The following is a 64,843-nucleotide window of genomic DNA, read 5'->3' as shown; positions in this document are numbered from 1 at the left end:
AAATGAATTTTCTCTTTGATTTCAGGTGCATGTTTCCGCAACTGGACTATCTATAAATTACGGGGACAAAACAAACATTTATGGAACTATTTCCTGCCGTTTATTAAATTGCGAAAAGTTACAGTTAATTTTAATATAAAAATTTCCCACTCTTCAGACCTAGTGACATTCCTAGATCGAACAATTAGTTCAGGAATCAATCGGTGTTTCTGAAGTGAATATCAATACTGAAGTTTCAGAAAAGCGGTTTAAAGAAACTTTAATTTCCTCAAAATCATAACAACAGGAAACGCAGTGGTTTCAAAGTGGATCAAATTGAATGCAATCACTCTTCCTTATATATTAAATCAAAAACTATTATTCCTGCATAAAGTAGATCTCTGGAAAACTGGATTTTACATATATTGAAACCGTAACGACATATGGCCCTCATTTAGCTTCCATCCTGTTTGTCTTAGCGTTTTGGGTCTCTTTCTTTTCTTTGACGTCTAGACTGCCTTCTGATTTAGGTGCTGCTCCCTCGTGGGCCTCAGCAATTCACCTTTTCTAGTCCTAAAAAAACTAAAGATTCTCATGAACAAGCTAAAACTTTTTCCCCATTCGACTGTGTAAATATAATTTACCTTAATTTTTCAGGTAATTTTACCTGAAATTTTTTTACCTGAACCGGTTCAGGCAGTTTTGCCTTGCCTGAACTTTACCTTAACACACCTTAACGCACCTTAATTTTACCTTAAATTGGTTAGTTTTTACCTGAAATTTACCTGAAAAATTAAGGGGGCTCCACCTGAACTTTTACCTGAACATACCTTAACTTACCTTAAAAACACCTTAATTTTTTACCTTAATTTTTAAGGTAAATTTACCTTAACTAATGTAATTTACCTTAAAAGTTCAGGTTAAATTTAAGGAATTTTTGAGGTAAATTTCAGGTATTTATTCAGGTATTTTTACCTTAAATTTTAAGGTAATTTTTACCTTAACTGTTCAGGTGTGTTTTTCAGGTAAATTTAAGGTATGTTCAGGTAAAAGTTCAGGTGGTGCCCCCTTAATTTTTCAGGTAATTTTCAGGTAAATCTGAGGTAAGTTAAGGTAAGTTCAGGTAAGGCAAAACTACCTGAACATTTCAGGTAAGTTAAGGTATTTCTTCAGGTAAATTTACCTGAACTTTATTTAGTGTATATATATATATATATATATATATATATATATATATATACATTTATATAAATGTATATATATATATATATATATAAATACGTATATATAAATATAAATATATATATATATATATATAAATATGTATATATATATATATATATATATATATATATATATATATATATACATGTGTGTGTGTTTGTGCTTTAAAAGCAGTAAGATGCCTTGGCTTTTGAGACCAGAACAAAGATTGAAAGTGTGTTCACGAGGTAGGAAATAATGCCAGATTTTTTCAATGTGACTTGAATGGATACAAATCAACCGTAAGGAAAAAGAAGAATTTGAAATTAGCAGAGCTTCCATTGCCATCGCCTTCGATAATTCTTGATTGGCCCTTTCCTTGTGAAGACTTCCCACGGCCAAAGGACATAAAACGATTATGCATTCCTCCAATTAATTGGTGATCCGTGTAAATGTCAATTCTCAAAAAATATTGGACCTTTTCCATTCGCCATATGTGTCTCCAGAGTGTTTTACACACCTCCCCCCTAGGTTTAGACCTCGACTAATGAAAAGACTTGACAATTCTAGTAGGGGGGTCCAATGTTGACTATAAACACACGGTTCAGCTCCTAATTAAAGTCGAGGTAAAGTCTTTTCATGGGTTCAGATAAGTTCTTTTTCATTGGAAATTAAGGTCGAGCATGGTCTTTTAATAGGTCGAGCTTGGTCTTTTCATGAGTAGAGGATCGTATTTTGTGGAATTAATAATAGTTAACTATTGTATAATTTTTTTTGTAAATGTGTAACACCTACCAGCAACACCAAACTAACGTTGCAACAGGCAGTCCTTCGGAAAATAGGTGCAAATTCGCCAAAAAAATCTTAAGAAATATTGAACTCTTAAGATAAATTAGTTGACTAGCAAAATTCATGTACCACAATTAACAGTCAAATTACTACATCAGCAGTTTCAAGTATTTGTGAGTTTTTGTTTGAGTTTGGGCCATTGGCTCTAAACTGTGCACTGTTACTGGGGTACGGAGTCAATTTAAACACCGTACGGTTTTTCTGGCTTTTTTTGAGTACGATTTTTTGTCGTTGTGTATCTCTCGCTAGCCGCGGTTGCAGTTGTTGATGGTTATTTTAAGGCACGAGGGTAAGTAGAGAACTATTTTGTATCCTGAAGGGGGAAAGAAAGAAAGAATAAAAAAAAATGGATTAAGTTTAAACAAGAAGAGGAGGAGTATCGGTTAACTCGATACAACTGTGGTGCGTGATGGGATCAAACTTGCACTGTGATTTTCATTTCGTATAATGATGTATTGCGATAATATGCACGCGTTTGGGCTGGCGAATTTCTTTTTCGATCTATATCTGTATTTGTTCATTTTGTGTTGCTAATGAACTTGTCTGAAGTTTTTGAATTGAATCTGTCATACGTAATTGAGAAACTAAAATCAGTTGCTCACTGAATTTAAATCAGTAGAAAGAATATGACGCTTGACAGCCAGGCAGGTCCAGAAGGTCCACGGTGCTTTTGCAGTTGTTCTTATAAAATGTAAATATGATTCATTTTTCTTATTTTGTGCGCGTTTGAAGTAGTATATCGCAAATCAGATTTGAAGTTGTCTAATGCGAGGCGAGATAAATTTTTCGTGTAAATTTTGCACGTTATACCATCGAAACTTCCATTAACTCTCAGTGCTCTGTTTTGTGTTTTTTTTGCATGTTAGAGATGACAGTTTGCGATTGGTTAAGCCAAAAAGCAATTGCATTGAGGAATAATGGCCTGATCCAGTACTTTTTTACAGCAAAAGTAAACTTTCTTGTTCAACATTAAACTTGCTTACGCGCCACAGCTGGAAGATTCGCCTGTTCGCTCTGGCTGTTATTTCTTTTTAATGGTCAACCCAGTTGAGGCGTGGCATCATTGTTATTCCTAAGACATTATTGGTTTTGGATTCTTCTATTTGTCTTCCGTTGCTATTTAGGCTAAGACGTTTGTGTTTTTGAAGGGTTTTGAATAAAAGCACTTGCTTTTGACGGAATTTATTTTGATTTTGAGCCTATCTCACAATTTTTTTAGTTTATCAAGTATTGCTTGGAGTTTGCTCTTTATTAATTCTCTGGACTTTGACCAGTTCTATAGTGCAAAATCATCTGCTAACTGAGAAAAATATTAAGAATAATGTAGGCGCGACAACGCTACCTGGGGGCCACCAGCAGTTGGCCATCTTTTCTTGCTTTTCGTGTTGTTGATTTGCAAGCAAATGTTTCTTTGTGAGCAGAAAGAAGTTACCCATTTTACGATTTCCCCCTATATCAGTTTTTTTTTAAATTTGTCTATCAACGCTAGTTTCCAGACAAGATCAAATGCTTTTCTATATGGAGGCATGAAATTCCCAATATTTCTGACTACTGCAGTTGAGAATCCGTTTGCTCTGTATGCACTTTGTTGTCGTTCAAAGTGTTTGATTGCTTCACAGTGGCCTAGGATTAGATTTTTTAAACAAAAATTTCACAGATCTTTTCAACGCAATTGCTGAGGCTGTTTAATCTGTAATTTTCTGCTTTCTTCTGGTTTTTTAAAGGTCTTGGAAGTATTGTTACCTGTGATCTTTCCAAAGACATGGAAAGTAAGAGTTGTTGATTGAGCATGAAATAAGTATGCTTATGAAAGCTCTAATTGTTTTTTAGTTCCTTCAGTAGTTGATAGCTTATTTTGTCCGGCCCGGGACATGATTAACTCGTATGCTTCAAAATTTTATTAATTTCTCTAACGTTTAAGAAACTGTTTTCAGTTTTTTTATTATTGGTTTTCAATGGATGTTTTCTGTTTTGATTAAGAGAATACTCCTTCAACTCCTCATTTTTGTTTTCGTTTTCTTTTATTGTCTCACTCATCATGCTTTCAAACGTTTACCATTTTTGATGGTCAGTTACAGCAACTTTGTCGTTAAACGTTATTTCTAAATGAGATCCGCTTGACTGTTGTTTATAGCTGGTGATATTTTCAATTGCAATCCAAAAGTCCCTAATTCCTGCTTGTTTCACTCTGTCAGTTTTCCATTTCGTCTTTCATTCAAAAGTTTTAATGTTTCTAAAATTTTTTAATATGAAGTTGATTTCCTTTGTCAAACGATAGAAAGTCTCATCCTTTGCGATTTTTAGTTGCCTCCTTGTCTTTCTTTTTTTGCTTCATTAGGTTCATTATCTCTGGTCTAATTTAATGCGTTTGTTTTCTTTACACAGGATTGATCGATTGATTTGTGATTTAGTTCGATGAAGTTATGGTTTACTTCGTTCAGATTCTCTTTGTTTGGGTACTTTGGTGGGTACGAGCAGGAATTTTGTAATTGACAGCTGCGTTTTTGAAAATATTGAAGTTGACGTTTGCTTTTGAATCAGACACGATTTGAAAACTCAGCTTCAAGGTTGTGAGTGTCGCTGAATGGTTACTGCCAGAATTTCGTGTTACTTGAAAATTGTCAAAGCATTTAAACACTGAAAGGCTACAAAAATGTAAATCAAGCTTTCTCTGGTTTTGATTGTGATTTGATTGATAGGCTGGATAACCGTTATTCAATAGTTTGAAATCTTTCTCATCGATGATTTCCAACAATTTTACGCTTTTTCGGTCTTGAACAGATCAACTCTTGACGAGGAGAGTTGATTTCTCCTCAGATGAAAATGTTCTGGAGGTTGCTGTCAAAACTTTCATTGAAAGTTAGGTTTTGATTGGGTGAACTGTAAACATTTTTATCCAAAAGTTTCCAACGATTGGTTTTTCCAACTTTACACCAATCATCTCTAATTTCTGTCCGTTGCGGTGATTTCTAGATATAATAAGTCTGACCTCCTTAACCCTTATCCTCTTTTTTGCAATAATAACGGACCCAAGGAAACTGCTTGTTTTTGTTTCTGTTGCAATAATGCAATTTTCTTGTATGAAATGTTTTTTTAGCATTTCTTGATTTCATTTAAACAGAATACGTCAAAGTTTTCTCTCGTCAGAAGAAAGAATAATTTACGATTTTGTTCTGAGCCAAACGGTTCCATTGTGAAGTTTTAAGACTGTCAATGTTGACCGTTTTGTTGGTTGCTAGACTGACGTTGTTTGTTTCTTGGCTGCTAGACTGACGTTTACTGATATTTGTGTTAAAAGTTTGCATCAGGTTTTTTTCACTGGTATTATCGTGAATCTCTTGTCCGTTTATTCTTTCGTTTATTTTTAACTTGCCCGTCTTCATAAAACAAATTAGTTTTTGCAATTAAGCAATATAGCGAACATTTTCGGTTGAATTCAACCAGTTAACAAAGCTATAACAATCGAAATTTATCTGCAACGGGTTTAGTGTGTTATGATTTAGTTCGTTTGGAAATAAAGTTTGTTTTTTCAAACATATTTAAAATAGCAAAGTTCGTTTTTCGAGAGAAAATGACAAACATTGAAAAACTTGAACAGTAAAACCTGTTGACTACGTTGTAAGCAAGAGCCATTTTCTGTGCAGAAGTGAATTTTTTGAGTCCAGTATAAACATTCCAGGTCGAAGTAAAGCCGAGTAAAGCCGAGGCAAAGTCGCACTATGGTCTGATCATAGGTCGCACGAAAGTCTGGACAATGGTCGCACTACGGTCTGATCAGAGGTAGCACGAAAGTCTGGACAATGGCCACACTCCGGTCTGATCAGAGGTCAAAATCGCACTATGGTCTGATCAGAGGTCGCACGAAAGTCTGGACAATAGTCGCACTACGGTCTGACCAGAGGTAGCACGAAAGTCTGGACAATGGCCGCACTACGGTCTGATCAGACGGCAAAGTTGCACTATGGTCTGATCATAAGTTGCAAGGAACGTCTAGACAATGGTCGCACTACGGTCTGATCAGAGGGCAAATTCGCACTATGGTCTGATCATAGGTCGCACAAAAGACTGGACAAAAGTCGCACTACGGTCTGATCAGAGGTAGCACGAAAGTCTGGACAATGGCCGCACTACGGTCTGATCAGACGGCAAAGTCGCACTATGGTCTGATCATAAGTTGCAAGGAACGTCTCGACAATGGTCGCACTACGGTCTGATCAGAGGGCAAATTCGCACTATGGTCTGATCATAGGTCGCAAAAAAGTCTAGACAATAGTCGCACTACGGTCTGATCAGAGGGCAAAGTCGCACTAAGGTCTGATCATAGGTTGCTCGAAAGTCTGGGCAATGGTCGCACTACGGTCTGATCACAGGGGAAAGTCGCACTTTGGTCTGATCATAGGTCGCACGGAAGTCTGGACAATAGTCGCACTACTTTCTGATCAGAGTTAGCACAAAAGTGTGGAATATGGCCGCACTACGGTCTGATCAGAGGGCAAAGCCGCACTATGGTCTGATCATAGGTTGCACGAAAGTCTAGAAAATGGTCGCACTACGGTCTGATCAGAGGGCAAAGTCGCACTATGGTCTGATCATAGGTCGCACGACGGTATGATCACAATTGTTTTTTCAGCAAAATACAGCTGTAAAGTCGGAAAAATCTCATAGTCCAGTTAAGAACCGACTTTTTGAGATTTTCCAGTATGATTTGTTTTTTTACCCTCCTCCTTTTCAATCTGGACTTGGGACCAGCAGCGGTGGAGTTACAAAAAACAATTTTAGGAGAGAAGAGCACTAGATAAAAAAATCCGGCTCAAAAACCTCTGTTAAAATTGAAACAAAGTTGAACAAAGTCAAGCACCCAATCAGATATACTATATTTTAAAATTAAATATAAGAATTAATCGAAAATTTCCTTATGAAGTAGCAACTTTTTTCCTAGGCAAGTTAGAGCAGAAATTGTAGGCCTTTTAGATTCTACATACACAGGGGATACTCAATACAAAATTTGGTCTGATTTAAACAACTCCTTCTAACAATATCTTCCAATGTTAGACTTCATTTGGCGAGGTCTGTTGGGCGAGGGCTATTTTTTGCATGCACCAGAACAAACAGATTGTTGCCAGAAGTTCTGAAGTGCTCATATATATTTTCCTCGCCAACGGAAATAGAATTTCCCAAAAAAACAAATGTGAAAAAAAGAGTCGCAATAATTTTCAATATTTTTTTAATACAAAGTTTTGCTAAGGACACTAAAAATTAGATGAACACGAATTTGTTTTCCGGACGTAGTAGAGCCGTGGCAGGCTTTGTTCTTTGAATCCTCGATATATCTAATTGTATAGTATCGTTATTTTGATACGTGAATGGAAGTAAAAAAGAGATACGACTCCTGGTAATCGTACTGGGATCATATCTGATTTATTTGGTTTCCAACTAAGATTGTACTAAAAGCTTGATTACCAAGACATCAAGATGCATAGCATCAATATTTTGACGCATAAATGGAAGGAAAAAATAGGTATGATTCTTGGTAATTGTACTGGGATCATATATGACTTGTTCGGTTTCAAACTAAGATCGTACTAAAAGCATGTTTACCAAAACATTGAAATGCTTAGTATCAAAGTTTTGACACATAAATGAATGGAAAAATAGGTGTGTTTCTTGGTAATTGCACTAGGATCATATGTGATTTATTTGGTTTCATACAAAAATCGTACTAAAAGCTTGATTACCGAAACATCGAAAAACATAGTGTCGATATTTTGATACAAAAATGGAAGGATGAAACAGGTGCGATTCTTGGTAATTGTACTAGGATCATATATGATTTATTTGGTTTCATGCTAAAATCGTACTTAAAGCTTGATTGCAGAAACATCGAAATGCATAGTATAAATATTTTTTGATATGAAAAGGGAAGGAAATAATAGGTGTGATTCTTGGTAAATGTACTAGGATCATATATGAGTTATTTAGTTTCATACTGAGATCGTACTAAAAGATTGATTACCAAGACATCAAGATGCATAGTATCAGTAATTTGACACATAAATGGAAGGAAAAAATATGTATGATTCTTCTTAATTGTACTGGGATCATATATGACTTATTCGGTTTCAAACTAAGATCGTACTAGAAGCTTGTTTACCGAAACATTGAAATGCATAGTATCAAAGCTTTGACACTTAAATGGATGGAAAAATAGGTGTGTTTTTTGGTAATCGCACTGGGATCATAAGTGATTTATTAAGTTTCAAACTAAGATCGTACTAAAAGCTTGATTACCAAAACATCAAGATGCATAGTATCAATATTTTGACATATAAATGGAAGGAAAAAATAGGTATGATTCTTCTTAATTGTACTGGGATCATATATGACTTATTCGGTTTCAAACTAAGATTGTACTAAAAGCTTGTTTACCGAAACGTCGAAATGCATAGTATCAAAGTTTTGACACATAAATGGATGGAAAAATAGGTATGTTTCTTGGTAATTGCACTAGGATCATATATGATTTGTTTGGTTTTATGTTAACATCGTACTTAAAGCTTTATTACAGATATATCGAAATGCATAGTATAAATATTTTTTGATACAAAAATGGAAGGAAATATTAGGTGTGATTCTTGGTAATTGTACTAGGATCATATATGAGTTATTTAGTTTCATACTAAGATCGTACTAAAAGTTTGATTACGAAACATCAAAATGCATAGTATCAATATTTTGACACATAATTGGAAGGAAAAAATAGGTATGATTCTTGGTAATTGTACAAGGATCATAAGTGATTTATTTGGTTTCATAATAAGATCGTACTAAATGCTTGATTACCGAAAAATCGAAATGCATAGTATCAATATTTTGATATATAAATGGAAGGAAAAAAAAGTGTGAATCTTGGTAATTGTACTAGGATCATGTATGACTTATTTGGTTTCATGTTAAGGTCGTACTTAAAGCTTGATTACAGAACCATCGAAATGCATAGTATGAATTTTTTTGATACAAAAATGGAAGGAAATAATAGGTGTGATTATTGGTAAAGGTACTAGGATCATATATGAGTTATTTAGTTTCATACTAAGATCGTACTAAAAGCTTGATTACCAAAACATCAAGATGCATGGTATCAATATTTTGACACATAAATGGAAGAAAAAAATAGGTATGATTCTTCTTAATTGTACTGGGATCATATATGACTTATTCGGTTTCAAACTAAGATCGTACTAAAAGCTTGTTTACCGAAACATTGAAATGCATAGTATCAAAGTTTTGACACAAAAATGGATGGAAAAATAGGTGTGTTTCTTGGTAATTGCACTAGGATCATATGTGATTTATTTGTTTTCATGCCAAGATCGTACTTAAAGCTTGATTACAGAAACATTGAAATGCATAGTATAAACATTTTTTGATACGAAAAGGGAAGGAAATAATAGGCGTGATTCTTGGTAAATGTACTAGGATCATATATTAGTTATTTAGTTTCATACTAAGATCGTACTAAAAGCTTGATTACGAAACCTCAAAATGCATAGTATCAATATTTTGACACATAATTAGAAGGAAAAAATAGGTATGATTCTTGGTAATGGTACAAGGATCATATATGATTGATTTGGTTTCATACTAAGATCGTACTATATGCTAGATTACCGAAAAATCGAAATGCATAGTATCAATATTTTGATACATAAAAGAAAGATAAAATAGGTGTGATTCTTGGTAATTGTACTAGGATCATATATGATTTATTTGGTTTTATGCTAAGATCGTACTTAAAGCTTGATTACAGAAACATCGAAATGCATAGTATAAATATTTTTTGATACAAAAGTGGAAGGAAATAATAGGTGTGATTCTTGGTAATTGCACTAGGATCATATATGAGTTATTTAGTTTCGTACTAGGATCGTACTAAAAGCTTGATTACGAAACATCAAAATGCATAGTATCAATATTTTGACACATAATTGGAAGGAAAAAGTAGTTATGATTCTTGGTAATTGTACAAGGATAATAAATGATTTATTTGGTTTCATAATAAGATCGTACTAAATGCTTGATTACCGATAAATCGAAATGCATAGTATCAATATTTTGATATATAAATGGAAGAGAAAAAAGGTGTGATTCTTGGTAATTGTACTAGGATCATATATGACTTATTTGTTTTCATGTTAAGATCGTATTTAAAGCTTGATTACAGAAACATCGAAATGCATAGTTTGAATATTTTTTGATACAAAAATGGAAGGAAATAATAGGTTTGATTCTTGGTAATTGTACTAGGATCATATATGAGTTATTTAGTTTCATACTAAGATCGCACTAAAACTTGATTAACAAAACATCTAATTGCATAGTATCAAAATATTGACACATAAATTGTAGGAAAAAAAGGTATGATTCTTGGTAATTGTACTAGGATCATATATGATTTATTTGGTTTCATACTAAGATCGTACTAAATGCTTGATTACCAAAAAATCGAAATTCATAGTATCAAAATTTTGATACATAAATGGAAAAAATAGGTATGACTCATTGTAATTGTACTGGGATCATATATGATTTATTTGGTTTATACAAAAACCGTGCTAAAAGTTTGATTACAGAAACATCGAAATGCATAGTATCAATAATTTGACACATAAATGGAAGGAAAAAATAGGTATGATTATTGGTAATTGTACTAGGATCATATACGATTTATTTGGTTTCATACTAGGATTTTAATTAAAGCTTGATGAACAAAACATCTAAATGCATAGTAACAATTTTTTGACAGATAAATAGAAGGGAAAAATAGGTATGATTCTTGGTAATTGTACTAGGAACGTATATGATTTATTTGATTTCACTCTAAGATCGTACTAAAAACCTGATTACGAAACATCAAAATGCATATTATCAATATTTTGACACAAAAATGGAAGAAACAAAATAGGTGTGCTTATTGGTAACTGTACTAGGATCATATGTGATTTATTTGGTTTCATTCTAAGATCGTACTAAAAGCTTGATTAACAAAACATCTAATTGCATAGTATCAAAATTTTGACACGTAATTTTTAGGAAAAAATGTTATGATTCTTGGTAATTGTACTAGGATCATATATGATTTATTTGGTTTCATACTAAGATCGTACTAAAAGCTTGATAACCGAAACATCGAAATGCAGGTTATCAATATTTTGGCACAAAAATGGAAGGAGAAATTAAGTATGATTCTTGCTAATTGTACTAGAATCATAAATGATTTATATGGTTTCATGCTAAGATCGTACTTAAAGCTTGATTACCGAAACATCGAAAAGCAGAGTATCAACATTTTGACGCATAAATGGAAAAAATAGGTATGACTCATTGTAATTGTACTGGGATCATATATGATTTATTTGGTTTATACTAAGACTGTGCTAAAAGTTAGATTACCGAAACATCGAAATGCATAGTATCAATAATTTGACACATAAATGGAAGGAAAATTAGGTATGATTCTTGATAATTCTACTAGGATGATATAAGATTTGTTTGGTTTCATACCAATATCGTACTAAAAGCGTGTTTACCGAAAAATCAAAATGCATAGTATCAATATTTTGATACATAAATGGAGGGGAAAAAAAGGTGTGATTCTTGGTAGTTGTACTAAGGTCATATATGATTTATTTGGTTTCATACTAAGATTGTACTTAAAGCTTGATTACCGAAACATCGAAAAGCAGAGTATCAACATTTTGACACATAAATGGAAAAAATAGGTATGACTCATTGTAATTGTACTGGGATCATATATGATTTATTTGGTTTATACTAAGACTGTGCTAAAAGTTAGATTACCGAAACATCGAAATGCATAGTATCAATAATTTGACACATAAATGGAAGGAAAAACAGGTATGATTCTTGATAATTCTACTAGGATGATATAAGATTTGTTTGGTTTCATACCAATATCGTACTAAAAGCGTGTTTACCGAAAAATCAAAATGCATAGTATCAATATTTTGATACATAAAAGGAAGCGCAAAAAAGGTGTGATTCTTGGTAGTTGTACTAAGGTCATATATGATTTATTTGGTTTCATACTAAGATCGTACTTAAAGCTTGATTACCAAAAATTTGAAATGCAAAGTAACAATATTTTGGCACAAAAATTGAAGGAAAAGATAATCATGATCCTTGGTAATTGTACTAGGATCATATATGAGTTATTTGGCTTAATTCAAAGATCGTACTAAAAACTTGGTTACCTAAACATAGAAATGCATAATATCAATATTTTGATACATAAATGGAAGTATAAAATAGGTGTTATTCTTGGTAATTGTACTAAGGTCATATATGATTTATTTGGTTTCATAAAAGTTTCGTACTAAAAGCTTGATTACCGAAAATTTGAAATGCAAAGTAACAATATTTTGGCACAAAAATTGAAGGAAAAGATAATCATGATCCTTGGTAATTTTACTAGGATCATATATCATTTATTTGGTTTCATACTAAGATCGTACTTAAAGCTTGATTATCGAAACATCGAAATGCATAGTATCAATAATTTGACACATAATGGAAGGAAAAAATAGGTATGGCTATTGGTAATTGTACTAGGATCATATATAAGTTCTTTGGTTTCATACTAAGATTTTACTAAAAGCTTGATTACCGAAACATCGAAATGCATAGTATCAATAATTTGATACATAATGGAAGGAAAAAATATGTATGATTATTGGTAATTGTACTAGGATCATATATGATTTATTTGGTTTCCTACTAGGATTATACTAAAAGCTTGATGAACAAAATGTCTAAATGCATAGTATCATTTTTTTGACACATAAATAGAAGGAAAAAATAGGTAGGATTCTTGGTAATTGTACTAGGAGCGTATATGATTTATTTGGTTTCATACTAAGATCGTACTAAAAACCTGATTACGAAACATCAAAATGCATATTATCAATATTTTGACACAAAAATGGAACAAATAGTTATGCTTATTGGTAATTGTACTAGGATCATATATGATTTATTTGGTTTCATACTAAGATCGTACTAAAAGCTTGATAACCGAAACATCGAAATGCACTGGATCAATATTTTGGCACAAAATTGGAAGGAGAAAATAGGTATTATTCTTGGTAATTTTACTAGGATCATATATGATTTATTTGGTTTCTTTTAAAGATTGTAATTAAAGCTTGATTACCGAAACATCAAAAAGCATAGTATCAAAATTTTGACACATATATGGAAAAAAATAGGTATGATTCTTTGAAATTGTACTAGGATCTTATATGATTTATTTGGTTTCATACTAAGACCGTGCTAAAAGCTTGATTACCGAATCATCGAAATGCATTCTATCAATTATTTGACACTTAAATGGACGAAAAAATTAGGCATGATTCTTGGTAATTCTACTAGGATCACATATGATTTATTTGGTTTCATACCAATATCGTACTAAAAGCTTGTTTACCGAAACATAGAGATGCATAGAATCAATATTTTGATACATAAATGGAAGCATAAAATAGGTGTAATTCTTGGTAATTGTACTAAAGTCATATATGATTTACTTCGCTTCATACAAATATCGTACTAAAAGCTTGATTGCCGAAACTTTGAAATGCAAAGTAACAATATTTTGGCACACAAATCGAGGGAAAAAATAGGTATAGTTCTTGATTATTTTACTAGGTTCATATATGATTTATTTGGTTTCATACTAAGATCGTACTAAAAGTTTGTTTACCGAAACCTCAAAATGCATAGTATCAATATTTTGACACATAAACGCAAGGAAAAAAAGATGTGACTCTTGGTAATTGTACTAGGATCATATATGAAATATTTGGCTTAATTCGAAGATCGTACTAAAAACTTGGTTACCTAAACATAGAAATGCATAATATCAATATTTTGATACATAAATGGAAATATAAAATAGGTGTTATTCTTGGTAATTGTACTAAGGTTATATATGATTTATTTGATTTCATACAAATATCGTACTAAAAGCTTGATTACTGAAACTTTGAAAAGCAAAGTAACAATATTTTGGCACTAAAATGGAAGGAAAAGATAGTCATGATCCTTTGTAATTGTACTAGGATCATATATGATTTATTTGGTTTCATACTAAGATCGTACTTAAAGCTTGATTATCGAAACATCGAAACGCATAGCATCAGTATTTTGATACGCAAATGAAAAAAAATAGGTGTGATTCTTGATAACTGTACTAGGATCATATATATGTTTTTTTTTGGTTTCATACTAAGATCGTACTAAAAGCTTGATTACCGAAACATCGAAATGCATAGTATCAATAATTTGACACATAAATAGAAGGAAAAAATAGATATGATTCTTGGTAATTGTACTAGGATCATATATAAGTTTTTTTTGGTTTCATACTAAGATCGTATAAAAGATTGATTACCGAAACATCAAAATGCATAGTATCAATAATTTGACACATAAATAGAAGGAAAAAATAGGTATGATTCTTGGTAATTGTACTAGGATCATATATGATTTTTTTGGTTTCATACTAAGATCGTACTAAAAGTTTGAATACCGAAACATCGAAATGCATAGTATCAATATTTTGATACATAAATGGAAGGAAAAAAGAGGTGTGATTCTTGATTTTGAGGCGTGATTGAACATTATATGATCAATGTGTGAAATTAAAGAAACTTCAACCCAGGCATCGGTGGCATCATTACAGTATCATTAGTATCGCCGGCTCTATTACTATTGGTTTAATGGTACTTCACGATTGATGTAAGGCAGGCTTCAGAGTGCCCTCCGTGCTTCCCGAAACCATACCCGGGTCGAGGTTTTTGGGTAAATTTTTGTAAGAAATGCGGTGAATGCGGTGAATTTTTGTAAGAAATGCGGTGAAAGCGGTGAATGCGGTGAAAAAAAGTAATTCGCCACATTTCACTGCATTTCTTACAAAAATTCACCGCATATGATTTCCAAAGTTTACTCAATCTGATTTCAGTTTACAAGAAGTTTCAGAGCTTTAAGTATGAGTTGGCGCAGTGGACCAAGGAGTTGAAGGCATGCAGGAGGGCACAGGTTCGAACCCTCTGTGCGCACGAATCTTTCGTGTAAGAATACTGAGAACACGGTGAAAATAAATTATTCACCGCGATTCACCGCAAAAAGATGTAAGAAATGCGCGATAAATTTTTTTTTCACCGCATTTCACCGCATTTCTTACGAAAATTCACCGCCAAACCCGGGTAAGTAGTTGTCTATGTGGCCATCTAGTTTCCTACCGAGGCGCGTTGTTCAGAGTAATTTGCTTTGCCGACGGCTGATATGGAACGGGGCTGAAAATTGACTTGGATGGTGCTTTGACAGTGCTTTTTGGTGCTTTGACAGTTTCCTATTCGCATTTTACGCAAACATGCATCTTCACGGCAAACGTGTATAAAACTTTTCGGAAAACTTCAGCTGCTGCCCTTGAGAGAGGCTCAGTCCGGCAGGACCCGGGTTGAGGCTTGGTTTGAAAAAAATTAAGATTAGCGGTGAATAGAGGTGAAAAAAAACTTTTTTTTCGCCGCAAAGCGCCCGCATCTTTTAGCGTTGAATGCGGTGAATTTTTGTAAGATTTGGGGTTTATAGCGGTGAAAACATTTTTTCACCACAGTCTGCTGGTTGCGTTGAATATTCATCGCATTGAGCTTAAATCCTGCATTTTTACTCAAAATCACGGCAACTCTTTCATCTTTTAGCAATTTTTAGCGGTGACACCTCAACCCGGGGAGGTGTGATTGGCGTGCCCGAACACACAACTGTCCTCTTACTGCGGGGTTTGGAATTGCACCCAAGCGTATTTGCGATATAAAATAAAGAAAATTAAAGAGAAAAAAAAAGAGAAAAAAACATTACAGCACATATATATTTTTTGCAAACATACGACTAATGAAAAATGTTCAGAAAGAAACCGTGCATTTAAATATGATAGGATTTACCATGACTCTGATAATTTTTCTTTTTTTTCTTTGAGTCGATGCTTGCTCGATGTGATCCCCTAATCTTCAAAAATAGTGTCCAGAAATTCTTTTTTGATCAAAATTGTATAATTTGAGCTGTATTGAGTCTATAAAAGTCGAGGCTCTAGCGAAACTCACTGAAAAGTTTTTTATGGCTTATTTCTGTCTAGCGTGATTCCTTTGTAGACGATTTTATTCGAGGAGGGTACTTTCATTGTTCTAGACCTCGACTACGGTATCGTTTTACGACATGGGCAAGAATTGGATTTATCCTTCGTTAAAGATGACAACTGTTCTTACTATAGTGTTAGCCAAAATATTAATTACGATTATATCCAGTAGACCAAAAAACCAAAAAAAAAGAATTTTACAGAAGTTCGTCACTACATCTCACAATTAATGATGACTGATGACATCAAATAGACATCTATAGGGAAAAACGGTTTTTAAACCATGTCTTCCATGCTGTCCTCTGAAAAAGGAAGATATTTCAGGTTAGATGACGTGAAGATAAATAAAAACGCCATACTACGATTAAAAAATAGTTCTGGATCTCAATTCAACAAAAAAGGGGAAAACTTACAGTTCGTCCTATTTTTTTTTACTTCTAAACTTGCATTAAATCAAGTAACAAGTTCAGCCTAAAACTGAAGGTTAAAATTAGAACGAAGAGAATACCAATTAAAAATTCCTTGCCAGATACATATGTATTTGGTTGACAAAATAATAAGTTTTTCGAGAACTGTCTTTACCTCCCGCTCCAAACTTTTTTCTCAAGATAAATGATCAATAATCAGCATGGTTTCATGAGAGAAAAGTAAGTTCTAAGTAGTTTGTCCCAGTTTCTACAAGACATCCATGCAGCGAAAATAGAAATGGAACCAGACGCACATACATTTGAGATTTGTAGCTTGTTTGTACGCTGAGTTCTGTAAAGTTTCCTTCACAGCTTCACCGCGCAACTAAGTGAGTTCTTTGTGGCAGAACATAGTAGCGTAGTTGCCGTGATTGAAACTGTTAAGTTAGCTAGAACTATTGTATGAGAGTAAAACAAAATTTCGGCCAGTAATTGAGTAACAGAGCTACTGGGAGGCAGAATCTGTTAGAGTTATTTGGGATAGGAAACCAGTTGATTGAGTTTTGTATACTTCTGAATTGATTGATTGAATTGGTTTGACTTAGTGAACCATTAGTTAGTTTTAAATATAAAAGTTACTCATGGGCTGTTGAAGTTAGTCAATCAGATGTTGCTGGCTAAAACCTTACTGGTTTTTGGTATTAAATTCATTATTGAATAATAATTCAATTATCAGAGTGTATTTTTAAACTGTTGAGATAGCAACTTTTACGGGGACAGAACAAAACACACCCTACAATTAGATGAACCCCAAACAAATCGTTCTTAATTTTGATAGTTTTGGGCGCTAAGCAGTTCACAGCTAGAAGCCTTCTAACGACCAAAATACAAAATTCTAGAAGAGCAACTAAAATGTCGTCATTTATATTCCCTTCTCCAAACAAATGCATGTGCTACTTTTGCTAATTATCACGTAGGTAGGAGCTAAATAAGAATATGTCAGATCCTCCAAAATATAAAAAAGTAGCTGGCAGATTGCCAGAAAATAGCCGCAATAGATTCGTAGATCGGCAGTCTAAAAAAAGAGTAAAAAAAGACAGACCAAAAAAATTTGTCTTCTGATTGAAGGCTGATCTGTTATATTTTGATTAAAAATCTGTATAAGTTATTGCTGCCTCTATTAGCTGGTCTCAAATAACCTTCATTTAGAGTGACACACACCAATTTGACCTTATCTCTTTGAATTAAAGTAAATAAAATTCAATTTCAAAGTGAGGAAGTCATTTTTGAGAGTGAGGTAAGTCAAGTGCGACCAAAAATTTAATCACGCGAATGAACAAAAAACTCGCTCCACTAAGAGCGAAAAATGACGTAACGCATGCAATTCAGTTGAAATTGCATGAACGAATGAACAAAAAGTGGCTGTGACGTCATATAGTTGTAACAAAAATCATGACGACGAAAAAACAAAACATAGCAGGACAAGTCCTGACGTACAATTCAAAGAATTTTCATTGACTAAACAGAAAACTAGACCAAGAACGGACTATGAATGGATTGGGAAAACCATTTAGAAAAAAAACCGATCTGAAAAATTGAAAAACTGTAAAAATCAAAATGAAATTGCCGCATGTGAACAAAAAATTACTAGCGAGAAAGCGAATTTTTGTCCAAACACCGTTTTTTTTTCACTCCACTTTAAAACATACCCGGCAGATTGCCTGAAAATAGCCGCCGTGGATTCCAATAAGCATGATTGGGATTGAAAGAATAGAAGATATTGAAAAAAAAATACATTTTTGTACAAAAAAATTTTTTAACTCCGATTTATTTTGATGGCATTTTGTAGTTGAACATGATTCTGTTTCTTAGAGAGAGGCTACAGGGGCTACAATCAATACCAATAAGCATTAGACATGGTAGCTAAGACTTGTAGGAACGACATTCAAATAGCGGGCATCCAAAATTGGGCTTTAGGGGGTTATCCCGTTTCTATTTCTGACTTCAATTTTTTATACCGACTCTGTTCATTTTGAATTGCTTTCCTGAGCAACTGATGTTCAAATTCACTTCTAGCAGAATGAGAGAAGAGAGAAACTAGCCTAGAGAAGTCAAAAAGATTTCACGCAAAATGTCGAAAAAGCGGCAAAATGGTAAAGCGAAAAAAAGTTTGACGAAGTAAAAAAACATAGCAGGACAAGTCCTGGCGTACAATTCAAAGAATTTTCATTGACTAAACAGAAAAACTAGACCTAGAATGAACTATGAGTGAATTGAGAAAACCATTTTTTAAATAAAAATCAGATAAAAAACTAAGAAAAAAACAGAAAATCAATGTCTAAATGCCGCATGTGAAAAAAAAGCCACTAGCGCGAAATGAAAATTTAATTCAAACAAAAAACTAGGCCTAAAATAATCAAACAAATTAAATAAGATAATAATCATGGATAAAACTCTTGACGCTTTTGTCATGAAGGCCAAATATGATACAATTCAATATACTCATTTACTCACGCACAAGACATGAAAGAGACACCACTAAAGGTAGATAAACTCGAGAAATTTGACGAACGCTTCAAAAAAACTGACAAGTGCAAAATTTAAAGAAAGTTTCTAAATTTTGCGGCAATAAGATGTTCAAAACCATTTTTTGGTCTGTGGTGTTCTGCCATATAACCCACCTGCAAGACCTAAAAAGTTTTGTTGGCCAGTAAAGATAGTTAAACTCAGAAATGGCAAGAAATTTTAGAAATAAAAAACAATTAAAAATTTTAACAAAATGTTGCTAAAATTTGTGATATTAACCTCTTCAGAACTGTTTCATTTTCTTCAGAAACTAAAAAGTATTTTTTATTTCAAACTTTCATTAGTTTCACTGGCTCATAAAGGTCAATAAATTTGGAACATAACAATTTTCAGAAATATTGAAAAAAACAATTAATTTTTATCAAAATATTATAAAAACTCATGTTATTAAAAAATTGATAACCAGTGCATTTACTTATTCATTGCTACTAGAAAATATGCAGTAACCTAATATTAAGCTGTAGAGGAAATTTCGTGGCCTTTGATGATTGAGAAACCTAAAAAAGGAAAAAAAAAAACTTTCAAAAAAAACTTGCAAGTTTTATCAAAAAATTGCAAAAACTCGTGATGTTAAAATGTTCAAAAACCATTTCATTAACACTAGAAACTATGCGGTAATCTATTACTAAACCTGAAGCAGGTTTCCTGAAACCTAGGGCCGAAAAAGCTCAAAAAATGACAAAAAATATTTTAAAAAACTTAAAACCTTTTAAGTTTTAAAATTTAGTATAAAATTGCGTGTTTATATTTGGAGTACCAAAACATATAGCTCTTAAAACGGTCATAGAAAACAATTATGCCATGGAAAAGACCTTTCTCAACGTTTACAAACCTTAATTTTAGACTGGCCCTACAAAAGATTTGAAAAATGCCGAAAAAACGCAAAAAATTGGAACAATTTGGGCTCGGAAACTCCTAAAAATGACCTTTTTACCTTGAATTACCGCCTTCCTAGTAGCTTCACCTCTCTAAGCAATTAAACGCGTCTAAGGGCCTCTAAAGAAATTTGATGCCCGCTGAGCTTTACCTGTTTATCCCGTTCTGAAAGCTCAAAGTCATGAAAAGTGTTAAAACATCTTACAAAAATAAAAAAAAAGACAGAGAACCAATACAATCCAATTCTTGGATTGTAAAAATAGGAGCGCTATACTAGCCGGCTGAGAAGATGAGGGCGGCTATTAAAAAACAACTCGCTTTTTCGCTTCACTTCCTGTTTCGGCGTGACCAAAATCACTACTCCAATTTGACTTCAAAAATCATGAAAATGTGTGAACAGATCTTAAAAAAAAAGACAGCGCCCCAATGCAATTCAAATTCTTTGAATTGTAAAAAACCTAAGAGAAGGCCAATAATAGCCCCAGTTATCGCTGTGCGGCTATTAATAAATAATTTTTCTGAATTAAGGTTATTGGGGTTCAAAGCATGTCACAAATGACATCGGAAGTGTAGCCTTGGTGTTCGTCGTAGAAATACTTTCTGAATCCAGCGCTGCTCTGACCATTTGTACTCCAAGTGTGACACGAGTATATGAGATAGATATCACTCGGGTTTGATTCCAATGTCGCCCCCGAGATAAACGCATTCATGTTATTTCCCTCCCGATCTCGGAATATACCGTCACTCTGAAATTGAAATTTTTTTAGCTGATAAAATCTCAAATCAAAATTTTTAAACCACTATCCTATTATTGAGGTAAAAGTTATCGAGAGGCTAAACTGCATTAATTGTTAAAATTTACTTATCTGAAGTAAGTAATTGTCGTTTTAAAAAATCTAGAATATTTAATTTGAGATAACCGCGCGGTCAGAGTCAAAACTCATCCATTGAATGTCATAGGATGTTTGATATATATAACTTAGGAATAAAGAACAGAGGAAAAAAAGAAATGGTTCTATTTGAGTCTGTACAGAATACATTTTCAACACTTACAGATTTTTCAAGACCAAACCACATGTTGTATGTAACAAAATGGCTACAGAGGAATTCGATTTGTTCCACTGTCCCATCCAAGCGGTCAAAAAGATGGCCTCCAATATCTGCACAAGCCTGTTTTGCCACTGAGTAAATTGATCGTCCTCCTGGTGTTTCAAACCTCCTCACATTTCTCTTCAACGGACCGCAGTTGCCTCCTACAACACAGTTAGGGACTTATGATATGAACATTTTTTTTCTGAGACAGAAAGTTTTTTTTCAATCTGTTCATGACTTAGTAAACCTAACCATAATCAACAACTGGTTGAATAACTGCAATAAGTGTCATAATCATAAAATTGTAATAATGTCATATCGTTCTTCTCTTTGAACAAAATAGGCTTTTCAAAAAACTCGTGTCAATAAATTTCAAATTTTTCCGTTTGTTATCCTGCAACCAAGCACAGTCAGAGATTTTTATTAGGTGGGGCTAAAAATGGCTGAAAAAGATATAAGTGAAAGGACTCAGAACAAGATAATGGAAAAGTGTGAAACTAATGTTTTACCTAGTTTAAATTCAAAACGTTTTTTAGCATGTTTCGATAAAAGATAACGTTGCCATTTGATTTCAGGGACAGAAAAAAGAAAAACTGATTTCACTACAATTTTTATGAGGATCAGTTTCATATTTTTGATAAAATTCAAACTAAATTTACTCCGGACGAATCAGTTTAAGAAGAAATTTCAGCCATTTTCGGCAAAAATTTCCAAAAATTTCAACGTTTCTGCTGATACCGCATGAGTGTATTATTGAAATGAATTTTTACTGAGAAACCAATATCAATCCATATCGTCATTTAATTTGAGAAAAAACGTGTTCAAAAGCTGGTAAACAGCGGAAAATGCTTCATATTTCACTTTTGCGGTGTATCAGTCTATTTCACTTTTATCAGTCTATGGCAAGACCAAACAAATTTTGGCATCCTAGTTTATCAATTTTTTGTTTTTGTAAATCATTACTTTTGAAGAATTCACAAAAAAGTACACTTTTAGTTACTAATTGAAGGCAGTCGGTACTGTGATTAGAGGGCATCCTCTTTAGACAAAGTGGATTTAGCTAACCTTTAGGATGAAAAATTTTTGAAGCAAAAAGGAAATATTTTTTGTGTTTATCTACTAGACGAGTAGAGTGGCCCTCTCACTCATGTTTTAAAAAATCATGAAAAATTTCCCTCCTTAATAGAAGTTGATTTCTCAGTGTTCTGATTTTTTTATGTGGTTAAAAAACAGACTTGTGATCGAGATGGTGTGGCAATTTATAAAACAGCAAGATGCAGAAAGTTACAACTTTTTTGTATCCACTACTTTAGGGCATGAGCACAAAAGAATTAATACTACCACCTCTTGAAACTAGCAGAGTGGCACAAAAGTTTGATGACGAAAAGAAGAAATCATGTTGTCAATAAGCACTTGACTGCACTTCGATTCACGGTCCCAAAAAACATCGGATGCAAAAGCTTTTGAAAGAAGAACGTACAAGGAAAGAGCAAAGTTTCCGAGGAATTCGTTCGCAGCCTGATAGATATCACTGTGCATTAATCACGTTTTTCGCTGACTTGGGTATCAAAATATTGTAAAAAGCCAGCTGAACACTTAAGCAGAAATTATGCAAATGAAGCGAGCGAATTTATTTAAAGACTGAGAGAGGCATTTGGCTGCAAAAGCAATTGATGGGAGAAACGTCCAGGAAACGGTGCAAATTCCAGTTTTTTCTCACAAAGAATTCTTCGCAATACATGCAAAATGATGGCCCGGTTCGTTTCAGGAGATCTTGTTTTCTCTTTCGTGCAACATGTCAAGAACTTGTTTAAAGTTATTCTTGTTTGAGCATGTTTTTCATGATAAATGTGCTAAAAGTTCTTCGTTCAAGATGAAAATCCAAGATAGGTTTGAATCCGACCAGCATTTTGCATTGGTATAAACATAACCGAGAGTGTTGTTAGGGTTGGGAAAGTTGGAAGAGAGGGCTGTACAAACCACCAGGTTGAGGAGGATAGACAGGAGCGTAATTTGTTTTGAGGAAGAGGGGGGAGGGGTGAGGGGGTAGGGATGACTGAGGGTGACTGGTAAGGCGTACGGCTCTAGGAACCCTTCTTGCTCTCTTGGCGTTACCTGTTTATCCTGTTTTTTGAGGACCGAAAATTAAACATGTCAGACGAAAAATCGGTCAATCGAAATAAAAAATTGCATATAAAAACGACCACAGGACTGATACAATTGATACAAACTTTGATTCTAACATTTTCAGGGTGTTCAATTCCAGGTTTTCAGTTTTTCCTGGCTACTAATTTTCGCTAATTTAGAGGGTAGCAGAACACTGAGCAAAAACTCAACCAATTTTCTTTTTTTTGACATTTCCTTGATGCGTCGAGAGATTTTCTACATATTGTAACAAATAAGATAATAGTAAACACAGAACTGTTTCAATTTCACGAGTTCATAATTTTTGTTCAGAGATTGTGCGATATTTTTAACGATATATATATTGATCAATTTATATATTGACGAATAGATTACAAAATTGTTTAGTGAAAATCTACCATCTTTGTCGAGCCCCTTTTGATATGGAGTGGAGTTTATATTATTGGTTACCCCACCTCCCCCCCCCCCCCCCAACGCAAGTGCCATATTTTTTACATAATGCTCTACTATGCAATGACACGTATTTTTTTGTTACTGGGGGTGTGTAACAACCCAATTTTGCATAAGCTAACTCCATATACTGCAAAGGAATTAGAGGTTTCGATGACTTCAACTTGCGGTCTCCCGATCCGCGGCAAGGTATGTTGCCGTTGCTCCAATGATACGCTGAAGTGGGAACTTTGTTAGGTTGATTTTCCCCAAGTTGGATTATTACTGGTGCATAACGTACTATGCATGTGTGTGTGTGTGTGTGTGTGTGTGTGTGTGTGTGTGTGTGTGTGTGTGTGTGTGTGTGTGTGTGCGTGTGCGTGTGTGTGTGTGCGTGTGTGTGTGTGGTGGGGGGGGGGGGAGGGAGGGCAAACTGACAAACTGATAATATCCGTAAGTTCTCATATCATTAAATGTAAATATTAGACCAGTGTAAGGCTACTTAATTAAACGGCGTTTTAAAAAATATAAAACAAGAATGTTGATAAACATGCGCATTTTGAGCAGTCAGGATTCCAAGTTTTGGTTTTTTAAGAGTCTCACTCGGAAGAATTTTCACCCTATTAGCAATTGAGGTCAACTGAGGTCGATCAAGCCCCCCTCCCCCAACTTAGTAGCGGTTTCGGAAAAACTCGGTTGCCAACTTAGTAGCGGTTTCGGAAAAACTTCGGTTGCAGTAACTTCGATTCAATTATTTGGTAGTATCTACTGCTATGGGGCTTTTCCAGTTTAGCGACCCAACGAAATTATAGAATCACATTAATATATATCGACGGCGACGACGGTTGATATTTACCGTATTCTAACGTATCATGGTATCGTAAAGGTTCAAGGACAATCTACCCAATTCCATCCTACCCAACGTTTTCATACCCAACCTGCCATTTTACCCAATACCATTTTACCCGTTGCCAACTTTAATTTACCCTATTGTTAAAGTTACTAGAACGAATATTTAGCCGACTCATATTAAAATGACCCGTGGGACTTGATATGAAACTATATCACAACCGAACAGGTGATTATATTGTTCATGACTTAGGTATGTCAAAACAACCTTGTAATGGCGGCTGCTAATTTGTAACCGGATACTTGAACGGAAAGGAAAGAAAGGAAAGATCGAATAGCATTGGGTAAATTGGCAGTGGGTAAATGGACAAAAATTAAAAATTGCTGGGTTGCAAAGCTTTTTTAAAGCTTACATTTTGAAACGTGGGGTCTTTTCCGTTTGTGCCCCCCCCCCCCCCCCAGCTTAATGGGTTCACCGCCCAAACGCACGTGCATTACTTTACATAATGATTTATTATGTAATGGCACGTGCTCCTTAACTGGGCAGGCACATAAGTTATGGGGGGGGGGGGCACAAACGGAAAAGATCCGAAACGTACCTCCGTGAAAAGGAGGACGTAGCGATGATCTGTTCTCATGGCTGCTGAATTTGCCATACTTTGCAAACTCCTTCTTGTCATCTGATCGGGCATCAATCCAGCTTTCAAAGTAAGCCCACTCCGAACACACCTCGTCTCTTCTCTTCTGATGGATCAAACAAACACCTGGGTCGTTGTCGTCCTATGACCAGACTTTGAATCAAAGTGGCCCAAAAACTTTCACGTTAGGGAAGACCCTAACCGCGCTCTTTTTAAGCATTAACTAGTATTGATAGAGTGCTTATTGATTCTACGAGTGAGGTAGAGTTGTCTCTTTCTATCTGCTTTCTAATAGCCGACTTTATTCTGGAATAAAGACTCACAGTATAATGATATTAATTGAATTTAACTGGATGACTTGAAGCAACAATATAGTTCTTTAATGTTCCACTATTTCTTTAGAAATGGGGGAATGGTAATGCGAGGCTGGCCTTTTCAGTCCAGACCAAATTGGATAGTTTTAAATGGATCTTAGAAAATTGAGAGTGATACCACTTGAAAGATCATGAAATACAAATTTCAACGTCGTAACTTTCAATTTTGTTCCTTAGCAAATCGTACTTTTTATTCTACCAAAATGTTTTTTACTGATACCGATGATACTGCTTGGGGGGGGGGGGTATTTCATAAAAATTTTCAAAATTTTCGCTTAATAATTGTCCCAATTTTTTCCCTTCTTGATAAGTTTTCAAATATATTCCATTTTAACGGGCACCCTTATCTTTCTAGCCGGCTTCTCACTGCGGCTTTTGGTTTTTTAACAATCCAAAGTATTTGCATTGTGCCTTTTTTGAAAATCTTCTCCATTTTTGAGGCTTATGGAAGGTCAAATTTGATTAATTTTTTTAATCACTCTGGCTTTATAATTAGAGCTAAAAAGGAGTAGTTTTGGTGTGCCAAGGTAACTTTAAAGTTGCGTATGAATTGAATGTTTTGTTGTCTTATCACTTAGTCTCATAGAGGTGGTTTATTGGCCCAATGTGGCTTTATTGAAAATTTTGTTTGTCTAGCTGATAGTTTTTGTTTCTAATAACTGTGTCACGATAACTGTTAGAGAATTTTTGAGTTTTGCATGTGTTTGTTGTTCTTTATTGTTTAGCTTTAACAATTAATGTTGTTGACGACAAGTCAACAAACCAAGTCTTTGTACAAAAACACATTCTTCCAGAAAATTATAAGTGAATTTAGATATTTTCGTTAATAGCGAAAAGTTTTGACACATTTACACTATTCATACCCGGACCGAATTCCAAGTCTATATCAGTACTAGGCAAGTCTAAATCCAAGTCTTATTTAGTTTCCCAGTACTGGGCAAGTCTAAATACAAGTCTTACAAGTCTGGCAAGTCTTAACCAAGACTTGGACAACACTTGGAAGTTGATTCCCAAGTCAAAACCAACTTTTCAAAAAATTTCGAGTGAAATTTTCGAATTCCGAAAAATTTCGTCACGTTCAACGTTTTCCGAGTTAATTTTAAGCCACTCTCCCAGGGTGCTTTGAAATCACCCGAAACTTATTCCGTACGATCAATGAGCACCCCGGGGATCAGAGTAGGCTGTATTAATGAGTTTTCAGGCAGTTATGGGCCGTTTTCAGCCGTTTTTCAGCCATTTCGAGCCGAATTTGAGCCGAAAATCGACAATTCTTGATTTTTTAGATTTGGCAAATGTCGAACAACATAACTCGGGGCAAAATCGTTAAAAGAGGAAACACCGTAAGGGTGCCCATGTTAAACCGAGGCCCTCTCGTTCAATCCAATTAAGATACAGCACTGAAAAATGTTACAAATTTGAGAGGAGAAGTTGACCCAGAGGAAGGCCGTTCCAGCCAAAACAGCCAACGTACTGGCCAAAAGATCTTTGTTGTGCCCCAATATCAGCTTGTTCAGGAGCCAATGCTGCCCTCTGTTAGTTTTAGTGTGCTCTTTTTAATGGGTTATGGTGATATATAGAGTTATTATAGAACGAGCATTAGCTAACTCGGATCGACTCGAGTCAACTTGGCCTGTGCTCACAGGCCGGTTTTTCGCGAACCACTGATCAAATTAAAGAGTCATATATATGGTTATACAGCTTATTCCAAGGCAGTTCTAATGAGCCAAGTCTGGTTCCGATTGGTTCAGTATTTTAGGAAATATTCATGATTTTAAACTCTATACCCCAAAAAATGGGCCATGCCTAGTGTTCGTTTGTTAATAACTTTTTGTTGAGTGACTGTTTTTGGCTCAAATTTTGATATGAGTGAGCTCATTATGTGTGCTAACTAAATTAATAGGTTTCAAACCGTTGCGTACTAATTTCACGAAAAAATTCATGAACCAGCGCAAGGTAACATGGGCTGACTCGGGTCTCTTCTAGTCAACTCTTTTCGACGTCTCCCCGGCTATTTTTGAAGTTTTTTTTTCGGCTATTTTAGACGTTTTTTTCGGCTATTTTTGACGTTTTTTTGGCTATTTTTGACGTTTCCCCGGCTATTTTAGACGTTTTTTTCCGCTTTTTTTGACGTTTTTTTCGGCTATTTTTGGCGTTTCCCCGGTTATTTTAGACGCTTGTTTCGGCTACTTTTGACGGTTTTTTTGGCTATTTTTGACTTTCCCCCGCTATTTAAGACGTTTTTTGGCTATTTTTGACGTTTTTTCGGCTATTTTTGACGTTTTTTGGCTATTTTTGACGTTTCCCTGGCTATTTTAGACGTTTTTTCGGTTATTTTTGACGTTTTTTCGGCTAGCCGAGACTTAGATTTAGAATTGCCAAGTCTAAAATCAGACTTGGATTAGACTTGCCAAGTCTTAAATCAGACTTGCATTTAGACTTGCCAAGTCTTAAATCAGACTTGGATTAGACTTGCCAAGTCTGAAATCAGACTTGAATTAGACTTGCCAAGTCTTAAATCAGACTTGGATTTAGACTTACTAAGTTTTAAATAAGACTTGGATTTAGACTTGCCAAGTCTGAAATCAGACTTAGATTAGACTTGCCAAGTCTGAAATCAGACTTGGATTAGACTTGCCAAGTCTTAAATCAGACTTGGATTTAGATTTGCCAAGTCTTAAATCAGACTTGGATTTAGAATTGCCGAGTTTTAAATAAGGCTTGGATTTAGACTTGCCAAGTCTGAAATCAGACTTGGATTTAGACTTGCCAAGTCTGAAATCAGCCTTGGATTAGACTTGCCAAGTCTGAAATCAGACTTGGATTAGACTTGCCAAGTCTTAAATCAGACTTGGATTTAGACTTGCCAAGTCTGAAATCAGACTTGGATTAGACTTGCCAAGTCTTAAATCAGACTTGGATTTAGACTTGCCAAGTTTTAAATAAGACTTGGATTTAGACTTGCCAAGTCTGAAATCAGACTTGGGTTTAGACTTGCCAAGTCTTAAATCAGACTTGGATTTAGAATTGCCAAGTCTTAAATCAGATTTGGATTAGACTTGCCAAGTCTGAAATCAGACTTGGATTAGACTTGCCAAGTCTTAAATCAGACTTGGATTTAGACTTGCCAATTTTTAAATAAGACTTGGATTTAGACTTGCCAAGTCTGAAATCAGACTTGGATTTAGACTTGCCAAGTCTTAAATTAGTCTTGGATTTAGAATTGCCAAGTCTTAAATCAGACTTGGATTAGACTTGCCAAGTCTTAAATCAGACTTGGATTAGACTTGCCATGTCTTAAATCAGACTTGGATTTAGACTTGCCAAGTCTTAAATCAGACTTGGATTAGACTTGCCAAGTCTTGAATCAGACTTGTATTTAGATTTGCCAAGTCTTAAATCAGACTTGGATTAGACTTGACAAGTCTTAAATCAGACTTGGATTAGACTTGCCATATCTTAAATCAGACTTGGATTTAGACATGCCAAGTCTTAATTCAGACTTGGATTAGACTTGCCAAGTCTTAAATAAGACTTGGATTTAGACTTGCCAAGTCTTAAATCAGACTTGGATTTACACTTGCCAAGTCTTAAATCAGAATTGGATTTAGACTTGCCAAGTCTTAAATCAGACTTGGATTAGACTTGCCATGTCTTAAATCAGACTTGGATTTAGACTTGCCAAGTCTCAAATCAGACTTGGATTAGACTTGCCAAGTCTTAAATCAGACTTGTATTTAGAATTGCCAAGTCTTAAATCAGACTTGGACTAGACTTGCCAATTTTTAAATCAGACTTGGATTAGACAAGCCTTGTCTTAAATCAGACCTGGATTTAGACATGTCAAGTCTTAATTCAGACTTGGATTTAGACTTTCCAAGTCTTAAATCAGACTTGGATTTAGACTTGCCAAGTCTTAAATCAGACTTGGATTAGACTTGCCAAGTCTTAAATGAGACTTGGATTAGACTTGCCATGTCTTAAATCAGACTTGGATTTAGACTTGCCAAGTCTTAAATCAGATTTGGATTAGACTTGCCAAGTCTTATATCTGACTTGGATTAGACTTGCCATGTCTTAAATCAGACTTGGATTTAGACTTTCAAGTCTTAAATCAGACTTGGATTAAGACTTGCCAAGTCTTAAATCAGACTTGGATTAGACTTGCCAAGTCTTAAATCAGACTTCGATTAGACTTGCCATGTCTTAAATCAGACTTGGATTTAGACTTGCCAAGTCTTAAATCAGACTTGGATTTAGACTTTCCAAGTCTTAAATCAGACTTGGATTTAGACTTGCCAAGTCTTAAATCAGACTTGGATTAGACTTGCCAAGTCTTAAATGAGACTTGGATTTAGACTTGCCAAGTCTTAAATCAGACTTGGATTTAGACTTTCCAAGTCTTAAATCAGACTTGGATTTAGACTTGCCAAGTCTTAAATCAGACTTGGATTAGACTTGCCAAGTCTTAAATGAGACTTGGATTAGACTTGCCATGTCTTAAATCAGACTTGGATTTAGACTTGCCAAGTCTGAAATCAGACTTGGATTTAGACTTGCCAAGTCTGAAATCAGCCTTGGATTAGACTTGCCAAGTCTGAAATCAGACTTGGATTAGACTTGCCAAGTCTTAAATCAGACTTGGGTTTAGACTTGCCAAGTCTGAAATCAGACTTGGATTAGACTTGCCAAGTCTTAAATCAGACTTGGATTTAGACTTGCCAAGTTTTAAATAAGACTTGGATTTAGACTTGCCAAGTCTGAAATCAGACTTGGGTTTAGACTTGCCAAGTCTTAAATCAGACTTGGATTTAGAATTGCCAAGTCTTAAATCAGATTTGGATTAGACTTGCCAAGTCTGAAATCAGACTTGGATTAGACTTGCCAAGTCTTAAATCAGACTTGGATTTAGACTTGCCAAGTTTTAAATAGGACTTGGATTTAGACTTGCCAAGTCTGAAATCAGACTTGGATTTAGACTTGCCAAGTCTTAAATTAGACTTGGATTTAGAATTGCCAAGTCTTAAATCAGACTTGGATTAGACTTGCCAAGTCTTAAATCAGACTTGGATTAGACTTGCCATGTCTTAAATCAGACTTGGATTTAGACTTGCCAAGTGTTAAATCAGACTTGGATTAGACTTGCCAAGTCTTGAATCAGACTTGTATTTAGATTTGCCAAGTCTTAAATCAGACTTGGATTAGACTTGACAAGTCTTAAATCAGACTTGGATTAGACTTGCCATATCTTAAATCAGACTTGGATTTAGACATGCCAAGTCTTAATTCAGACTTGGATTAGACTTGCCAAGTCTTAAATAAGACTTGGATTTAGACTTGCCAAGTATTAAATCAGACTTGGATTTACACTTGCCAAGTCTTAAATCAGACTTGGATTAGACTTGCCAAGTCTTAAATGAGACTTGGATTAGACTTGCCATGTCTTAAATCAGACTTGGATTTAGACTTGCCAAGTCTTAAATCAGATTTGGATTAGACTTGCCAAGTCTTATATCTGACTTGGATTAGACTTGCCATGTCTTAAATCAGACTTGGATTTAGACTTTCAAGTCTTAAATCAGACTTGGATTAAGACTTGCCAAGTCTTAAATCAGACTTGGATTAGACTTGCCAAGTCTTAAATCAGACTTCGATTAGACTTGCCATGTCTTAAATCAGACTTGGATTTAGACTTGCCAAGTCTTAAATCAGACTTGGATTTAGACTTTCCAAGTCTTAAATCAGACTTGGATTTAGACTTGCCAAGTCTTAAATCAGACTTGGATTAGACTTGCCAAGTCTTAAATGAGACTTGGATTTAGACTTGCCAAGTCTTAAATCAGACTTGGATTTAGACTTTCCAAGTCTTAAATCAGACTTGGATTTAGACTTGCCAAGTCTTAAATCAGACTTGGATTAGACTTGCCAAGTCTTAAATGAGACTTGGATTAGACTTGCCATGTCTTAAATCAGACTTGGATTTAGACTTGCCAAGTCTGAAATCAGACTTGGATTTAGACTCTCCAAGTCTGAAATCAGCCTTGGATTAGACTTGCCAAGTCTGAAATCAGACTTGGATTAGACTTGCCAAGTCTTAAATCAGACTTGGGTTTAGACTTGCCAAGTCTGAAATCAGACTTGGATTAGACTTGCCAAGTCTTAAATCAGACTTGGATTTAGACTTGCCAAGTTTTAAATAAGACTTGGATTTAGACTTGCCAAGTCTGAAATCAGACTTGGGTTTAGACTTGCCAAGTCTTAAATCAGACTTGGATTTAGAATTGCCAAGTCTTAAATCAGATTTGGATTAGACTTGCCAAGTCTGAAATCAGACTTGGATTAGACTTGCCAAGTCTTAAATCAGACTTGGATTTAGACTTGCCAAGTTTTAAATAGGACTTGGATTTAGACTTGCCAAGTCTGAAATCAGACTTGGATTTAGACTTGCCAAGTCTTAAATTAGACTTGGATTTAGAATTGCCAAGTCTTAAATCAGACTTGGATTAGACTTGCCAAGTCTTAAATCAGACTTGGATTAGACTTGCCATGTCTTAAATCAGACTTGGATTTAGACTTGCCAAGTGTTAAATCAGACTTGGATTAGACTTGCCAAGTCTTGAATCAGACTTGTATTTAGATTTGCCAAGTCTTAAATCAGACTTGGATTAGACTTGACAAGTCTTAAATCAGACTTGGATTAGACTTGCCATATCTTAAATCAGACTTGGATTTAGACATGCCAAGTCTTAATTCAGACTTGGATTAGACTTGCCAAGTCTTAAATAAGACTTGGATTTAGACTTGCCAAGTATTAAATCAGACTTGGATTTACACTTGCCAAGTCTTAAATCAGAATTGGATTTAGACTTGCCAAGTCTTAAATCAGACTTGGATTAGACTTGCCATGTCTTAAATCAGACTTGGATTTAGACTTGCCAAGTCTCAAATCAGACTTGGATTAGACTTGCCAAGTCTTAAATCAGACTTGTATTTAGAATTGCCAAGTCTTAAATCAGACTTGGACTAGACTTGCCAATTTTTAAATCAGACTTGGATTAGACTTGCCTTGTCTTAAATCAGACTTGGATTTAGACATGTCAAGTCTTAATTCAGACTTGGATTTAGACTTTCCAAGTCTTAAATCAGACTTGGATTTAGACTTGCCAAGTCTTAAATCAGACTTGGATTAGACTTGGCAAGTCTTAAATGAGACTTGGATTAGACTTGCCATGTCTTAAATCAGACTTGGATTTAGACTTGCCAAGTCTTAAATCAGATTTGGATTAGACTTGCCAAGTCTTATAACTGACTTGGATTAGACTTGCCATGTCTTAAATCAGACTTGGATTTAGACTTTCAAGTCTTAAATCAGACTTGGATTAAAACTTGCCAAGTCTTAAATCAGACTTGGATTAGACTTGCCAAGTCTTAAATCAGACTTCGATTAGACTTGCCATGTCTTAAATCAGACTTGGATTTAGACTTTCCAAGTCTTAAATCAGACTTGGATTTAGACTTTCCAAGTCTTAAATCAGACTTGGATTTAGACTTGCCAAGTCTTAAATCAGACTTGGATTAGACTTGCCAAGTCTTAAATGAGACTTGGATTTAGACTTGCCAAGTCTTAAATCAGACTTGGATTTAGACTTTCCAAGTCTTAAATCAGACTTGGATTTAGACTTGCCAAGTCTTAAATCAGACTTGGATTAGACTTGCCAAGTCTTAAATGAGACTTGGATTAGACTTGCCATGTCTTAAATCAGACTTGGATTTAGACTTGCCAAGTCTTAAATCAGATTTGGATTAGACTTGCCAAGTCTTATATCTGACTTGGATTAGACTTGCCATGTCTTAAATCAGACTTGGATTTAGACTTTCAAGTCTTAAATCAGACTTGGATTAAGACTTGCCAAGTCTTAAATCAGACTTGGATTAGACTTGCCAAGTCTTAAATCAGACTTCGATTAGACTTGCCATGTCTTAAATCAGACTTGGATTTAGACTTGCCAAGTCTTAAATCAGACTTGGATTAGACTTGCCAAGTCTTAAATCTGACTTGGATTAGACTTGCCATGTCTTAAATCAGACTTGGATTTAGACTTGCCATGTCTTAAATCAGGGTTGGATTTAGACTTGCCAGGTCTTAAATAAGACTTGGATTTAGACTTGCCAAGTCTTAAATCAGTCTTGGATTTAGACTTGCCAAGTCTTAAATCAGACTTGGATTTAGACTTGCCAAGTCTTAAATCAGACTTGTATTAGACTTGCCAAGTCTTAAATCCGACTTGGATTTAGACTGCCAAGTGTAAAAAGTGACATGATCATGGTTCTTAATCAGTAATGAAATAAGACTTGGATTTAGACTTGTCCAGTACTGAAATTGACTTGGCGTTAGGTCCGGGTAGACTCATAGCTAATTATCGCTACTTGTGATATTTTCTTCTTATTTTTTATTTCAGTCTGAGTCATAATTGGCCCCATCAGCCTTCCAATCTAAAGTAAATTAAAAACTATTTAAAGATTTCCAGTTAATGCCACTGGTCTTTTCCTTTGGGCATCATCTGATTTCGTTTGAACTTAGGAGATTTATTTAATGCCGTCTTCAACTTTTTTGTTGATTTTACCTTTTTGTCTCATTGGGGGCATATTTAAAAAAAACTTAATATTTCCTTACATTGAATAGATTTTGTGTAACGCTTCTAATACATATATACGTGTTTTGTTCACTTTGAGTATGCCAGTTTTAATTTTTTTACATAAAAATTTTATTTTTTGTCCCGTTTTTTGTGCAAACTCTCCAAATATGGAATGCTTTCTAAGGACAAGTAGCGCAATTGTCATTTGAAATTGTCATATAATATATTCTGAAGTAGGTTTGGAAATTTCGTCTCCACTTGTTTTTGGAATTATTTTAAGAAATTGTCTTGCTTGATACATCATATGCGTTTTTCAACTGATCCAAATGATAAAACTGACATAGGTGCCTCCTGGGTCACTAAAAAGCACCTCAATTATATTAAATTCAAAACTTTCAAAATTTAGCTTTTAAACAAAAACAGGGGCAATTGACAGTTTTTTATATAGTTTTATCGTCAGATCTTATTTTTACTTTAAACAAGGCGGCTCAGAAATGTGCGATGGCACATAAGGTTCTGACCCCGCCCATCCACAATTTTGGCATAATTGTCTACCAAATGAGGAACAGATAGAAAACCCAACAATTAATTTTTGGGAATCCCAAAAAAATCCCAAAAAAGCCGAAGTATTTTTCAAAAAACTGTGTATGAACGATAAGATAGCCTCCAAAGCAAATAAATCAGTGGAGTAAAATTGAAGCATTAAATTGCTGTGATATACCGATATTAAAAAAGCGAGTCAAGACGAACAACAAAATCAAACAACAACAATAACAAACATTAATTACATCAAAAACTTTTGTCCGTTTTAAAAAACAAAATTTAATAACAAAGTCATTATACCGTCAGATGAACCTAAAATTAAACAAAATAATTTATAAATCACCAGAAAAGATACGGACCAGTCCATAAAAAGGTTTCATAACAATTAGACAAAAAAGAACAACAACAGTAAAAATAAAAAATTTGCTTATTTTTTAAAACAATTAATTTAAAAGTAATTAAAACCATTAGAAATCAAGTAAAATATCACAAAGGGTTACGATTACCAAAGTTTCTATAGAAGGGCATTCGAACCTGTCCTTATTCATTTCTTTAAGCGGCTAAAAAGAACTACAAAAAAACTTGCCAGAAAAAGCTGTCAAAACCGTCAAGCCATATTTCGCCGCTCAAAATATATTCGTTTGCGCCTTCCTCAAAAACCGATATTGCAGTTGGCCATTTATTAGTGAGACTAGGTAACAAGTAGACAAAAAAGAGAAAAGGGCGAAAGTATGTACTAATTTTTTTCGAAACAAAATTATATCTAAAGTTATGAAAAACATTAATTACGAAGTGAAATATTTAAATAGGGTCGTTTATTCATCCAAAGAAATTATTTGAGACCTGAATTATCCAGAATAATTCTTGCGTCTACAAAAAGAACGTCAAACATGACAAAAATCGAATTATTTTACTTTTTTTGTAAAAAACCGGTGTCGAAGTCAGTAGGGTCATAATGCATTCTTCAAAAAGATAGATTTTGGGACATTAATCTCTATTGACAACTTCCCTTGACATCCATTATATCATTTTTGACCTGTAATTAACAAGATTAGGTACCAAAAAAAAGAATAAACTTGCGAAGTTAAAAAGTTTTTCATTTTTTGTTTTGGAAAACGATTGTTTTCAAAGTCATGAAAGCCATCAGCTGATATCAGAATATCGGCTCGTCTATTCTTTTATAAAAAACCAATGAAACCTATCACTATACAGGAAACTTCATACAACTGAAATGACAAAGTTAAATTGACAGTTAAAAAAAAATAAAAATTGCAATTAATTTCTTGAAGAAAGAAGCTTCGAGGCCGTTAAAACGATAATCTATGTCTTTAAGGATTTTAATATGTGCATTTGTGTTTCAATTTGAACGCTAAAACTGTGATATGAGAACTGTCGGTAATGTGATAATGTGACAAGAAAACGTGAAAAACTGGCAAATTTCTAAAAACAAAAAAAAATCTGAAATCTAATAGTATCAAAGCCAGAAAACAATAACTTCAGGCCTAAAACGCAATCGAGACTAATTTTAAAATCAGTCGAATGAAGAAGCGTTCTTTGTTTGCTGAAACTAAGCTGCAAACTGGCCAAATTAAGAAAAAAAATGGAGGAAACGTTCATTAAGCCTTTATTTATTTAAAAAACATTTATTTTTAAAAGTCGAAACGATCATAAACTTTCAAGAAAAAACTAAAAGCAATAGCTTCGAGCTGCTTAAGAAGCCAATTGCACCTATCACTCCTGAGCTTTCATTTGATATGTTCTGTTCTCTATTATTAAAAAAAGTCTTTTTTCAAAAAAAAGACCGACTGATTGCAATCCGATTTCTTTTTGGATTGTAACAGTCCAAGATTGGCTCAAACTAGCCCTGCTAATGCATATTGTCTGTTAGGAATTATTGATTTTTCAAATATTGTAGATATAATTAATTTGTTAGTTTAAAAATCAAAAAAATTCAGAATTCTGCATTTTTGATAATAAAGCTAGCAAAAACGTCAAAGTTTTAATTGCAGAGCACTCTCAGCGGAAGTTGGAGTAGGAATAGCACCCTTCTGAGTCTACATTGTAGTGTCTTAGAAAGATTGTATTAGTCTTGTTTGCGGGTGTAGTGCCGGCAAATTTTAACAAAGTGGACTAAAGTAGCTTTTTTCGTGCTGTTTTTGATGAAAAAGGCTGAATTTTGGAATATTTATCCAGAGTTTTTGATCAAAAAAATAAATCAGAATAATCAAACAGGCTTGTTTGTCCTTAAAAACAAAATAAACAACACTATTCTTAAAAATTTCGACAAATTTTAGAATAATTGACGAAAAATTAGGCAAAAATTTCGGAAAATGTGAATAAAACAAAGTGAATTCACTCTACTTGTTTTCAGAAGTTTAAACCTCGATAACTCCCTGTAGAAAACGAAAATTAAAAAAATCTTTTTGATTCCATACTTTACGCTGGATGAGCTTTCTAATGATACCAGTCTGAACTCTCTACGATGAATATATCGATCGGCGAAAATTGAATGAACAAAAAAAACCCATTTGAGTATATAGTTCCTCCCGCCTCAAGAGGGGTCGGAGCAATTAAAGTTGCTATAGCAGAAAAAGTGTCAAAGACAAAAGGTGTTTAAATTAAAACGAAAGAAGCTGAAAACCAAGACAACAAAAGGCAACAAATGAATTAAGAACGGCAGCAAAGCGACCCCAAAATTTACAAGCTGAACGTCAGTTCGGCCAAAAAAGGCGAAAAGTTCATGTATCATAATTATTCTTTTTCTCTAAAAAAATTTTATTTACTTCGTGAATTTAAATCTTTATGCAGAGAAATTCCCCGGCTATTTTGAACACATGTTTGTGCATATTGTCTTAGTTTATAAACATTTTAACAACTCCGAGAGCTCACGAAGCTTATCCTAAATAAATAAAGAGTATTTTTTCACTCTTGGATACCTAACTTACAATGATGCGACACGCGCTGGTGTGAATTGACCTCCAAAATTACAAAAATCAGCTGAAAAAAAATCAGCATCTGGCATTCCTTCACAATATTTGAAAAAAAAAGTTTTTTCCTCTCATTTAGTCAAAAAAGGAAAATTTATTCAAAACGGGATATTTAGTCGAAAATAGACAAGCAAAGCCAAATATCTATTGCAATTGCTAAAAATTTGCGGAAATGGTACAGAATAGGGCCAAACTTCTCTAATTCTTTACAATTGAGATTTGTCGAAAATTATAATACATGTAGTAAATTTCTAGAAGAGTAGAGCTGTAAAATGATGATACACAATTTGATTCTGGATTGCCCTTAAAAGCTCAAAAATTGTGTGAACAGACAAAAAAGTGGGACGAGGATATGTTTCTCCCCTTTTTTAAAAAAAAACTGGAAACGGTAACAATTTTCAGAAAGGGAGATGAAATAAATTGTAACTAAGACAGCAAAAACAAAGCTGGAAAGCTTTTTGAACAAGAAAAGGTTTTAGAGACCATCATGTCAGCATACACGAGCTCAGTTTTTATACAAAATCTCCAGTAGAGTTCCAAACTGCAGTTAAAGCTGATCATACTGCAAACAGATTCCTATAGTGCCAGACTTAGTCTATTACGGACGGCTATCTTGCAAGATCTTGCAGGAGTTTTTTTAATTTTATGCACCATCTTGCAATATCTTGCAAGATTCCTGCAATATAGCCGTCGGATATGCAAGAGTCTTGCAAGATAAGCCTAGATCCGGTAACGGAGTAATCCTGCAAGCAAAAACATTTGAGCAAAACTTACATAAAAGTAAAAAATATTTCAATAAAAATGTTTGGTTTAGTTTTCTTCTTTAACTTTGATCAAAGTCACCAATACAGAAATCTGAAACTCTCTCAGAATAGCATTTGTTTTTTTTTGCACTTGCCTCTGAACAAAATGCAGCATTCATTGGGACCGTGTGCTGGTCATTATTTGAAAATAGATATCTTTGTTGATTCAAATTTTTCAATTGAGGAAATATTTGTCCTTATGAGATAACGCAACCTGGTTTTAGCGATACTGGTATCCTTCTGGCTTAGAGTCCAGTTTCCTGCCGTCAATGGACTATCGTAAATTCATAGAAATTTAGTAACCCCTCATTGGATCAGCAGAACCTATTATACACTGATCGTCAAAAGTAAGTGAGCTCCCCTAGTTCTACAAAGTAAAAAAATCAATTTTTCAGGCAATATTAATCCATCTTCCCATCAAATTTCAGAACAATTTTTTAAACCACTCATCGCTTGACTTGTGGTCTTTATTTTTATGCAAATCGGATAATACATAACGGTAACTTACCAGATACCCTAACGCTAAATTGACGAACTCTATCCAATTCATAAGTAGGCAAGACCAGTGGACAAGCGGATCAATGGTGAAAAACATTTTCCCGAAATTTGATGGCAAGGTGGATTAATTTTGCGTCAAGAACTTATTTTGTACTTCGTAAAGCTAGAGGATGCTAACTAACCGTTGACGTTCAGTATAAACTAAAATACGGTCAATTGATCAATGTAAACTCCAATAAGCTCAATCTTATCGATATGATCATGGTAATCTCTAAAAAGTTCAATGATGAATTTAAATAATTTCAGAGAATTTTTTTCTGTTGGTTAGAAGTCTACATTGCTGTTGCATATGGGGCTCATTTTACAGCAAAAAAGAGTCGAAATGATTAACGAATTATGGTATAGTTTGCAGTCCGATGAAATGCTATGGAACAACAACCGTGGCCTGATAAGAGGCAGTTTAAAAGCTCTTTCCATGTAACAAGGCAGGAAAAAAAGTGATATGTACAAATTTATACTATCTTAGATCACGAATGTAGGATCGAAAAATAGACGCAATTTAGGACTAAAATAATAACGGTTGCATAGCCTCAAATACTGTAATAAGAAATATGCCTGAGTCAAACGCTATTCCCTTGACTAATCGAAAAAGTTAAAACAAGATTAATTCACCAACATATATGAACAAAGTATAATTATAAGCAGTCTAAAATTGTCTTTTAAGTCTTGTTTTTTTTTCTTACTGACACAATGATCTTGCCGAATTCTTGTTCTGTTGGTTGTCTCCACTTGTAGTTGATCCAAGATGCACCAAATCGTCAAAGTTGATAAACCAAACAAAGTATATGAGCAAATATTGAAAAGGATATGTATTTTGAATTTAGTAACAAAACTCAGCAAGGAAGTGAGGCTCAGGTGGTTGATTACATCGTGAAACAAACTATATTACCCTTTTTAATGAAGTATCAATTTTATACCCCTAATTTAATAGAAACACATATGTGCAATTTATTAAAAAGTAATATACTTGAAATATGGGTAATTCCATTTTCATGCTCCATGCGGTACGTATTACCAAAAGAAAAGAAGCAGAGTTCTAACATCAATGCTTTTGATTGGCTAGACTTAAGGCATATGTAAAAAAAGGAAAAAAAAGGAACATTGAAAAATTCAAAATCAGTGGTGTCGGTCTTTTTGGAGCTTCAACAACGGAATGGGCCCTCTCTCCAGCTACCCTCTCCAGCAGACTTCAATTCAATCTTCTAGCTTTAACTCTCCTCTTCTTCTTATTCCAGTAGCCAACAGCAGAAGTGAAGTTGCCCCCTTGCAGAGGAGAAGCACAGGAACCCGAGAGAAGACCAGAGGAGCGCAAGGATCAGTAGAAGGAGGCTCTTGCTCCCAAGAACGTGTTTGAGCACGCAGTAGGCAATCCTACAGTGGTGGTCCCAGAGAGGCTACTGCGAGGAAGAAGGAGACGATTTCCATCTTCAGATGGCACAACCAGCAGCTGGAGCGGGAGGAGGGGCGGCGTTGCAGTGGCTCCAGTGGCAGGAGGGCCCCCAAGCTCAAGTACCCAGCAAGTTCCCGTTGCAGTTCTTCAACTCTTTCGACCGTTGGGCGAGACACTTCCATGCTGTTTGTCAAGCGAATGTGTGGAATGACGCACAGTCAAGAGGAATTCTGCCAACATGCTTGACTGGTCATGCAATTGACAAGTAGTATATACTCCCGGCGAAGCTCCTGCAACAAGAAGCAGGACTCCCAGCACCAACACTCCAGATTCAACTCATTGAGTTGATGAACAGGATCGGAGAATACCCAAACTTTAGGACGGCCAGGGCAGAATTCAAGAGTCTGTAACAAGGGAAGGCTGAGAATATTGTGGATTTCTACCGACGAGTGCGGAAAGTTAGTGAATCGGCCTATGCAGCTCCAGCGGCAGATGCAAGAGACTTGGCTGCGAAGTAGACCTTCATAGAAGGATTGGTGGACTTGGACGTGAGGGGGCACCTGCTGCGGGAGGAACCCGCAACGCTGAATGCAGCATACCAGAGAGCAATTAATCTAGAAGCAATGACCAAGGTTGAGGCTCAGAGATACCTTCGCCGTGGTGTTGGTGTACGACTTGTGGACGTTGAGGGCAGAGACTTGGGAAACAGTTCTGCTCTCGATTCCATTCAATCATCGCTTGCGCAGTCCCTTAAGATGCAGGAGGAGATGATGCAGGTCATGAAGAATGGTTTCCAGGCAATGAAACCTCAGCGACCAGAAAGGAGCGAAAGGGCGAAGCAAGACATTGGGTGCTATGCGTACCATGAGAAAGGGCGCTATTCAAGAAACTGTCCAAATAAGAAGGAGCATTTAAACGACGATCGGCCGGGGCGAGAACATAATCCACCCGCGACTGCTACGGCCAGCAATGTGTCACCCGTTTTTGTCCTAAAACGACCCGATCCTTGAAACCAACTTCAGTGGGAGAAAGTAACGGCCCATCGATAATAGTGAAAGCCGATATTGGTGGAGCTGAAAGAAGAGCTGTAGTGGACACCGGCAGTGGGGTAAACCTCATGTCCAAGGAGATAGCAGAACAGTTCCCCGTGCCTCTACAGAAGTATGACGGGACAGTGTAACATGCGGAAGGCAAGCAGATCCGACTCCTGGATAAAAAGACCTTGCCAGTTTGCATGGGCGGCATGTTTGTGTGCGATGCAGACTTTCTGGTAGCCCCGATGCTGCCAGTGGACATCATCCTTGGCACAGCTTTCCTCAAGCCCAATCAATGTTCGATCGACTTCCACACGCGTCGATTGTTCACCTGTATTACGGAATCGAGTGCTTTGGCATTGGATTGTTTATTCAAGACCGATGTGATTGCCAACACTATCCTAAGTGAGATGAGCGGCTTCGAAGTAGGATTCTTGACAGCCAGATGCCTAAACGCAATAAAATTAGCGCCCTACGGGAGACTATCTGTGGAGATTGGGATCTCGAAGTGCGGGGTAAACTTGTCTCAAGGAAATTTTCTGGTCTCGGAAATGAAATGGCCCAAGAAGTCATTACTGGCAATTCCTGCAATTTACTCGTGTGATGGCCGTGGGGGCCATGTGAAAATAATCATGGAAAACCATGCAGACAAAAGTGTTAACATCAAAGCGGGTGCCCTAATCGCCAAAGTTAGGAAAACTGCATGGCCAAAGAACAAAGAACCTGAAGGAGCTAGAGGACACTAACGGGCTCTTCGAGCAATTTTACGAATTTGAGGGTCCCATTCCAATCGGTTAGCGTACGAAAACCGTGATTATAATTCAGAACAACGCCGCAGAATGCCAATTGTGAAACTGGTTCCCAATTCGCCCGAAACGGAGAACACTATAAAAGAAACTGACAACGCAATTGGACGCCGTTTGAGATTATTCGGAAAAAAATCCGGGGGCAGTTTTTCTTTTGGACAAGGGGTCCAATACATGTTATTGCAGTAATCCCTGGTTTCAATTGGAAGAGAAGGGACAATACACAGATCTTTGGCGCGTGCTTGCGAACCTTCGAACCAAAGCCGAACGATACCATACAATGGAGATCAGAATTGACGAGAAGGATGTGAAGCTCTTTGGATTGAACATGGAGATCGTACACGATTTCATCATTAGAATATTTGGCGTTTCTGAGGTTAGATTTTGGATCTTCCCTGAGCAATCACCCGCAGAAGTTTTGAATGAAGATTCAATAAAAGGAGCCCCTGCGGTGCTCTCCACAATAAAAGAAGATGCTCAGTTAAACGCTGACGTACACGAATTCACGGAGTCACTCCTTGAGAACGAAGAGGGGGCCAACAACCAACAGAAAGACGTATTGGACCAAATTGTCCACAACTTTAGGGCAATTTTGCAAAGGTTGACATTGAATTGGGTTTGACCAACCTAGTTGAGAAAAACATTGACACCAGCGACAACGCGCCAATCAAGCTACCGGTTTACAAGACCACCCCGGCTAAGCTGGCAGAGATTAAGAAACAAGTTCAACAGATGCTCGATTTGTAAATTATCCAAGAGTCAAAAAGCGATTGGACTGCTCCAGTGGTCTTAGTGCGAAAGAAGGTTGGCACCTCATGTTTCTGTGTAGATTTTCTCAAACTCAACGCGATCACCAAAAAGGACGCATATCCATTACCATTAGTTGATCAGATCTTGGATTGCCTGGAAGGGGCCCAATTTTACAGCTCCTTGGATCTAGCAGCGGGCTACTGGCAAGTACCAATCACTGAGAGTGCGAAATAAAAACACAGACTTCTCAACGCCAGACGGGGGCCACTATGAGTACAAGCGGCTACCCTTTGGACTGTGCAATGTGTCTGAAACTTTCCAGCGCCTCATGAATCAGTTGTTCAAAGAAGAGCTGTATGATTTTGTTACCATCTTTCTTGATGATGTCCTCATATACAGTGAGAACCTTGAAGAGCACCTCAAACACCTCAAAATTGTCATGGAGAGGCTAGCATCAGCCGGATTGAAAAGGAAGACCTCAAAATGCAAACTGATTCAAAGAGCAGTGTCCTACCTTCGATATCACATTTGAGCGGATAGAATATGGCCTGATGAGGGGTAACTGCACGCTTTATCCAAGTGGCCTGAACACACTAATACAACGGAGGTACGATCATTCGTTGGCTTTTGTAGCTACTACAGACAGTTTTTTAAAAACTTTGCCCTTACATGAGCTTACTAAAAAGCACCAGCGATTCTGTTGGAACGACAATTGTCAGCGCTTTTTTGGAGATCTCAAGAATAAACTAATCGGAGCACCAATTTTCAGCCATACAAGTTATGACCGACCTTTTCTTTTGTACACTGACGCTAGTAACAACATCATTGCAGCTCTGCTGTCGAATCTCGGCAGCAATACGGGGAATCCACTAGCTTTCGCTAGTCCTGTGATGACGCGAACAGAAGGAGACTACAGTACAAAGAAGAGGGAGGCATTGGCAGTTGTTCAAGCAGTCAAGTTTTTCCGTTCCTATTTGATGGGTATTCCCTTCATATTTTGGACAGACCACGCAAATTTACAATGGCTTTTTCGTCAGAATGCTGAAGGAATGGCATACAGATTGATCGAGGTGTTGCAGGAGTTTGACTTCCAAGTAGCTCACCGGCCTGGTGAGAAACCTGGTAATGCAGACGCCCTTTCTCGGCAAACAAAAAGGGAACCTAACTGGCAGGAGGCGAGGGAGAAGCAGCAACTGGATCTTGTCCGGTACCCATGAACTTGGCGACGACAATAGCTAAATTGCGAGAACCAGAGATTTTTATTTTGCCAATAACGGAACATTCAGAAGAAAACGTGGCATCAGTGGAACTAAAAGCTAGCAGTGATGAAGTCAGGACTAGACAAAGGGAAGACCCGGCTATCGCCACGATTCTTCAAAGAGATACGATACCACTGAATGACAGACAGTACAACTGTAGTACTTTTGAAGTATAACCAATCTCGAGGGAACAGGTTCAGAATATGGGACCTGAAGTCCTCGGGTTGTGGAGTAATTGGTAGCAATTCATGATGAAAGATAGTATACTCATACGAAAGTGGTATACTCCTGGCAAAGACGGCTATCAGGAACTTATCGCGGTACCACAAGTTGTAAAGCGCAGCGTACTAGAACAACTGCACGACTCCAAAGTTACAGGAGGAAACCTTGCATTACTCAAGGCACTCGATAGAACTCGACAACGTTTCTTGTGGCCCATGATGAGAAGAGACATTGATAATTGGATCAAAATTTGCAAACTTTGTGCTGCGCAATCGACAGCTGGCAGAAATTTGAAAGCCGAGTTGCAACCATTCACTTTGAGAGTACGATTCGCAAAAGTGGCTGCCGATGTCTTGGGACCATTAAAGCGTAACGGAGATGCGGGAAACAAATACTTCTTGGTCATAACTGATTAATTTACGAAATACGTAATCACTGTCCCTCTCTCAATAATAACACCGGCAGATGTGTCAAAAGCTTTCGTTGAGAAACGGGTTTAGCCTTTTGGATTCATTGCACAACCGATACGTTTCATACAGTCCAAAGAGCCAATTTCTGCAGCGAGCTCACGACTGAAGTGTGCACTCTTCTGAACATAGAGAGAACCCGAACATTTCCGTATCACCCAAAAGGAAATGGGTAAGTAGAGCGCCACAATAGAGTTCTGGCAGATGTGATCAGCAAATACTGCTCAGAAAATCCAAGAGAATGGGAGTCAATCTTCCCATACGTAGAGTTTGTGTACAACACAACTGTCCACAAGTCGGCAGGAAAAACTCCTTTCTCGCTTTGGGTCCACAAGTCGGCAGGAAAAACTCCTTTCTCGCTTTGGAGACGAAGCCGTCTGCCCAATTGACTTACTGTTATCCAAACCACCAGATACACAATTTACAGTAAGTGAGTACACCCAACTGTTGGAAGAGAACTCTTGGGAAGCCCCTATGTGTGTTCGTGAGACCCTAGGCGCAGTACAACAAAGACAGAAGGCCAAGTTATTCAAAAAAAACGTACGGAAAATTGTATCAGAAAGACAACAAGGTGTGGCTCTTTTAGCATCATTTGGCAAAGTCAAAGAAGTCCTACCTCCCATGGACTGGTCCATATACCAATGTACGAAAAACTAATGAGGTTGATTACGAAATTTGTTCCGAGAAGAACAAAAAGGAAATTCAGATTGTGCATTATAACAAACTGAAACCGTTCAAAGCACGATCCGAGAATGATGATCAGCCTCTGCGTCGATCCACGCAAAATGCAGAAAAACGACCAAATCAACGTTATGATGCGGACAATTTGCCAAGTAGCGACGATGAAGATGATGCATTGCTGCAGCGTAATCGGATGATCCACAGGCGAGTTAGGGAGCTTGTGTCCGACATGTGGGATGAAGATAACATTGGTGGGGACAAACAAGTTATTTTCACTGAACCATCCTAAATTATGGCCCCGAAGCCAGAAATCAATGGTGATGAAGAACCAACAGGTATCGAGCAGGAGCAGGAACCAGCAATGGATGCAATTGAAGAGCAACCGGCGATCTTTGCAGACGAACAGAACAACATCGACAATGACGAACAGCGTCGATATCCGAGAAGAACACGACCACCAGTAGACATAATGGGACTCTAAAACTTTAAGTGTTGCAAGATAAGTTCTTGTGATTGCAAAATCAATGTAAAAATTACCAATGCGAATGTGATACTAATTTTATATAGCATAATCAATCTATAGGGAGAACATTTTAGAGGCATGAAGTAGTATTATACAATAAACTAGTTCAAAGTAACCAACCAATCACACACACAGTATCAATCCTAATGGTTAGTTTTCAAATTGCATGATATAAAAAGCAGATTTTCTTTTTCAAAGTCGTTTTTCTGGGTTACTGTGCTAAAAAAAGCTGCGAAATCTTCTCATATACTGGTTGATTCTCCTCAAACCTGGTGAATTCATTCAGGACAATTGGCTAGAAGCAGAAGGTGTGTTCGTCCCAAATAAGACAATGAGAGTGTTTTTTACCCTTTCCAGAATTCCCACGCATTGACGTTAACCAACTACAAACCAAAAGACACAACCTCGCGCAAGATGTGACCCAAAAATGGGCCGAAAATTACAAAGAACGCATTTGATCTTGCACAGTTGTTACAGAGTTACAAAAACTTGACTGCTAGTGCCGTTATTGAACTAGAAAACGAATATCAAAAAGTTCAACAAGATTATCAGCTGTTCATAGACCGGATATCATTGTTTAGCAACCATTCGAATGTGGTACATGAGAAGACAAGGCAAAAGAGACAAGTAGGAGTGGCAGGGGCGGCAGGAGCGGCAGTCATCCTGCGTCCCAAGCTGGAGGCAGTTGGCTATAAACTCTTCTCCATAGTCGGTTTATGCAAATCACAGGAAGCAAGGCTCATAGAGAAACCGAATAAAGAAAATCAGAGAAACAAGGGGCACGTGGGCTGGCTAAACACTCAAACGGGACGTGCAGTCAAATTTCTGAGTGCTGAGGAACTCGCTACGTGCACTCGTGTCGAGACCATCAGTAACAATGCCGACCAAAACTTGGACTTGCTTGTCACCCAAATCAATGAGATGGGGAAAAAATGAGAACGCATGAGTGGTTGGGGATGCAAGATAACCCAAGCGTATCGAGATGGGCTGAAAGTCAACTTGGAGATCGAGAATCTGCTAAGAATTATATCCAAACTACAAGAGAAAGTTCTTTTTGCACATGCCATTGTGACCAACCTGGGATATGTGCTAATGATTCCTTGGTTTCTCTAACCAAAGAACTATTACCGGCCAACTTGCTACCACCACCACAAATTAGGGACATTGTGTCTAAGATGGAACAAACGTGATGCTACCCCGCAATCAGCAAGAGCGAGATCTTTTCATATTACGAATTCGAACTTAGAAAGCGCCGAAAAAAATCCAATGGACTCCATATTGAACTCGGAATTCCATTTCATCACACCTATGCAAATATACCAAGTCTCTAGGACTGTGGCCATTCCACAACCACTGGCCAGTGGAAAGAACGCAACTGTTTACGATTTTCAGAAAGAATACTTCGTCGTCTCCCCACGGCCGGAATTCTTTGGAGAATTGGATTGATCTGATTTAGTCAAATGCCACGGCACTGAACGTCTTCGGTTATGCAAAAATCCGTTTCCAACACGATCAGCGAAGAGCTCGTGTCATAGTAGCCTGTTTTTTGACCAAAAGACTGACGCGATGAAATTGTGTCCACAGAAAATAATCCCGTTGCCGGCAAACCCATCAGCCCAATACCTAAAGCACTTTATATTTTCTCTTCAGTCGGAACACAACAATTATCATTCTCTTAGCGCAACAATGGACACACGAGCAGGCCAATTATCTGGCTGAGTTTGTTTGGTGCAACCAACCGGCAATGGTCATCTGTAACTCCCTAGTAGTGGTCTAATCCTTCATCCGGAACCATCAGGTGTGCAGTGTTGATACCGGAAATATAAAAAAACTCAATTACCTGGAATTCTACAGGAAATGTTTGATCACTGAGAAAAACAGTCCACAGTCGCACCAGCCTCCGAAAAAGGTCATATGAATTTGGAGACCTTCAAAGCCGTCAATTTGGCACTAAACCGTCTACCGGATAAAAATATTGATGCCTGAAAACTACTTCAATCGTCAGAATCATTCATAAAGCATCAAAAAAATGCAAAGTCAGGACTACAGTTATGCAACACGGGATAGCTCCCTCCAACAGTTTTATATTCCACGCTCTTCTGATGCCAGATGGTTTGGGAGTTGCCAGTGGTCACTGGAAGCTGCTGTGAAGACTTCGGCGGTTTCGTGCAAATAAACTTAAACAAGAGTCACCAGCAGTAGAAAGAGCCACATTCAGCAAAAGTAATGAGAAGGAAGAACCTGTAGTTGAACTGCCTGCAGGGAAGCTAGATTTCCATCCAAAGATCTAAATTTTTACAGTTGCTTGATTTATATTTGCTTGATTACTGCTATTCAGGAGAATAGCAAGACTAGATGAGGGGTATGTAGATTCGGAAAAAAGACGCAATATAGGACTAAAATAATTGCTGCATAGACTCAAATACTATAAAAAGAAATATGCCTGAGTCAAGCGCTATTCGCTTGACTAAAAGAATAAGTTAAAACAAGATTAATTCACTAACATATTTGAACAAGGTATATTTATATGCAGTCTAAAATTGTCTTTAAAGTCTTGTTTTTCTTTTCTTTTTGACACAATGATCTCGCCGAATTTTTGTTCTGTTGGTTGTCTCGACTTGTAGTTGATCGAAGATGCACCAAATCGTCAATGTTGTTAAACCAAACAAATATATAAACAAATGTTGAATAGGATATGTAGGTTGAATTTAGTAACAAAACTCAGCAAGGAAGCGAGGCTCAGGTGGTCGATTACATCGTAAAACAAACTATATTACCCTTTTTAATGAAGTATCAATTTTATACCCCTAATTTAATAGAAATACATATGTGCAATTTATTAAAAAGTAATATACTTGAAATATGGGTATGTGATTCTGATTGAAATTTGTATGCATGAAAAAAATAAAAAAGGATGCTGAGGAGAGGGCCGGTAATTCCATTTTCATGCTCCATGCGGTACGTATTACCAAAAGAAAAGAAGCAGAGTTCTAACGTCAATGCTTTTGATTGGCTAGACTTAAGGCATATGTAAAAAAAAGGAAAAAAGGAAAATTGAAAAATTCAAAATCAGTGGTGTCGGACTTTTTGGAGCTTCAACAACGGACTTGGCCCTCTCTCCAGCTACCCTCTCCAGCAGACTTCAATTCAATCTTCTAGCTTTAACTCTCCTCTTCTTCTTATTCCTGTAGCCAACAGCAGAAGTGAAGTTGCCCCCTTGCAGAGGAGAAGCACAGGAACCCGAGTGAAGACCAGAGGAGCGCAGGGCTCAGTAGAAGGAGGCTCTTGCTCCCAAAAACGTGTTTGAGCACTCAATGGGCAATCTTATAACGAAGCTAGATTTTGTCAACAAGTCTTATGACGATGTTCCAAATAGTTTTGCCATATCAAGGTGTTGATAAATTTTTCAATGTTTGTAAGAAATACCAAAATCTTGCAAGTTTTGCAAGTCGTGACAAAGTTTATCAAGTTATGTTTCATTAACTGATGTAATATTATGCGTCACGGCGAAGAACGGTGGTTTCAAATGAAGTCAATTTTCAGTTTAATAATAATAGTTAATTAGTTTAAAACATAGCTTATTTGTTATCGTGATTGAATATAAAAAAACTAATAAATGATACCTGAATGTTTTTCACTCCATTTTTTGTTAAACAGTGCGGTTGGGTATCTCCTGTCATTCCTTTGTAGATACAGCGGGCGTCTATCATAGCCGATTTCATCTGGGTGTGGACATCTTCAGAATTCAACTGGCATACTTTTCCAGAACAGTAGTTGTAAGAAATACAGAATGGATTTTGGGTGCACATTACGCCACATGTCATGCGAGAAGGTGTCTGGAATGATTCAATTTGGAACCCATCCAGACGAGTGTTGGGTCTTGGTTCATTGAACTGAGTTCCTCTGAAAGTTCAAAAATATGGGTACTTTCTATGACGCCCCCCTCAATTTATAGTGCCCCCTTTGGTCATATAACCGCCATAGTTGATCGCAATGACTAATTACGAAAACTGTTATTGACACGTAAATTTTACCCCCCAACTTTCCTTCATACCAATATTGCATGAATGATCTTTTTCGTTTGTCTACCCCCCCCCCCCCCCCCCCCCCCCACCGCCGCCCAGCCCCCAGTATGTTATGCACCAGCTTTGACCCAGAGTCTGTCACTGGTCGCACTCCTCATTGTGGATGTGTACGATTATAATGCAACTCGTAAAATGTTTACCGATAATAATTCTCTCGTTGATCTTTTTCCCATTGAATGATCAAACAATTTTACCGTGCATCTTTTTTGAAAAATTTTGCCATTCTTTCATCTTCTTTTACTTTCTGATCAATTTAGTTGGAGAAATTTTTATTTTTTAACTATTCTGATCTTTTTCTGCCCGCATAAATGTTTAAAAACCCATTTTTTTTAAAAAATCAAATTATATCACTTGTCAATTCTGACGTTTGCTACATTGACAAAATATCACAAAAATATTGACAAAAAGATTTTTGGTCCAACAGATCGTTTTGTTCAATTCCCAATTCCATCAATATTTGGGAAGGAGAACGTTGAGAAATTTTAAACCCAAAAGATTTTTAATGAGTTTTTCTCGATCGACATAATTATTGCAGTGTGTTGTGACTGGTATCATTAGAAAGCCTGTCCGAAGTCAAATGTTCCAACCGGATGGTTTGTTGAGTTTTTTAAGGGAGTTACCGAGTTTTAAATTTTTTCTGAGTGTTTCACATTTAACAGCGCTTGTGGATGTTTATAGATCTGTTCGGCGCAATTAGTTATTAGATCAGTCGTTTGATAAGTTATTTAGTCATTTATGACTGACCTCAATTATGACCTAACTCATGGCTTTTAGTCATCTGGATTGACTGTTCTCCATTAAATTGCGATTAGATTTTTCAAGATGCATTTTGATCTATAAGTGGTTGCAGAAGACTTCTGCCCTCCACTGTAAAACTAAATCAATTGAGATACAAAATTCAATTAATTTTGAAACTACAACTTGAATGGTAATTACGGTTTTTTTTTAATGAAAACAGGATCGAATTCTCATTTTTTATTGCTTTTCTTCAAAAAATGTATGAGCGTTTTTTAATATTTTTCAGAAAACTTCAGTTGCAGTTGCAAAGAAGTCTGTCCCTATTAAAGAATCTATCAAATTTTTTCAATTAATTTTATTTCGAAAATAGGTTTCCTATCTGAGCTCGAATGAACGGAAATTAAGCTAAGAATTTATGGACAACTGAGCTCCACAATTTATGTGCAAACGCACATGAGCAAGCTTCCTTGTTCAATTAAACAAACCAGCTTTTTTACCATGTTAACTTGATATGGTAGTGTTTATTCCTCTAACACCAATTATGGACAAAATTTTTTTTTACAAATGTTAATAAACATTTCCTAGATTGAAGAAACATTAAACAAAAAATTGAGATTCAGAAAAATGTTCAAACTTCATTTTAATAATGCCAAAAGCAGACTGCTTTTAAACAAAATGTAGTTGCCTTTTTCAAACATCTGATTTCGTCGTATGATCATTTTTTACGCAAAACCCAGCCAAAGCAAAACTGTGTTTAATCAGATTTTGCACAACGAAGTTATTAATTTGGCTTGACTGCCCTCTCTTCTGGCCTCCATTATAAAAATAAAATGAAATAAAAATCTAATTATTTTTGAATCTCCTGCTTGAATGGCAATTATGATTTTTAATGAAAACACAATTGAACTTGAATTTGAATGCTCATTTTTTGATTCGTAAAATTAAGTGCGTTCTTGACAAAGTTGTTGTTGTTTTATTTTCCTGCTTCAGAAAATGTATGAGCGTTAAGTTTGTTTTTTTTAAACTTAAGTTACAGTTATATACATATCTGTCCTTATAAGAGAATCTATCAAAATTTATTTTAACTTTTTTTAGATTTTTTTGTTTGGAAAGTAAGCTTCCTATCTCTGCTCGGATGGACGGAAAATAAGCTAAGAATTTTTGCATAACTGGGTTCCGCAATTTATGTGCAAACGCTCATTAGCAAGCCTCCTTGTTAAGAATAACAAACCAGTTTTTTTTACCATGTGAATTTGACAACGAAGAGTTTATTCCTCCAACCCATATATGGACCAGATTCTTATATTACAATTGATAAAAAACAGTTCCCAGATTAAGACACAATAAAAAAAAGATTGAGATTTTGGATAATGTTCAAAATTTATTTCAAAAATGCCGATAGCAGACTGTTTATTTAAAAAAATAGGTACATTTTTCAAACTTTTAGCTTCGCCGTGTGATCATCTTGTACGCAAAACAAATTTTTTACCCAGTCAAAACAAATTTGAGTCCAACCAGGTTCTGCACAATAAGGTTTCTTTTAGTAGGAAGATAGAATATCTGATAGGATGTCTTGTCACATCTTAGCTTAAAAAGTTGCGAAATCACAGGAGCTGAATTTTTTTTATGTGATATTCCGAAGATATTTGGTGTCAAATTCAATCGTTTTTTGCCAATATTCTCTTTTTGATTCCTTATTCTTGCGCTAAAAACTCTAATGACACCACGGATAGACCTCCGTCGTGTTATTTTGTATTATTTTTTCAACATAAAATTGCTTTAAAAACTGCTTGATTATACTTTTAGTGAAGCTGAGTGGTCTGCAGTTATAATTACCTCGTTGCTAGCGGCGTCTCTTTTTCTGACGAAATCAAGGTGGCTAAAATTGAGGAAAATAACAAAGATAACAAATATTTCTTCATATCAACAGAATTTTCGTCTTCGCTTACTCATTATAGCAAAACTTTAAGCTCCAAAGTTTGCCAAAGTTTCCCTCAAGGTACATGTCAGCTAGATTATTCAAGCATATCATAAATAATGGAACAAGAATGTTTTCTCACGTCTTTGAAAATTTTTCTCACGAGCCATTAAGTGTGGAAAGATGAAATATGTGTTTGTTCGACAAGAACTAGATAAAAGTCTCTTTAAACATTTGTATTTCAGGCTTTTGAGATGTTGCTGTCAAACAGGTGTCTAGCTTAATATAGGAAAGCTAACGACATTTGTATCGTATTTTGATTAAAATGTGGCGAATTTTCTAACGCACAATTCATCACAATCTCAGATCGTGTACACATAATCCTTTGTAAAAGATACTTTAAAAAACTCATCTTTCATGCAGCGTTTCGTGTTGTAATCTAACATTGCTGGAACCACAAACTTCGAAATGTTTGATTTGATTTCCACATCAAAATGAGAAGCAAGCATTGGTTTGACATCTGCTTCTACCGTCAAAAAATGTTAGTGACATAGCAAAAGAAACTGAGGCCATATAGAGGTAAAACATACCAGTGGATTCCACTCGAGCCCAGACAGACACAGAAGGGGTCCTCACTAAATATTCAATTTTCCTTGATTTCATACAAGGTCATATATGATCCCCGGTAATCATACAAGGTCATATATGATTTGTATGATTTCCCGGTAATCATACAAGTTTCCTACAAAAATAAAAATAGATGTAAACCATTCTAGTCGTAACAGCTATAACGCTCAATCAGTAAAAAATACACCAAAGTCACCCAACGATGAATTCTTGAGTTTCATTTTTCCCGGTAATCATACAAGGTCATATATGATTTGTATGATTTCCCGGTAATCATGCAAATTTCATTAAAAAAAAATTAGTTGTAAACGAATAAATGACTGCAATCGTAACAACTATAACGCTCGTTTAATAAAAAACACACCAGAGTCACTCAATAGATGAGTTCTTGAGTTTTATTTTTCCCGGTTATCATAAAAGGTCGTATATGATTTGTATGATTTCCCGGTAATCATTCAAGTTCCATACAAAATGCAAGTTAGTTGTAAACTACTCAAACAGTAGCAGCAATAACTCTCAATCAGTATAGTATTACTAGGAAATCATGTATTTTATTTCCTGGCAATCCTAGCAGAGACAATCAATAATCCTTGCACGATTACTAAGAAACCATAATGAGTCTTTTTGATTATCGTGAACTCATATCTGATTTCCTGGCAATCGTACAAGGATCATATGTGGTCCTCGTATGGTTACAAGGAAATCATACATGATTTCCTGGTAATCATACAAGGATCATATATGATTTCCTGGAAATCATACAAGGATCATATATGATTTCTCTAATTTCATACAACTTTCATCAATCATTTATCGTGGTTTTTGAGTGCTCCTGAACACTTCTTCTGTTTTTTTTCTTAAAAGTCACATTAGGATTTTGTATGATTTCCTTGATTTCAAGCAATGATCATATATGATTTCTTAGGTTCCATACAAGGATCGTACTAGGAAATACGTTCTGATTTGTATGACATCATATATGATCCTTGTAGGATTACCGGGAAAGGTCGACCCGGGTAAATATTTAATACCCTACTGAATTGAAAATTTTTTCTGGAATTGAGTTTTTCAAATACGTTATTGAAGGCAGAAATGATATGAAAGTTTCTGTTCTGAACCGTGAGCTCCCTTTGATGGACTGAACTCATAAGAGAATATGCTCTTTGAGTTAACCGGTCTTTAAAACTGCACTTTTATCTTTAATATTTTTCGGCGTCCGTCTTGTAAGATCTTGTAAGGTTCTTGGAAGATAGGCGTCCGGATCTTGCATCTTGCAAGATAAGCGTCATTTGCAAGAATCCTGCAAGATCTTGTATGATTAGCGTCGGGGTTTGTTTAGGGAAATAGTTATTGAAGAGTTCGTTGCTAACAGAGCAAATATGAAAAAAGAAAGTATAAAATTAGAAACTAGTGGAGAAAAGCTGCAAAAACAAAGTGATTGTCTCCCTGTATTAGCTACCAAATCATATCGTCAAACAAATAGCTTAAAAATGAATGGATCAGTGGCTGAAAAAACAATTGGGTTATTATATTTTTTTGGAATTATTGTGAAATATTCAAAAAAAAATCAAGCGCCTAAACAGCATTTGCGAACATTTTTATTTTCGAACTTTGTTCTTGGATAACTTTTTGGCCAGGCGAATTCAGAATAGCAACTCTTGTTGTTTTTTTGGATCAGAACATCTTTGATGAATAATCTTGCATCTGTGAGGTTTTGAACGTAGAACCGAGGACACCGACGATATCTTAAATTTAAAACCGAAAATACCAGCAGTCTCTTACGTTTAAATACCGAACATGCTGAATCGTCTAAAACCGAGTAACCTGAATCCCTCTTGTGTCCGAAAAGGACAATATCGAATCTCTCTTGCCTTGGAAACGACGGTACCGAATATAACGAAGCGGTCATGTTAAAACGGAGGATAGCGATGTTATCTTACATCGCTTATATTCCGTATTCTTAACTAGCATCCTCTCTTATACGCTTTTATAGCATTCTCTTTTATTTGCGCTGCTATATCTATATATACGAGTAGTTGCAATCGAGTTTCAATCAACCACTACCAAAATTAAATTGAGGATCTTATTTTTCGTAACTCCAAAAGAGGTGCGCCTCTAAACCTGCAAGGTGCTGGATCTGTTATCGAATAGTTTGCATAACTGGCAACTAGTGTTGTTTATTTCTTATTGGGGCGTTGGGGGGGGGGGGGGGGGGGTGTTACCGATATTTCTTTATCAGTTGCATTTTATTTAATTGATATCAAATTGCGGATCTGAAAACGAACTTGAGCTACCCTTTAACGCTGAAGTCAAGAATCTTGGTTAGGAAACTTTGCTTTCGACAAACAAACGAAAACAGCATTGTTATATTGTTATCAATTGATAAAGTAGATAAGCCATATTAGTTCCTGTTTCAAAACAACTTAACAAAGAATTTTCGTTTGCAGTCATTACGATAACTTTGCTAAAGAAATTTTAGTTGTTAACTAAGTTATAATTGAATTTTGCACTTTCTAAAAGTTCTGCTTTCTAACAAACTAAGTATAATTTAAAGAACTTTCCATTTTTGAAAAAAAGACCTTCCCAAATTTAAACTTGAGTAATTTTGCAAGAAACAAAGCGTAATTGTTACATACCAAAATGCCTGAAAACATTAAACAAGTTCCAGTAATCGATTTCTCGATTTTTTCGAAAAACGTGAAAGAAACCGACTTTGAGTGTGAGATTGTGAAAAGAATGAGCAAAGATATAATTGATGCTTTCAAATCGACCGGGTTTCTGTACATAAAGAATACGGTTCTGAAGAGAGAGGAAGTGGAAAGAGTGAACAACGCTGCTAGAAATTTCTTCAGGCAGGCAAATGAGCAGAAGGAGAAGTTTTCACGCGGAATCTACAACGGAGGTCAGCATGGATGGACAGGATACAAGGTTTAATCATAACCATTACAATAGGCAAACTTTCGCGAACATTAAATTATCAATTTTTCGAGCAAATTCACAAAAATGTTTAACTGTATCTTCATCGGGGGGGGGGGGGGGGGGCGAGTCAGAAATGGTAAAATTTAACTGACTTTTGATCGCTTCTTAAATCACCAATAAAAGTGTAGTTTTTCGCGTAACCATTTTTTGGGGGGGGGGGGGGGGTTGCAAACGTTCTCTAACTACTAAGGTGGTCTGGCTAAACAGAGCAGATTCAAATATCGGTGTCATTGTCTGTTTAGAAAGAGTCTTTGGACCCTAGCAAGCCTGGAGATCTCAAGGAATCCTTCAACGTCATCCTGTCAGAAGTCAGATCAGACAATCTAGAGTGGCCCAGTAATGACTTCCAAGTGGAGATGACAAACTGCTGCGAGAAACTCAAAATGATTGCATTGAGATTCCTCACATTGCTCGCGATCGGTTAGTCTGACTTTGTTTTTTCCTGGGAAAAGACGGAAATAATTTTAGGTTTTTCTGTTGTTATAAAACAAGTTAGTATGTAAAAAGTAGCTCATTATGCTGCAACGGTCCGATTTCTCCAGTAAATTTACTCGAGTTTGTCGCACTATTTTCCGCAACCATGCTTAAAAATCTACACTCCTTGCGACAGTTGTCCACGCCTTCACTGTTGCCCGCGGTTACTAACCGGGATAATTAATAGATTATCAATTAGACCGAAATGGAAGCAAACCTAATAGGCGATTAACTTCAGAAAAATCCCCCCGCATTACTAATTCTCAACTAGGAAAACAATTAGCAGTTTTGAACACATACCAAAATCAGTGCTCACATGAACAATTATACCTTTGATTAAGTATCAATTAATTAATAATTATATTCGAGTAGTAAGGATTTAAGCCAACTGAAGGCCCAACATCGTGGAAGCGGGCTACGTTTATGGAATACTTCAGGAAAGTCCACATAACTTATTGGGTGGGGGATACCTTATATGACCATTAAGCTGGTTGTTGCAAAAACATTTTTAATAGCTTATTTCTTGGTAAAATAAAGCGTGGAAATGCTTAAATTATTGCGTAGAAATGTTGGGAATGGAAAATTTGCTATCAACTGTCGAAAACCTCAGGTGGGAATTTGGATCTATCCTGCTATTTTGCCCCCCCCCCCGAAGTTTTTTTGATGGCCCCAACATACAAATGATGTGTTGCTATATATAATATACCACTTTAAACAAAAAGCAGGTGCGCCTGAAGAACTTAAATTAGAATTCAGAGAGTATTCACAATAAACTTGAAAAAAAATTGGATCTTTCCCGTTTGTGCCTCCCCTCAGTTGGTTAAGCCCTCCTCAGTTACAAAACACATGCTGTTACATAGTAAACGTACTTTAATCTGCTTTTTTACCCCTGTTTCATTGTTTCTGCTGACAGAATGTTTACCCCTGTTTCTGCTTTTTTACTCCTGTTTACCCCTCTATCAATTTGACCCGAATTTAGTCTTTTATTTGATGGGTACTATTAAATAATCAGTAAAATAATCTTCTGACCAATCCTCAGCGGCCCGTAGGAATTGATATGAAACTATCACAACCTAACATGCGACTAAGTTATCCGCTTAATTATGAGAAAAAACCTTGTAAAGTCGACTGCTAATTTGCGGAGTGAAATGAGAGAGGGGTGAAATGATAGAGGGGTGACATCATAAATTGTTCAAATATGCAAAGTTAAACGAATCTTAAGAATATGATGTTCACGTTTTTATAAATATGCTTATCGTTCTTTCTGAAATCTAAAACGCTTGGGCTTTTTTGACAAGATTCTGGGCTTTTTGATTTGTAGTGTGATGATAAAGTAATTTGGCATTGGTTAGTTTGGTAATTTATTTTCCAGGGCACCTCTGAACTTTGACTATAAATCTGAAAGCGCATATAAGCGATAACTTTAAACCACAAAATTAGCATTACCGCTAGATGCGATGAAAAAATAATTCATTGCATCAAGCGGTGAAAAAAAATAATTCACCGCTACCGAGAACGCGGTGAACAAAAATAATTTACCGCAATTCACCGCATTCACTGCAAAAAGATGTAAAAAACACGCGGTGAAAATTATTTTTTTTCACCACATTTTACCACGTTTCTTACGAAAATTCACCGTCAAACCCCCACCCGGGTGTACCCCGCCCCCACACCCACCCACAGCACGTTATGCATGTGTTAGGCGCCCCTGTTAAAAAAACACGTGCCATTACATAGTAAATCACTATGTAAAAACATGGCATGTGTTTCTGATGGGCGCAAATAATATGCACTCCTTAGGCATTCTGAGGCACAAACAGAAAAGATCTATGCACCCACTAACCCTTTCACAAACGGAAAAATCTTTTTTTTTTGGTTTCAGGCTTGGATTTGAAGCCAGACTTCTTCACGCAGTACTACTCTGGAATTGGAGAGCGTATCAATATAACAGCCATGAGGTGCAACTACTACCCTCCCCTCTCCCACTCAGAGGTCAAGCAGGTCAAGCAAGGTCAAACAAGATGTGGTGAACACAGTGATTACGGGTAAAAATAATAGTGATATTATTTTTGCTTTCTAGATTGTCAGACGCATGTATCGATGACTAGCATTCTTCTTTTCACTCACAAAGCGTAATTTCGAATCACCTCCAATAAAAAAATTGGGATCTATTCTGTTTCCCCCCCCCCAGCTTATTTGGCATAAACTTTTTATGACCCCCAGGCGCACGTGCTATTTTCTTACATAGTATCGTGCTATATAGCAGCATATAATTTGTAGCTGGGGGTCATAAAAACACTGGGGGGGGGGGTTGCGAAACAGAATAGATCCAAAAATTGGTTATTAGTTATGTTCGTGGTTTTGAATTATAGAAATAAAACCGATAGCCGTTGGGAGAATCATAAGTAAAAATTACTCAAGTGCGAGAACCAGAAAGTGACAGAACTTAGCCAACTAGTTCGTGATAATTTAAGTTTTCTTTTCAGAGAAAAAGGAATTGTCAATTAAAAGTTAAATTGATTTAAAAAAACGAACGTTTTCTAACAATGCGTTCATCGTCAGGTTTAAAAATCAAATAAAATTATTTACAAATTATTTAACTTGTCTTTGACTCTAATTCAAAGAAATTAGTTAAAACAACGACGAATTTTTGAAATTATTTACAGTTAAAATCACATTTACAACATTTTATTTACACTTATTACGCTAAAATTAATTCGATCTTTATACCGGAGTTTTAAAAATCCCGGATGTATTGTTTTCAATTTCCTGAAAAGGAGTTTTTACTTTAAGTTTTTTTTGCCTTCATCACGTTTTCGTTTTATTCGTACAGCTTACGTCACTCTAACTATCAAAGTCACTCTAGCGCAGAGCCGCCTGCCTAACTTTGCTTGAAACGAGCATTTTGCAAGTTTTAAATTGCTGGAAGTTTGAGTATCTGATGAAACTGTATTTAGGAAAATCTGGCGCTCTATAATCTGGCGGTTTTTAATCTTATTTTTATTAGTTGTAATGGATGGCTCCCAATTTTTGGGCTACTTTTTGGGCTCTTCTTACGTATGAACTAATTTGTTTACAGTTGTTTACGCAAAAAACTGTTCACACAGATCGCGAGTTAACGGGTCAGAAAAATCAAATATCGTTGTCAAAAACGGAAGAAAATCTTGTTTTTTTGTTAGTGGTGAAATTTCATCTCGCATTTGATAATTATTTGCACCGACTTGAGACAAGATTTTTTGGGACCATCAGTATCCTTAATTCCTTCTCATTTTGTTCAGAATTTATTTCGGAAATGATTCTTCTAAATGGAGTGACTGGTATTTTCGACTCTTTATTCTAAGTACATCTAAGTATTTATTTAGATGCTATTTGGATGGAATTAGAAAATTTAAAAAAAATTGTGGTTTTTTGCCCCCCCTCGGTGAACTTTGTCATTGTTTCAGAACAACTATTTCATAGACAATTCGCTGGATTTAGTCGAATTGTGGAAAAAGGGAAAAGCTGAAATCATTTGATTACTTGTTTTGTTTACCCATACCATTCCATATAAACAATTGCGGTGAAAAAAAAACAAAGAAATTCGTCAGCCCAAAAGTTCTAAAAGACTGAAATGTGAACTCAAAATGAACTAAAATTTAATTTGCGTTTTCTTTTAATTTATTTTAAAAACGTTAGCTAAATCGCCTCTGGTAGTTAACTTGCATATGACCTTGAACTGCTGAACTAATTATTGTTCCGACCCTCTTGAGGGGGGAGGAACTATATACTCAACTGGGTTTTTTTTTGTTCCGTGAATTTTCGCCGCTCGATATATTCATCGTAGAGAGTTGAGACTGGTATCATTAGAAAGCTCGTCCAGCGTAGAATATAGAATTAAAAAGATTTTTTTAATTTTCGTTTTCTACAGGGAGTTATCGAGGCTTAAACTTCTGAGAAAAGAAGAGTGAATTCACGTTGTTTTTATTCACATTTTCCGGAATTTTTGCCTAAATTTTCGTCAATTTTGCTAAAATTTGTTATAATTTTTAAGAATAGTGTCGTTGATTTTATTTTTGAAGACGAACAAGCATTTTTGATTGTTTTGATTTAATTTTTTGGTCAAAAAATCTGGATAAACATTTCAAAATTTAGCCTTTTTCATCAACAACAGCACGAAATAAGCTACTTTAGTCCACTTTGATTAAATTTGCCTACAGTGCACCCCCAAACAACACTCATACAATCTTTGTAGACTCAGAGGGGGGCTATTTCTACTTCAGAGTCCGCAGAGAGTGCCTTGTAGTTAAAACTTTGCCGTTTTTTGCTAACTTTACTCGTTGATTATCAAAAATGCAAAATTTATTTTGAGTTTCAACTCAGAAATTATCTATATCTACATCATTCGAAAAATCAATTGTTCTTAACGGACAATAAGTATTAACAGGGGTAGTTTTGGGCCATTCTTGGACTGTTACAATCCAAAAAAAATCGGGTTGTAATCAGTCGGTCTTTTTTTTTAAAAAAAAAGACTTTTTTTTTTAATAATAAAGAACAGAACAAATCAAATCAAAGCTCAGGAGTGATAGGTCCAACCAATTCGCTTGGGAAACAGCTCCAGGCTAATGCATTTAGTTTTTTAATTGAAAGTTTTTGGTCGTTTCTTTTTTAAAAATAATTGACTTTTCAATAAATAATGGCTTAATTAACTTTTCCTCTATTTTTTTCTTAATTTGTTCAACTTCCAGCTTAGTGTCAGCAAAAAAAAAACTGCTTCTTCTTTCTACTGAGTTAACATTTATTCTCGGTTGCAGTTTTGAGCCTGAAATTATTGTTTTCTGGCTTTGATACTACAAGATTTTAGATTTTTGTTTGTTTTGATATTTGCCAGTTTTTCACGTTTTCTAATTTTGTCACATTATCACATTATTGACAGTTCTCATGTCACCTTATTAGCATTCAAATTAAAACACAATTGAACATATTAAAATCCGGAAAGGTACAAATTATCGTTTTAATGGCCTCGACGCCTCTTTCTTGAAGAAATCAATTGAATTTTTTAATTTTGTCTTAACTGTCATTTATACTTTGTCGTTTCGGTCGTATGAAACTTCCTGTATAGTGATAGCTTTCATTGGCTTTTCATGGAAGAATAGAAAAACCGATATTCTGATATTAGCAGATAGCTGATGGCTTTTATGACTTTCAAACCCATCGTTCTCCAAAATTAAAAAAAAACTTTTTTAACTTCGCAATTTTGTTCTTTTTATGTTTCTTTTTGTTACCTAATCTCGTTAGTTGATTACAGGTCAAATATTACATTTTGGGTGTCAAGGGAAGAAAAGGAATTGGTGTCCCAAAATCTTTTTTTAAAGATTTTGTTATGACCTTACTGGCTTCGACACCGCTTTTTCACAAAAAAAATTAAATTAATTTGATTTTTGTCATATTTGACGTTCTTTTTGTAGATGCAAGAAATATTCTGGATAATTACAGGTCTCCAGGGTTTCCTTTTCATGAATAAACGACGATATTTAAATAGCACTTTTTGTAATTAATGCCTTTCATGACATTGAATGTAATTTTGTTTCGAAAAAAAAATTAAAAGTATTACATACTTTAGCACTTCGCTTTTTTGTCTACTTGTTACCTAGTCTTACTAATGAATGGCCACGTACTACATTATAGCTGTTTGAAGAAGGCGCAATCAAATATATTTTGAGTGCCAAAATTTGGCTTGACGGTTTTGACAGCGTTTTCTGGCAAGTTTTAATTGAAATTTTGTTTGTTCTTTGTTGTTCTTTTTAGCCGCTCTAAAAAATGAATAAGGTCAGGTCCTAATGCCCTTCTATGGAAGCAGTGGTTATCGCAAATTTGTGGTGATATTAATTTATTCCTAATGGTATTTAATACTTTGAAGTTAATTGTTTCAAAAAAATAAGTTAATTTTTTTTACTTTTCTGTTTTTGTTCTTTTTTGTATAATTGTTACCAAACCTTTTTATGGACTGGTCGCATATGTTTTCTGGTGATTTATAAGTTATTTTTGTTTAGTTTCAGGTTTATCTGACGGTATGTTGACTTTGTTATTAAATTTAGTTTTTAAGAGGGACATAAATTTTTTGATATAATTAATGTTTGTTGTTGTTGTTTGATTTTGCTGTTCGTTTTGACTCGCTTTCTTAATATTGACATATTACAGCAATCTAATGCATCAATTTTAACTCCACTGAGTTATTTGTTTTGGAGGTTATCTTATCGTTCATACAGAATTTTTTGAAAAAGACTTGGGCTTTTTTGGGATTCGCAAAAAATAATTTTTGGGTTTTTCTATCTGTTCCTCATTTGGTAGACAATTATGCCAAAATTGTGGATGGGCGGGGTCGGAACCTTATGTGCCATTGCACATTACCGAGCCGCCTTGTTTATTCTGAAAATCGATCAAATTAGTGGTTCCTATACTTTTCCTCATTTCTTCTGTTTTTGTAATAGGGTGACGGCATTTCCTTTCCGGGCGCTGTAGAAGTTTTTATGCGCTGTCCCTTTAGTTCAAAATGCCTAGAATTTGTCTCGAATTAAATGATCGTTTATTCTCCCACGGTCCTCATCTACTAAATAATAGTGTGTAGAAATTATTTGGAGCCCTTAATATTAGATTCTCTGTAGCACTATTAGTTTTCCAGAAAAAAAGTTGTTATAGCACGTTTTGAATCGAAATCTCAGTAAACACCCCCCCCCCCGCGGATCACCAAAACTTAGTCCCTCAATAGGATATAAGTCCACAATCGGGTTATATACGTTCTAGTCGCAGTAAACTGTGGTCTGTAGTCCAATCTTGGTTTCATAAACATTTTCAGTAAACTCTTTCGTACGTGATTATTTGAAGGAAAAACTGTAACCAAACTATTGTTTTCAGCACAATCACCCTTTTGATCTCCGAGGACATTTCCGGACTGCAGGTGAAGAACCGAGATGGGAAATACGTGAACCTTTCCAAAGCTGAAGACGCCAGCTACATTTTGGTCAATCTGGGTGACCTCATGCAACGATGGACTAATGATGAACTCACATCTGCCAAACATCGCGTCATTTTTGACAAAGATTTCGGAGACGTTGAAGGAATTCCCGAAAGACAGTCGATTGCCTACTTCGTGTTTCCGAATGACGAAACTGTGATTGAGCCCTACGATAAAGACCCCAAGTATGAACCAGTGACATCTATTCAGTACTTGATGAAAAAATTGAGCGCTATATACTAAACAATTCAACTTCGATAATGATTTTTTTCATAGCAATTAAAGAAGTTCATTCTAATTGAGGCCTAGTTATTAAAAACGATTGACCGATAATAAGATATTACTTTGGATCGAATATAGAACGCGTCTTAGAGTTTGATGTCAACCGAAAGCGCGGTCCTTGTGTCTGGGTCCGCAATAAGCGGCGTCATCGACTTCGACTACCTTTAAAAACTTCAGATTTGTGTCGAACAGAGACAAAGCCGGCAACTTTACAATTACAGCATGTCAAAATCCGTAACTTAGCTGATAATGTAGTTAGAGTTTTCCTTATTTTTCCAGCTTTGCACTGCCCAGGGGTTTATATGCCACAAAAAGTACATGTAAACGGTACTTCAGCTATAATAACGTTGTAAGACTTTTCATAAAGTCGAGTCTTTTAAACTTTTTAGAATTTCGAGAGAATTTAAGAGTTCATTAAAAAAATGAAATTGCTTCTTTTCGCCTCCCGAACAGAATT

At 35.8% G+C, this 64,843-nt stretch overlaps 2 protein-coding genes across 2 annotated transcripts; one reads left to right on the top strand and one right to left on the bottom strand.

The window, feature by feature from the left end:
* Positions 1 to 20,631: 20,631 nt before the first annotated feature.
* LOC142336826 (uncharacterized) lies at positions 20,632 to 53,119 on the bottom strand. Its single transcript, XM_075385767.1, has 5 exons — positions 52,952 to 53,119; positions 49,916 to 50,195; positions 25,224 to 25,404; positions 21,163 to 21,362; positions 20,632 to 20,855 (listed from the first exon to the last, which is right to left on the bottom strand). The coding sequence occupies exons 1-5, from the start codon at positions 53,035 to 53,037 to the stop codon at positions 20,649 to 20,651; spliced, it is 954 nt and encodes a 317-aa protein (XP_075241882.1). The 5' UTR covers positions 53,038 to 53,119; the 3' UTR covers positions 20,632 to 20,648.
* A 2,995-nt stretch (positions 53,120 to 56,114) lies between these two features.
* On the top strand, positions 56,115 to 64,368 carry LOC142336825 (uncharacterized). The gene is made up of 4 exons (XM_075385766.1): positions 56,115 to 56,588; positions 56,882 to 57,059; positions 58,996 to 59,158; positions 64,005 to 64,368. The coding sequence occupies exons 1-4, from the start codon at positions 56,301 to 56,303 to the stop codon at positions 64,345 to 64,347; spliced, it is 972 nt and encodes a 323-aa protein (XP_075241881.1). The 5' UTR covers positions 56,115 to 56,300; the 3' UTR covers positions 64,348 to 64,368.
* Positions 64,369 to 64,843: the final 475 nt, after the last annotated feature.

Source organism: Convolutriloba macropyga, chromosome 3 (assembly GCF_964194025.1).
Source record: "Convolutriloba macropyga chromosome 3, txConMacr16.3, whole genome shotgun sequence".
Taxonomy (NCBI): Eukaryota; Metazoa; Xenacoelomorpha; order Acoela; family Convolutidae; genus Convolutriloba; species Convolutriloba macropyga.
The sequence above is the reverse complement of the archived record's forward strand: the minus strand, read 5'-3'. Positions and strand labels throughout refer to the sequence as shown.

Excerpts from the sequence above, each read along its gene's own strand:
- LOC142336826 (XM_075385767.1), bottom strand. The coding sequence starts at position 53,037 with ATGAAGAAATATTTGTTATCTTTGTTATTTTCCTCAATTTTAGCCACC. Across the intron at positions 50,196-52,951 it reads GAGACGCCGCTAGCAACGAG|AGGAACTCAGTTCAATGAAC; the intron begins GTAATTATAACT and ends TTGAACTTTCAG. Across the intron at positions 21,363-25,223 it reads ACGTCCTCCTTTTCACGGAG|GAGGCAACTGCGGTCCGTTG; the intron begins GTACGTTTCGGA and ends ACTGTGTTGTAG.
- LOC142336825 (XM_075385766.1), top strand. The coding sequence starts at position 56,301 with ATGCCTGAAAACATTAAACAAGTTCCAGTAATCGATTTCTCGATTTTT. Across the intron at positions 56,589-56,881 it reads ATGGATGGACAGGATACAAG|AAAGAGTCTTTGGACCCTAG; the intron begins GTTTAATCATAA and ends TTGTCTGTTTAG. Across the intron at positions 57,060-58,995 it reads CCTCACATTGCTCGCGATCG|GCTTGGATTTGAAGCCAGAC; the intron begins GTTAGTCTGACT and ends TTTTGGTTTCAG.